This window comes from Clupea harengus, chromosome 13 (genome assembly GCF_900700415.2).
Source record: "Clupea harengus chromosome 13, Ch_v2.0.2, whole genome shotgun sequence".
NCBI lineage: Eukaryota > Metazoa > Chordata > Actinopteri > Clupeiformes > Clupeidae > Clupea > Clupea harengus.
The window spans coordinates 14,531,849-14,603,937 of NC_045164.1; the positions used below are offsets into that span (position 1 = coordinate 14,531,849).

Here is a 72,089-nt window from a genome sequence, read left to right on the forward strand (position 1 = left end):
CAAAATGACTTATAGATATGGCGGCGACTTCAGTTTGCCAATGATTGTTTGAAACCTTGCTGATCACACGGAATTTAGATCCTTTAAACCTCCTCCTCCCTCTGCCACCATGCCCATAAATGTATTTCTTGTCAATTAAATTACAGCTACAGTGTCCTGTCTGAGGCATGGAAATCTATCATCATGTCATTGACTAGGAGTGCATTATGGGAGATGACCTGGAAGATATTTTCCAAAGCAACTTTATGGTCATCATTGTTTCTTAAAGACAATTGTCATTACTTGGGATACCATGGGAAGTGTTTTCTTGTTTAGTGGCATTAGGTTCCTGGGCTATGACCATTTGTTTGGCTGATAGCGGACAAATGCTTTATCTGTGAAGGAATGGGCAAGAATTTCAGGCACAAAATCACAACAACTGTTCCATGGAATTGCGGAGTGTAACATGCAACATGGAGCATCTCTGAGAACATCTCTGCAGAGTTCTCTTGGTAAGAGATCAAAGACTACGACACAGCCACAATATGTGGCATGCTTGTGTAATACAGACCATGTGTACACATTATGGGATTTTGTCAACTCTTAGTTTTTAGACTAATTCTAAAAACCCATAGTTACGCATTTCAATGAGATATTTGTGTTTTTTCATTGTAATATAACAAGAGCCACAGAAATAGCCTTTAACATCTGACAATGTTTTGTAAAACTCATAGCAAAATTGGATGAAGCATTATGCTGAAGCCTCTCCAGACATTTAACCATCTCGCTGGACTGAGCCTGTTCAATTAAAAACCCACACTTTTATACTTTATGCGGTCTTTATATTTCTCACCAAGCCTATCATTCACCAAGGCCTGCCATGCGTGGCTCTTCATCATTTCCGGGCTGCTTGCTGTAAAGAGGGGGATGTGCTGGAGAATCCATTGATTTGGCTGTGAGTTTTCATTCGGTGGAACACTGATCATTCCCGTTGTGTTTCTGCATAGAGTAATAAATGTCCTCCAGAGGCTGATCCATCTCTGCTTGTTTATTTATGATCCCCCAGCTCTGCTGGGATGTCCCTCGTCATTGCACTCTTTTCTGCTGGCTAAGCACAAGTCCGCACACAACACATCACTCTTGCAAATCCACCCATAACCTTCAGCCATCTCGCACCCCTAGCAACCTGTTTTTGGAGCAGGGTAATGGCGCTGGCAGTCTCCATCTTTCAGGTGTAATTGGGCTGAGGCAGCACAGCCAATTTGGTAGCTTTAGTCTGGAGCGGAACAGTTCCTCTGTGACATTGTTAGGTGTGAAGATGTCTCTCTCTCTCTGTGGAAGTGTGAGGTGTAATTGCTGTTGAATAAAAGGAGCACCTTATAAGTGATGCATGCATGTCGCAGGGAGGTGGAGACTGTGGTGGTTGCAGAGTTCTTTGTCTTGGGTGGAATTCTATTGCTGTCATGGTGGAATATGTGAATTAGAGCAAAATGTAGGTGCATTGTTGTTTCAAGCGAGGCCTCACATCGCTGCACGAGAACACTACTCCAGGAGTTGGGTGTACAACACATAGCTAAGGAGAGTTGGGTGTACAACACATAGCTAAGGAGCCTATGGATTCAGGGAGAGAATAGATGTATGAAAGTCACATATAAAATATATGGATCTCCTTTGAAGTCAATTTCCATTTTTAGAACTTTAAGAATTCAGTGATTTCTCTACACTTGTGCTAACTGTATCAAAATAATGAGCAATGTCAAAGAATACCGTGTGTATATATAAATGTGCTAACATTTATAACATCATCTCTGTCAAATATGCAAATGGTACCCTGGTTTTATCGCAAGTAAAGATAACTCAGGGGTGTGACTTTTGCTTCACCAGCCCTCTGAAACAAGCAAGATCTATGAAGCCATTTTCTGTCCAGCCACTCATGAAGAAGCGGGTGATGTAAATGTCACTCTGGGTCTCCTTTCTACTCAATAAAGGTTGGAATCGAGCCTCCTTTTCCCCTCCAGTCGATTGCCCGTCTAATGAGGAAAAGCTTTACCATAACTCTCCACGATTCACTCTTCTTGATGTTGCAAGCAGGAGGGCTTTGCAAAGTAATAATTCCAAGTGGATAAATGCCTAGCCGATAACAAGCTGAAATAACCTGTCTGCCTGAAGCTGATGGAGACAAGAGCAATCACACAATTAGTGATTACCCTGGGTACATCTTGAAGTTGAGGAAGCACAAGCTGAAACCCTCTCAAATGTTTACCTCGCCTAAACAAATGGCTTTGGTGTTGTTCTGAGCAGGCTTACCATAAGTCATAGCTCCTTTGGTGTTGTTCTGAGCAGGCTTGCCATAAGTCATAGCTCCTTTACCTTCCTTGGAGCCTGTGGCACATCCTTAACTGTCCTTTAGCACTAACATGAAGCTCCTTAATATAATCCTCGCGCGAGGGAGCGCTGTAATAGATGATGTCCATAGAATGGAACAGAGAGGGGTAATCACAGTTTATCTTCTCCTTTGTAAAAGCTCTTTGCCCTGAGTGTGTTGGAGGCCATTTTGAGATCTGGTGAGCTGATACTAATGCAATGGATTCCACTGATAGGTCCACTCATCATTTTAAGCACACAGTCACTCTCTGTAGTAATTTTCACCCATTTTCTTATGTACCATGGCTTTAAAGGTGTATTGAACAACAATCAAGAAAAAGCATCAGCAAGTCAAGCTCTTCTCCAGCACTGAAAATATGAGATGGCCAGGCCATAGGAACTGCTTTATATAATGGACAAACATCTTGTTCTTACTGCCAGGTTTGATATATTGGATAGGATAAAACAACAATGAATCCTTAAACATATGTTAATGCCCATGAAAAGACACATTTGTGATCAGTGATATACCTAGTGCCACACAAAAAGTCCAGCAAAATGGTCCTCAATGACATAATGGCACTCTAAGCCTTCGAATGATCCTGTTTTCAGCCAGATCTTTCAAAGACATTTTCCCAGGCGCAAATGTATCATTTAAGTCATTACGAGCCGCAAGCTCTTTCATTAGAATGAACTATATCATCCTTTCCCAGGAGGCCTGCCAAGCATTCAGCAGTGAGAATACATCTTACTAGGGGAACATATTGAATGCAGTAACATGCCTGGGTAAAGTATTACTTAATTTATACTGTTAATGTATAACATTGATTCTTGGTGGAGTAAAAAAAACAGGACAACATTATTTGGAGCCAATATCATTAACTTCAATAATTCAGGTCCAGTTACCATGATAATAAATATACAGAACTCAAGTGCAGTTTCATGACAAATGCAATAAGAAAGCTTGAACCTACGTACAAGGGTGAAATCAAATACATGGTAATTAATTAAAGCCGAGGCTAATGCACAGGTTGTTTTGTCTTCGGCTCTGAAAGGTTCATGTTAGATTATCAGTGAGCTATTAGATTACGAAAATAGCGAAAACATTAATTTCATCTGGTTATTTGTTTAGAATCCTATGTCGTAAGTATGGAGTAATGACTGAAATAAAATATATGTATTTATTATGTGGTAGACTCTCCATGGTATATTAATATACTGGATCCTAATAGGAGAATGTGGTACTGTTGTAAGAGCTAGCAAGAAGTCAGTGCTTTACAACCATTATGAATACCCATATGAACCTGTTTGAACACAACCTCTGATGTGATACAAACTCACTATTTGGAAACACAGCATACACCATATGCAAGTGGAAGTTGCTTCAGGCAGAAGAATTTCAACACAAGCTAAACCCTCCTCATCTGAGCGTGATGTGATGCTGGTTTTGTACGACTGTTAATATTCAACATCAAAGACCTTGTGCCTTTAAAAGCCAGAGGTGTTGCAGCCTTTTAAAGAGCTTCCTGGAGCCCGGTTTCACACCTTGCCAAAAGATTAATACACTGGCCTTGAAAAATGAAAATCAAAAGGGTATCAAAAAACCCAAAGAGATTATGGATGGGAGCCTGATATCAAGTTCTGGGTTTGGATTTTATGATGTCATTTGCTTTTTTATAGGGTTAAGCAATGAGAATGCAATGCAAATCTCACATCCAAGGTAATATCCCACGCATGGCAAAAATCTGCTTCATTGATTCTCCAATCTGCAGCATTGACAAAGGGTGGGACCTTTTTGAAAAGTGATAAGTATGTCTCTAAACATTTATTGCTGTCATTCAGCTGTGGTGGCCCCTTCTTCTAATGCCTCTTAGCATCATGTAACACTCCTACGTGTGAGTGAATGCACAAATGTGTTGGAAATCCCGCTGAGTAAGTTTACGCAGGCCATAAATCACCAGCACAGCCAGCTGGCTGTCTGCTCCGGGGCAGGTGGAACTGTCATGTTGGCAGTCCGAGTCATGCAGCCCAGAAACCAGATCCAGGGGCAGGCAGGCGCTGAGGTCTTTCAAGTGTCACGTTGACCGGTGCTATTTTGACTGATACTTTAGATAAGAGATTAGTACGGTTAACCTTTAGAGACATGGTAAATAACCCCTTAATAAACGAACATAACAAAAGATAAAAACTGAAAGGAGCCATTTTGGTTTTGGTGTCTGTGAACTGTGCCCTGTGGCTCCTGTGGAGCTGGCCCTGTAGGCATGTGTGTGTGCTCGTTGACACTTGAGCTTAGATTAGGTTTAGTGATCCAGTCGTGCTCACAGTACTTGCCATGAGGAAAATAAACTTAAATGTCATTTGTGACATTGTGAATTATGTGAGGGATCAGCTGCTGTCTCTCTTCCATAACACTCGTCTGTTAAACTGGCTCTGATGAAGTACAGCAGAGACAAAGCTTGGAGGCAGTTTATGTCATTTTTTTTTTACACATGGCGTGACATGTGAGCTGTGGGAGCATTTTCTGTCATCATTTCTCCGTTAACCAGTCAAGATGAAATACTGAAAGAATTAAATAGTGATCAAAGGCTCCACAATCATAATGTAAAACAAAACACTGTTATAATAAGCATTTCCACCTTACATAATCCAGTGTGGTTTTTAAAAGAACAACCTCTAGCCACTCTAGCTAAATAAAAACCTTCAAACTACTTCACCAACACACTTCTTCTCCAGACTACCATGGCTCGGACAAAGACACTTTAGCACACTGGTATTTCCTCAGATTCCTGAACCTGATAATTCCCAAGACATACATAAAAACAGGGCAGATGAATTATTTTCCACTGTAATACAAGCAGGGATCATATGCTAGGCTGTGCTCTTGACCCCATCCATACATACACATCTATCCATCCATCCATCTATCCATCCAAAAGTGGCTCTGACAGCCAAGCATCCGCACCTCTGGGAGCTGACAAGTGTGCTGTGAGGTAGGGAGGAATGCCTGGGCCTGGGATTAGCAGGGCTGCCCGGTCTGAGCTGGTGGTCCAGGGGGGCCGAGGGCTGAGTCTGGGAGGGTGAGTGTGCTGGGGACTTCACACGGGGAGGGTGGAGACCATAACACCATAGTCCACGTCTGCTAACATGTTCATTGGGGGCAGAGGACAAAGGAGAAGAGGAGGCCGATTTGGGCAGCTCTTGTCAGCAGCCATGTCCTGTAAAAATCATCAGTGTAAATATCTGATGACAACTGATGTTGACAAGTTGTGCCCATGGCAGGCCTCTCCATCTAGTTCATTGTCTAATGTTTATTTTCTCTTTCTGTTTTGTTTCCACAAGCCAGAGTCAGGCCCAAGCAAGAGAACATGCAAAAAATAGCCTTAAAGCTGCTTCAATATGGCACCAGGTCTTAAGCTTTTTGGATGAGGTGACTATGTTGTCACCAGTAGACATGCCAGAAATGTCATATGTCAAGTCTTTCATGAAGGATTGAAATCAAAGCCCACTGTGTCTTTGTTACCCAAATAAAAACCTTTGAGGGCTTTGTTAACTTGAGCTTTAAATAGAGACATTGCCAAAATAAGTTAATGAAATCATTTGGCATATTCCTCCTTCCTTTTATCATCAAAGCTGCAACCGATTTGAAGGTTTTGGGTTTGTGGTGATCAAGCAAAATTTGTTAAGGCACAGTACCGATGTCATCACTGCGGACCACCCTGGCCCCCTCTGGACTGCTAAGGCCCCCCCCGCCCACGCACACACACACACACACACACACACACACACACACACACACACACACACACACACACACACACACACACACACACACACACAAACACACACACGTCATGCACTGCAAATCACACACACTTGATTATTGAAAAGGTTGACTGTATCTGCACTGTATAGCATACCCATAGCATGGTGTGATGCTGTACATATACTCAACTTCATGAACAGCTTGAAAACAAGCCGCTTGGCCTTTCTTAGGTTTCAGAGGTCAATCAAAGTGTCAGGGATAGGTTGTACCTTGGCCTCCAAAGCATCACCATACCGCAGAACAGTAAATTTCCTCTTTTTACAACCCGCTTTCCTCCTTTCGTTTGACAGCGATGTCATCCTAGACTTTCATCTTATATAATTGATACTCCAATAAACATAGGAGGGTATTAAAATAAAACTCAAAAATGGTCTGACATCTTATTTTAGGTCATCTTGATGTGCGTGATGTGTTTTGGAGGCAACATAGCAGTCCTAGGACAGTGGATAATGTTTAAGGAGGAGTATTGGTTTCCACTCTGCTTTGCAGGTCTGTTCCAGATTTCCAACATGGCCCCCGTGCAGTCGGGTCTAAAAGGTGCAATACTGGGGTGAGACAGAGGGGGCACTGTTTTCCTGTCTGACTCAGGGGTGGTGCAGTCCAAGGGTGGTGACAGCGGAAATCACAGTCATACGGATTTGCTATTGATAGCCCACAGAGCCCTTTATTCTCCTCTGTTTTGGTGCCACATTCCTCTGGGCAGGATTTATGAAAACACCAATGACACCACGAAAGCGCAACCGAACGCCAGTACTCTTAGGTGGCTATTATTAGTGTCCACTCTGCAGTGCAGTGGTAACTGGAAGTCTTGTTTTTACTGACATTGAGGTTGTGTTGACTCTCACTTAGCCATGTCCTTACTATTTGCAAATTGTCTATGAAGATAATCACAGACATATTTATAACATTATCTATTGCGTAATACTTAGTCATTATAGTTACTTGAATTTGGATAATGTGCAAACAATTGTGGTTTAAAGGTAATTAACCAAATGATTAATATTTGTGTTGTCTTTTACTGGCCACCAGTAAAGATAATAAGACTGCTTCTGTAATGTGACAGGGCTTGGTTTTCTAGTGCCAGTGCTACTGCACTCTGAAAACACCTCTTCTGTGTTCAGTATGGCTCCGTCGTGGAGACCTTGGTATTGCCCTACTTAAAATAGGCCATTTTCTCTTGAGTGTCAGATTGTCAGATCAAATTTGTTCTAGCCCTGCCACATTGTTGTGGACACATCAGGTCTATTTTGATCAGGAGTGACCCGCAGGGCTGGGCACACATCATGGAGAGATGTGAGAGACAGGCGCGGTGTGAACGCCAGATTGCTAGGCTCCTGTGTTTTCAGGCACAATTCACACTTAGCGCTCAAGTGATTGCATTTACAATTCAATGTGATGCGCAGAAGCACCCGTCGGACAAGTGTGGCCAGCGGAGACATGGACAGTGGGACTCCTGCGTCGGTTCAGAATTCCGCGTGTGTTTAAAGTGCCGTCGAAGGCGAGGTTTAAGAGTTCTGTATTTATCCGTGCATGAGGATGGGAAGTCTGTTTGGTACTACAGATGCCCTGTGGCTTTGTGCTGAAGTATGAACTGAATGCACTGAAGTATGCACTGAGGAGCATTTCACATGGTTGTCGTACATAAAACAGAGGATGGCTACTAAATTTCTTTTTGTGGGAAAAGACCAGGATATTTTCAGATGTTATACAGATGACCCCCCCGGGGCTGTGTTTACAAAAAAATAAATGACATTATAGCACACATATAATTATCCTCTGTTCTGAGTTGAGGTTTTAGGCTTATGAGGGAAGCAGTCATAAAGACAGACCTGGGGTCCCTGCTGATCTCAGAACATCTGCTCAGCCATTTACCCAGCTAATAGATCAGCCCTGGGAGGAGGTGCAGGTGTTTCGGGCCCAGGCCAAAACACATCAAAACCAGACTGGGGTCCAACTGCAACCAGCACACATGATTGAGCTGGAATGACTCACATGCTCTCGCAGTTCATAAAACAAGCATAAAGTTTGCTTAAGGTACAGGTGGGGGTATTTTCTCTGTGTGCTCAGGAGAAACAAAACGTCAACCTTGTTTGGGAATACGGTAATTGAATGCAGATGGGGGAGTTAAATGAAAGAATTTTGCAAATATCTCAGTGGAATACCTAATGGGAATGGGACAGAAAAGGAAATTAAAAATTATTCGAAGCAGATGGACTGTTCTTTGAGTTGTTTTTTTTCGGGGTAAATTTATTGGGGCCGTGAAAGAAATGTGTCTGTTTATTTTGCATTGCCATGAAATTAATAGCCTGCTGAGTTGTGCTGGTGTTACTTTATGACTGCTGTGCCATTAGTCATCATTTAGCCGGTATTTGTTATCGATTCATGATTTAGCTTGATTTATTGGTGCCTGTCAGCTTTGATTTTGAACACTACTACTTTCGATTCAGCACTGGCCCCATTCCTTTCTTTTTTCAGAAATTTTAACCGCAAAGTTTTGATGTTTGGAAAACACAGTAATTTTCACATCATTACAGCGCAGGTTTGGCCTCTGCTGTATTGGATTGCTTTATCCATTAATACCTTTCTCTACCATCTGCATTCGGTTCGCCATGTCTGCGTATCATTTGGGTAGCTCAAAAGACTTCAATTAGTGAGGTTCAAAACTACAACACGTTTCATAGCATATGTAACAATAATATAATAATATGTAATATAATATAATAATAACAAAATAGCAGCATAAGTAAAGCTAAACCGTAAGGTGGTGATCAGACTGACATGAATAAGGGGGTATGGGCAAAGTGTCCTGCCCCAGGAAGGCAGTTGTTTTGGGGATGGTTGACCTAAAAGGCACCAATTGTGCCTGAACCTCCACTGCTGGTCAATGGTCTTGTTTCAAGAAAAAAGGTTATATATAGTTACATTTGGCCTTTGGATATGTTACTCTTGAATGAAGTCCTGCTTTGTTTGAATTCAAGGCTTTGTTGGTCAGAAAGACTAATGCATTAGCAAGTTGACGTGTGGCTTTTTGGCAGAAGGTTGTGGCATGCTGAACTCAAAGCAGGGCTGAAACCTCAAATGCACCGTGGAATGCTTAAGGTGTTATCCATTCGGCTCTGGACAATGGAAAATATTCGTCTTCTGCCTCCACGACTGCTTATCACTGTTATTATCACCTATGGCACGTCCATCTTTGCCTTGGAATTCATTTATGTGTGCATTTGTGTTATTGTACGCGTTTTGTCACCAATTGTAAGGTCTCTTTAGCTTACAGGTGTACATGTGTGCAGAGTTATCATCAGCATTCTGACATTTCATCTACACTGTATGTGATGTAACTTTATCTCTTCGTTCCAGGATTGATAGTCTGCATATATGCTTCAGCAATGCAGCAGCTATTGCTACATTTCGTTTTATGTCTTTTTTTTATACCTCAAATGAATAGTAGAAATGTGAAAACCACAGAACTGGCACAGCAGCAGCAGTGTACTCTTGGTGTAAATACAAGCACTTGGGCATGGCGTTGCTCGATATTAATCAGTTTAATGGAGAATGACTGGGGAAAATGGGCCTGATTATTACCCCAGAGGGAAATGGATAAGTGCAAAAGCCTGAGCTCAATTGTCACAATGCTTCCTATTTCTGCCGGAGCTATGGAGCCACAAAACACACCACACTGAGCCTTTTTTTCGGCTGCTCGCTTGGCCAGTTGGGATTTAAAAAAACCAGATCCCTGCCGTCTCTTGCCTGAAAGATATTCCCTTCTGTTTTCAAAGGAGAACAAACTCCCTCTTCTCTCTGCTCTTGAAATCGAGCCCTCTAATGTTTGGCCTCAAAGCTGAAATGGAAGAGATTTTGTGTGAATTGTGAGAACAAAAACAATTCTCACCTAGAGGAAAAACCGAGCTGCACTGGGGTGTATCCTGTTGTTCTAGCAAATCGCACAATCTCTAGGCACCACTATCTCCAAAAGTATTAGCTCATCTACACCCCATTATGTCCGTGGTGTGCAACAGCTTTGTTTATCGGAGGCGACACAATGAGTGTATCATCCAAGTGAAAAGGCAAGAACATTACGAAAATATTAGATTGGCAGTATAGCTCTGAAAAGAATCAATGTGTCTGTTCAAAGGAAAGAAGGTGGAGTGGAGGACACGCCGTACTGTTAGCTTGTAAGCAAACAAAGAAAAGGAAGCTGAGCATATGATACAACAAAAGGCTAACAGTAAAATGACACAATGTATTTTCCTTACAAGAAAGGTTTAGCATCCCATTTTGTTAAACTGTCCACATGATTAAATGTGTTACAATCATGTCCAACATAGCACATTTCGCACGTCAGTGACAAACTAATAAAAGGACTCCTTTGGTATGGATGCTTAAAAGAAAAACACTAGCAATCCAACATTTATAGTATTTACCATTGTGTGTGCAATGATTTCCATTATGATGCACACATGAATCATTTGGGGATGTTTTTGCTTGTCACAATTGCATTTATATCCCCTGTTTGAATGTGCTTCATTTGTATCTGAAACTGGCAAACACTCCTAAAGTGCTTGATGTATGAAGAAAAGAAACAAACAAAATTCTCCCTTGACAGCACAAAAGACTTTTGTGTCTATTTGAAGCCTGTAAGCTGACACTTTGTAAGGGAAACAATTGCTTCATTAGTAATAGGTGAGATATTTTCAAAGGGCCCTGTCTTAGAGCCAGGAACGCGGTAATAGGCTTCGGATTGTTGCTTGGATTTGAACTAAATTAAGTTCATGGCTGACAAAATCATTCAATGATAGGGGAACCTTGGAAACCTTCATGAGTTCTTGGCACAGAATGTCGGGGCATAAGTATGACCTCACATGCACGGGCCGAGTTCCATTAGTGTGTGAGATGATGAACGCCACTTTTATTGAGGGGAGAGCTCTAGGGAAAGTCCTTACCCACAAGGTATGAAATACACAAGATAAAATGCTCAGATACTGAGTTAGTTGGAATGCAAAAGCCAAGCTGTGCAAATGCCAGGAGTGTGTTTGCTGTTAACTTGTCTTTGAAGCCACGGAGGGCGGATCTGTTGTAGTTCAGATGAGGTTATCCAGTATAAATATCGTTTAATGTCATTCCTTGTAGTGTTTCTTACTTATAGTACCAGCATAGCAAAATAGCTATAGGGGATGTTAAGTGTACGCTTTTTACTTGAGCAGAAAAAAACTTGCTTAGCTGGTTCTTAGGACTCTCCCTTGTGTGAAAATGCATGTGAATGCTGTTATGAGGAGAAACAACTAAAAGTACACAAAGAGCCAAGTAGGTGAGATGGAAAATACACAAAGCTAAAATGTGTTTCTCCAAGATGAAAGAGGATAGCTCTACCCCTGTCTTGAGGGCTTTTTTTCTTAGACCCAGGGATAAGGCTATCTAGTGTCTGTGGAAAAGAGAGTGCTCATGTTGAGAGAGAAAAGAGCTCAGTCCAAAGGAGTAAATATCTGGCAGATTCATTCTTCTGGTCACTGAGCATACAGGAGCAACAAGTGCCTCGACTGTGACTTAAGCCCATGCATGTTTTCTTTAAGGCAGCTAAGGGTTGGATCTTAAAGGGCTGTGGAGTTGAGGAAGTACCATGTCAGGAGGGTTTTGTAAAATCCTTCTTGGAATTTGGTGGGTTACCCAGTCCAAAATGGAACGAGCTGCCCACCCCCTCCTTTCTCCCCGTCTACTCCCCCCAACGAGCAAAGGAGCTCACTGAAATTGAATTGACATGTCAGCAGGAGACCAGTACTTCTTCGCTGTTCTGGATGCCAACATACTTAACCTTACCATTTTAAGCATTAGCTTCTACTGTTGGCACTCATGAGAAAGCAAGTCCTGGAAGCACTTTTCTCTCCCCCTGCACTTACCTCAGTTCCTCCCCTGCCCCACCACACCACACCCCACCCCCTCCCCACCTCCCCAAAATAACGTTTTTTTTTTCCTTTCCAGCTCTTTTGCCCACTTGGCAGTTATGACCATCACATGACCACGGCTGCTTTTGTTTTACATTGAAATCCACCCTGGTCTGCCTGGGTTTCATTTTCAGTTAAGTGCAAGACATGGTGGTGGTTAGGAGAAGGAGTGAGAGAGACAAAAAGAAAGAGAGCGAAAGAGAGAGAGAGAGAGAGGGAGAGATAGAAAGAGAGAGAGTGAGAAAGAGAGAAAGTGAGGGCGCGAGAGATGAAGTGGAGGAAACAAAAGGAAAAAGAAACAGAAGGCATGAGAACAACTACATTTGAACTGGGGGGCCTAATGTAGTCAGGATGGTATCTGTCACTCAGCTTATTGCATGTTGATGACTCAGGCCACTTTCAGCTGTAAGCAGCCCATGATTTATGGACACCAAGTGAACTCCTGCAGGCAAAAAAGCAAGTTGGAGATCAGAGCGGCAACAGGGCCCTTTTTTTGGCTCGAGACTACGCCTGCATGTTTTTTTTTCATTCATGCCAAACTGCTTTGCACGGCAATTAGCTCTGTCCTCATTTAGTCTACCCAGTCCCAGAGGGTAATGAAAGTCATATATCATCTTCAAGGCTGCTAATTATCCAGCTCAGTTGCAGGTAGGCTTTGTAACAGTGAGAAGGGCCTGTCGACCTGATATTTATTGCTCGTCCAATAAGCGAGTAAAAAATACTCTCTTGAAAGGTTGCCCATAGCCCCTGCCTCACATCCTTGACATACCTTTTTGAAAATGTGCTCATCAAAGGGGAAATGTCTTCATTCCGCACAACTCATTTTTCATGCTGTTACCAAATGGTGAGCAGGAACACCACACAAGTGCGGAGAACCTGAGGGGGACACACTTAGTGTCAGCCCAGCCCTATTGATTTACATTTGGGTAGGGAACGCCTTCGACACAAGGGAACTGGAGCTAAATACACTTAGTCTGGGGAATAGGGCGTACAGCCGTGTATGAGGAACCAAATATCATTAGCTGACATATATGATTACATTGGACTTAGGCGCTTCATTTTGTAAGAGTTTACTTATAATGAAATGGGTAACAAACCCTCAAGAATGCTTTATTATCGATCCTGATATTATAAACAGTAGTCTACCTTTAAACTACACTCATCATCACTGTGACAATATACCATATGCTCATTTGTAGTGCAGATATTAAAATCTTTCACATGTTATGTTTTGATACCTCACCCATATACACTCTTCTTTTCTCTCCAGTGCTAGCAGGAGATATGTGAAGGGCGTCTCAAATAGAAATATTTATACGACCTCCAAATGCTTGAGGGTCTTCATACCCATATTCTGAAATCCAAAATGAATGGAGGCTGCAGCTCTGATTCCTGAGCCTCGGCCAGCCATAGATTTCGTTTTTGGCTAATCATGGCCTCATATTTAGATCATTGCTTATTGCAGCAAGACAAACAGGTCTCCTCTGCTTAGAAAGTGGAGGGAATGTGCTTAACGTTACTTAATCAAATAAAATGGGGTTGGGGGGATAAATGTAAACCTTATGCAGGCCAGACTTTTAATTACATACAGGGCGATGATGATGACGGGGTACGCTGGTTCATGCTCGAGCGAGGGGAGTGCGCGCTCCAGCCAAGCACCCGCTGAGCTGTCACCTCCGCGGCTGCCTTGTCCCCTCTGCCCCCAGCTTGGCACGAGTTAAAAAAGGAGAGTAAACCTCATCTGGTCTCCCGCATCGCTGCCGAGGCCATGAGCAAAAGATCATGTCGGGGGGAAGGAGAAGGGACAGGAGGGAGAAGAGGCAAGCAGAGAGAGGTTCGGGTGAGTATCAGGGAGAAGAGACTAATTGTCAAGGTTATGCCACGGGAGATGATTGATGTTGGGCTAGGCCTTTCTGTCAGGGCTGTCAGGGAGGCTGGAATGTTTAATGTTCTCATTATTGGTTGCGCTGTTGTGTATATTTCTCTGTCAGCGCCACGGACCCATCTGAACTGCCAAAGCACTTCAAAGGCCTGCAGGTCATTTATCTTCCTCCTGACGCTCCGAATGTTCAGCCTCAGCTGAGTGCCAGTGATTTGTTATGACTTGAGAGCCAGCTGACAGACAGGTCTTCTGTTAGAGACGGGGAGGAAAAAAAAGGATTCCTTTTTGTCACACTGTGAAAACATCAATGTTCCTGTAATGGGCTACAACTGTCAGTGGAGGCCAGCACCTGACAGTTGTGTGGTCTCACTAATTTGCAGCCCCGGTGACTTGCTTCCTCTGAGTTTAGAATTTGGTTATGGTGTCACATACAAACAGGTCACCATCTGTTGTTGGGTGCTGGAGGGGCCAGGGAGGAGAGGAAAAATAGCTATGCTAATTGAAGACACATCATCAACACACATATCTCATCTTCGAGAAATGACTAGTAAAAAAAAAAAAACAGTAGAGGAAAGGAAAGATGGAACATGCTCTTTGGCTAGAGCTGAGGAGGGAATACGAGCGATAGAGAGAGAGTGAGAGAGGGAGAGAGAGAGAGAGAGAGAGAGAGTTGGGAAGGGGGAAAAAATCAGATCTTTGTTTCCTTTCCCAGGCCATGACATGATTAATCGTTTTCTTCTGATCTAATTTTGGAACATGAAAAACAGCACATTTGTCTTCAAGAAAAATGATGTGCCGTACTGTGCAGATGGAAATTTCGAGCCCTGAAAAAGATTAAAGTGAAATTCCACTCCTTAGACCTAATCATGAGTTGTAGATTATTCTGTCGTTTTAACCAGATGGTAGGTTTGATTCAGCAACCGGCCTCCTTATATTAATGAATACTAGACTGTTATATTTGACTTAGGTAAGTGAAATGTCTATCACCCTTAATGGACTGCCAGCAAACATAAAGTATGCAGCACCGTGCAGAGACTTTGCTGCATTTTTTATGTTTTATACTCATAGAACATTTTGTTTGTCTCTATTTCTCATCGTTGTCACCGTTTTGCTAAATATTTTCACACAGGAGGTGGAAAGAACAAACTTGTGTCCGTGGCTAATTTCCTCTTATAGGTCACAGCTATAACTCAGCAACTAAAACCGTCACCGTAGGCAAGAGGGAACAGAGAACTCAATAGTAACTTGATTAAGTTCCCAGTCAACATGACTGCATACATGGCAGTATGTTAACCAACCTAATTATAGGAGGGTGGTGATAAAATGAGCCAGTGGAGGCTGTGACTCCTCTCCCTCTCTCTCTCCCTCTCTCTCTCTCTCTCTCTCTCTCCAATCACATGGCCCCCAAGGCAGTGCCCTCCCCCCAACACGCCAGAACAGTGCTCCTTCCATGTCCCCAACACACCCTTCTGTTTTTCTCCTCGTCTCTCTCTTTCTCTCTGTCTCTTGTCCTCTCTGGAGCACAAAAACACACAGGAATCTCAGTATTATTCTTTTCTTAGCTCAAATTAGGTTACCAGATTAAGCCCCTATGACGAAACTTGCGCCACCCATATAGATAGCCAAAATAGCACTGGGAATTCTGTGGAATTTGTGTTATGTCTGTTAATATGGTGTGATGTGTCCTGGGATGTCCCATGTTCTTAGTGCCATGTAGGGCTATTCTGTGGTGGCAGCAGCTCAAATACTTACAGATGTATTATACGGATATTTTTACTGTTGTTGATTTTAAAATGCTCTTTTTTTTCAAATAATGTCCACTTCTAATGTTACTGTAATTTATGCATTAATGAGTCTGTGATGGCAGCTGAACAAAAAACGACCAACTTTGTGCGTTTGCTGAAGCCCAAACTGATATTCTTCACTCTGTGCAACAGAGGGGAAGGTATGAGATATGACATCGGATGATGTTATGATGGAAGAGATGATGATGTCGACACCAATCAAAAGACTGGATACGCCGAGGCTCTGTGTTATCATGCATGTTTTAAAAATTATGAATTAGTTGGAACTTGTTTTCGGTGCCCTGTCAAAAGAGTGACATCTTGGGATTGACGCTAGCAGTCCTTCATTCTCTGCTCCATCAGCTTTAGTTAGAAAAATGATTCCTTTCAGAAACTCAAGGCGACAGGCCTTTGGATCGCAGTGATTCATCTTGCCCTCTGTATGTGAAGAATGAGACATTGCTACGCTTGTCTTAACTATTTAGATGTTGTTTGGCTTCAGGTAAATTAAAAAAACGGGCTGCCTACTCTTCCACCCAGATCTGTGATTTGTTCTAAGTTGGAAAAAATGAGAGGTCCTGGAATACATAAGTCATCTTATTCTTTTAGCTGACTTCTACTGGCCTGATGCATAAACTGCATAAAAATGTAAAATGTTTTTTAGACAAAAACAAATCAGAGCGCGCGCGAGAGAGAGAGAGATCTGGAAAGCTGTGTTTTTTCCGCCAATACACAAGTCTATTCAACAATCCGTCAAGTTTAAATTTGAAGGCATACCCCAAAAACTTGTATTCTTCCATAAAGCAGGAACAGAAGACTGAGTGAGAGAAGGACTGCACTGCCAACATGTCACACACTAAATAGCTTTAAATTAGAGCCTGTATACGGCTGTTGGAGGCTACATTCATCATACTCAATGCTGCTCTGGTTCTTACAATTTTGGCAGTAAGAGCTTCCACATGCCAAGATTGTGCTGAAGAGAGAGCGGGGGAAAAATCGCAGGTTATCAGCAGAAGTTTACATGTCTTTAATCAGTCTGCAGTTAATTAGCAGCTTCCACACAATGTAGCCACAAGTCATTAATCATGGGAGCTGTGAGCAGTCAGCTCCATCCAAGTAACAAAAGTTTTGTTTTCCATGAAGGGCCTGAGAGTGGCCTGGCGTTGCCTCGCTCCGCCATTAGTGTGGAAATGAAAGGCTCTGTCAGGAGGCCTGACAGACAAGGCCCCACTGTTCAACTCCCTGTTGGTCTCTGCCTGGGCTCCCTGCACAAAAGATGACTTCACCCCTTAAACAAAGCTTACACACATGCACATGCCTGTACACACACACACACGCACACACACACACGCACACACACACACACACATACATATATTACACATTGATGTGGATTTTGTCTGCATACAGTGTTAGCCTCCAAATGCAAAACATCACGTCAGTCGATGAACCTAAGTTCAAAACTACACAGTAACCCAACAAAAACACTACTACACTGGAAGAACCCTCGGTAGTGACGGTGGCTCTGAAATGATTCAAACAGACCATGGCCATTTCAAATAAGGGTGCCAAGAAAAGTCCTAATCCATCCCCAAAATCCTGACATGGACGATTTCAATCTGGAATCAAGATGGGTAAAATGTGTCTGTCAATGTGTCTGCCTGGCATAGATAAAATCTCTTGGAATTTTTCAGTGGTTCCTTCCAGCAGGAGTTATAAATCTATTAAAAGAGGAAAGCTTTCCAACTGCTATTGCTCCAGATGTTCCAACAGCACCATGTATTATTCCTGATCAATCTATGGTCCTGTTCACACATGGCATTAACATGCATCTTGGGTGTTCCAATAACATACGTTTCTTTTTTTACCCTATGGGCAACTAGAAAGCATAGGAGAGAACAGCAGCAGCACCTGTTAAACAGTGGCATGTGAATGAGTTAGCGAGCTAGCAAGGTACAGTACAGGTTTTCCCCAGTCATTGGCTGCTGCGAGCTAAAGCTATCTTGTCATTGTGGTTTACATCAAATTGCCTTTGAATAGAGTAAACAGACTGAACAGTGTTTTACTCATTATTGGACATTTTGTCGGACATTCTGCCTACTTAGTGCGGTATTGGTTATTGAGATCAATACACACTTGTAATGTATCTCTATTGGCTTTTCAAAATGTTTCCACGTTGTGGACAAAGCCAGCTTTGAGAACATACGTCCGCTTACGCAGAAGATGTCAGTTGAGTAGGCAGTCCTTCAATGTGGGCCGGACACACTGCTAAAAGAACGTGGCCATATGCAGCTCAGACCACTTCCAAATGTGGTCGCGGATCTCAATCCTGTGTCCTCAATGTGTCTTCAATATGTCTCAATGTGTCCTCAATGTGTCCTCAATGTGTCTTCAACGTGTCTCAATATGTCTCAATATGTCTCAATGTGTCTTGGGTGCATTCACAGCTGTCCACTTGTGATTGGATCAACCGAGACGCATGTTAATGCCAGTTGTGAACGCGGCCTAAAATAGGTCAAACTACTCAAACAACCTGAATGCAAGGCATACAAGCTAACTTGAAAGGTCTATTTCTGGTCATTATCGTCTTACAATATATATCTCAAAGCTACGTTTTATTATGTAGATGAATGAACACAATACTGATGAATGACATAATGTAGACGTGTACACAACATGCAACTCCTCTGTTTGTGTTCATACAAATGATGTTTGAACAATGTGTCTATCACAGATGACTGAATTGCAGATCCTTTTTCCATGGGTTCTTTACCTGTGGTTTCTGTATGGCTGTGAGTACTGCTAGTGAGACTAAAGGTGGCATTTGACCAAGCGAAACCCTAACATTTTCAGAAGTGTTGTGGCAAGTGACAAGACTGCAATGACACGGTTCAATAGTTGACCTGAAACAAGGTCATATTGGGAATTTTTGTCACACTGGGTTCATTTGTTTAATAAAAAAAGATATTAAAACTTGCTTGTTTGTGAGATATGATGTGTTTTTGTGGTGTATTTACAGTAAGAGTTACGCCGAGTAATTGCAACATTGAAAGCAAGCCTCTTTTCATCTGTGCCACAGGGGTCCTTCAGGAGATGTGTACTGTACGTGTATGTGAATGTTAGATTGCATGACAGAGGGTTCCTGAGGCTCACGTTAAATGAACAAAAAGTGGCATCCAGTGAAAGATTGTTTAAAGTCATGGCTGCCAAGGCTTTATGCCTATCATTTATCTTGTTACTGATACATCAAATTCACTTCATAGCTCAAGTCATAAAAATGTATGAGAATGTAAATGCTTGAGTGACCCATTCATCTTGTTTAAAGTGACAAATGTAACATGTTCCTCACCCAGGTGATAAAGTTATACTTCACGCATTTGTGAAGGATTCATTGTTGATGGCAAAGTGTTCTGCATGTCATTATGATGAGAGAAGGGTATGCAAACGGATACCTGCGATGTGGAAATCACTCTCAAAGGCCTCCAAGTCAGGTGTCAGGGGAGTGACTGTATCATCACTTGGTTTTGTCGAGTTATGGAAGTTATATGAAGTACTATGCTGATGACTGATGGTTTCCAGAAGACCTTGGCCATGAAATGGGAGCATTTCAAGCCAACATATTTAATTTCAGGTCACTTTTTTTGGATTGTAACACAAAGAGGCAAGGCTGAGGTGGAAATTTAATTTAAGATACTGGCTAGATTCATGCAGGTTTGAAGAAACCTACTTCTATGTGCTTCTTCACCACAACCACCCACTGACCCTGTGGAACACACACACACACACACACACACACACACACACACACACTCACAAGACGCCTGGCACAGTGAGGAGTTTATTCGGCCTGTCACCGAGGGGAAGTGATGAAGTAATGATTAATATGGGGGATGTTTAGAAATGTAAATCCCTGTTGCAACACAAATAAACCAAGGGGGTTTCTTGGGATGATTAAACACACATTTCACAGTTGATTGAGCATGCAGAAAGTCATCCATTGCACCCTGTTACCTCCTCCCACCTCTGTAAACACTGATGCGGGCCTCTTCTAGTGAAGTATATGACCATCATCGCCGTTTTATATGCGCATGCAGGCCATTGAAGAATGGCTGCCTCAATTTATATAACCACTGGGATCTGCTGATTAGGTAATTTATATGGGGGCCAGGTTTATAACTGCTAACTTACCATCATGTCCCGCAACAATTATTTCAGAAAATCCTGCTATTAAAGCAGACAGTAAATTCTAGATTTTTCTTTTGCTGTCATTGAAAAACCCATAACCTGGAATCTGATTTTCTATAAATCCTTTTTATGAAATAGGGAGCAATTACATCATAAGAGAGACTTTCCAAATTGATCCATTTGGAGAACCGTGACACTTTCCCCCACAGAGGAATTTGCACAGGCAAAGGTCTTTTTAAAGTTACATGTTCATAAAGTATGGCTAAGTACAAGAGACCTTTAGGAGAGGGGTCAAGGACAAGTGCACCCAGGGGGAGTGTTAGACTCTCGTTCTGACATTTTTGTGGAGATACAGTAGAAGAATTCAATTAATTCTCCCTCACAAAGCCAAGGCACATTTGCACACCACATGTTTCACAAAGCACATAATGCTAAATTATGGATTTTGTCAGATTTTTGTGTCAGTTTTTTAAAGTAACACACTGCGTTTTGGCTAGAGTCTCACCAAAGCTCAGTAATGCCCTTGCGTACATAATAATATGTAATATAGCCTATGTGTAATATGTTGACCCAATCATGTATATGCTTTGACAGACAGTAGAGTTAATACAGAGCAACACTTACGAAAGTGAAGGCATTCAAATGCCTCTAAAAATGAAAGATATATGGTATTTTCATGGTTGGCATTGGCAACAGCATTTGCTTAATCATAGACTGGGCTTACAGCATTAGTTGTTATCATTTTTATGGTTTTCAGATGACCTGATGGAACAAATTCCTTTATCAACAACTCATTGTGAAATGATCACAAAAAATGTTATGCGTATATTTTCATTACATATTGACGTAGATGGTCATGTGATGGAGATAAACATCTTCCCTGTACTAGCCACACCAGCCATTCAGTATGTAGTTCTAGTTGGTCACGAAACCCTGTGAACCCTGTGAAGACATCATCAAAGAAATCACCCAAAATACAGTTAGCAAACTATAACTAACTTTTATAAGTGCCAGCTGTGGTGTAGTTTATATTGTCAGTTGGCTGTCAGCTAGTTAGTTTGCTAGTTTAAGACAAAAACTTACTGCCTCTTTAGAAGTCTGGCACAACCTTTACCTCAGCGTTTTGCTGGGACTAGTCTGTAATCCCCCAGCTTTGAAAATTATGGATAAATGAAACCTTTCCTAGCCCTGAATTTATTCATTTTTAATGTGATAAGTAATGTACAGTATGTGAATTCATCACATTTATTGAATTGTATTGAATAGCTCTTTTTAGTCAAAACAGATCTCACAAGACTTCACAAGACTAGACCTACACTATGCAGAGACAGGTGATGAATCAAAGTTTCCATTGCCAATAGGGAGAAGAGTCATTCCACGAGAAACCCTTTCTTCTCAGGTGTGCATGACTTTATCCATACAACTTTTAACAGATCCAGTGGCCACCTCTATGCTAACCTCCTCTCCCACCACCTTTGTTGTGACCATATATTTCAAATGACAGCACTTCATCACCATCTAAACCACTCCCATAAGCTTGATGATTGGCTCTTTAGAAAATGTACTTGGCTCTCTCTCTTACCAGTGATGGGCTTCCAGACTAATTCTAGTGAAACCTGAGCTGACAAGGAATAGTCTTGCAATAACTGGTTACCAAACTGGGTAGTGAGCTCTGTGCCAGTCCCTGCTATAGACCATCAGCTCCCTGAACAAGCCTCTGGGGTTTGCTCATTACAAGACAACGGTTTGTACATTTGTAGATTTTATGTCTGATGGAAGGTGCTTCCTAACTGCAGAACTGATGGTCTGAAGTGCGCCCTTTCACAATGACTATAGGACTGTCTCACCCTTCTTCTCTGCTGCTGAATTATAGCCAATCAAAACAGTCCATTGCTATGTGTAACCTCTCTGCTGCCTGTGCATGCTAGCCCTTCTGAAGACATTTTAGATTTTAGATTTAGTGGAGAGATGTAGGCTACATCATGGCTTACACCTTCATAAACAAGTAGGCTACTATTAGGGGTTTTGTCATATGAAGAATGAGAGGTATGCAATGTTAGCCTTAGGGCCTTGGGCTCCAGCCCTGTCAGGGCCAACCCTGAGCTATGGAATATAGATGTGTATTTAGCAAATATGAATACATACAAGTGACACATTCTAGGAATTTAAATGTCTTGTCCCGAGAGGTTAATTATGACTAAAAAACAAGCAAGAGGAGATATCTTTCTCGTCTCAGGGTCAAACAAATTCGCTCTTTCGGTTTGCTTTCAACAGAGCACATTGTTCCTTTAAAGTGCACCTGAAGTGACACTGTGATTTGAACCATAGCACAGCCTGCCATACTGTAGCCCTACAGAGGGAGACCCTCCACCACATGCCATCATACATAATGTCTAAATGGATTGTTCATAATTAGTCTCTACAAATTACTTGTAGCAGAGCTGTTTAACGCTGACTGGAGTCGACCGATCCCGACTTACACAAGACCTGCTCTCACTGTCAGCATGAAGAGTGCGAATGCTTGTCCTATGTACCCGTCTGCACGAGGGATGTAATGTAAGGTGCAATTTCCTCTGAATAATTCACTGAGTTATGTGTGTGCTTTTGCTGATGCCATCCATGACTGGTCCCTGTATGTGATAGGAAGAAAACTGTACGCCTCACAGTTACACAGTGTAAAATACAGAGAGGTCATACAGCAGCTTCAGATAGGCTGCTATATATGAATGTACACTCACTGAGCACTTTATCAGGAACACTATACTCTATACTAATACTGGGTAGGGGCCGCCTTTGCACTCAAAACAGACTCAATTTGTCGTGTCATGGATTCCACGAAATGTTGGAAACATTCCTTTGAGATTCTGGTCCATGTCGACATGATTGCATCAAGCAATTTCTGCAGATTTGTCAGCTGCACATTCATGCTGCGAATCTCCCATTCTAGCACATTCCAAAGGTGTTCTGTTGGATTCAGACCAGGTGACTGGGAAGGCCACTGAAGAACATTGACCTCATTGTCGTGTTCATGAAAACCAGTTTGAGATGACTTTTGCTTCGTGACATTGTGTATTATCAGGCTGGAAGCAGCCAGACAGCCATTCATCAGACCAGCCTATGTTTTCCAAATGTCAAATGTCTAGTTTTGGTGAGCTTGTGCCCACTGCAGTCTCATCTTTCTGCTCTTGGCTGACAGAAGTGGAACCTGACGTGGTCTTCTGCTGTTGTAGCCGCCCATCCGCCTTGAGGTTCAACGTGTTCTGCATTCTGAGATGCTTTTCTGCTCACCACAGTTGTACAGAGTACTTATCAGAGTTACCGTAGCCCTTCTGTCAGCTTGAAGCCGTCTGCTCGTTCTCCGCTGACCTCTCTCATCAACGAGGCATTTCCGTCCACAGAACTGCAGCGCCCTGGATGTTTTTTTGTTTTCCACACGATTCTGAGTACACTCGAGAGACTGCTGTGCGTGAAAATCCCAGGAGATCAGCAGTTACAGAAATACTCAAACCAGCCTGTCTGGCACCAACACTCATGCCACAGTCGAAATCACAGAGGTCACATCTTTTCCCTATTCTGATGTTTGATGTGAAGATTTACTGAAGCTCCTGAAATGTATCAGCATGATTTTATGCATTGCACTGCTGTCACACGATTGGCTGATTAGGTGATTGCATGAATAATAGCTGTTCAGGTGCTCCTAATAAAGTGCTTAGTGAGTGTACGTATGTGTGTGTGTATGTATATGTGTGTGTGTTTGAGTGCCAGTCTGTACTTGACCCTGCATGTGTATTTGTATGTTTTAATATTTGATGCCTGATTTATCTTCAATGTTCACAAGGGAGAACCTCTATAAAATATGAATGTCTTTCCTTCTGCAAATGTTTGCTTTTGTCAGTCTAAATGCCAGTTCAAAGAGAAATGCGGTCATTCTGTTCAGAAGTCCAGTCTTTGGTGTGCAAACAAAAGCACTATTACATTATTCATTAAGGAGTCATTTATACTCCATTTCATAGAGACCGCCAATCAAAAGGCATTGTTGTGTCATATGACATATACTCACCGCTAATGTTTAACATCCCTGGTGGGGCTTTCAGATATGAGATGTGGTGTGCAGTTATCGCCATGCTGTATCAAGCAAATAATCTTGAAAAGGATTTGTTTACCATGGGGAACACCTGCTGAATTGTTTTGGGAGGTATATGTACCGCCTATTCTCATTTGTGGTACTTCTGATCACATTTTTTATCAAGGTTCTCATTGTAAACACAGATTGGGTTTACATCGCGTCTAGCCTTTGTGAGCCACACAAAGCTTATGGGGGTATAATAGAGTGCGTGCTCAGGCACACGCAACAGAGAGGCATTTAGATCGAGTGGAAGTGCTCACATGCTTATGGCAGTAATCAGTATTAAAGCAATCTTTCCCTCCTCTTACATCCATTGTGAGAGCTGATATTGACAGCTATGAAGAAAGAGGAAATAAATAAGGAAGTCTGCTCCGAACTGTGAAGTAGATTTGAGGTCTGTGAACTTCAAAGATATGACACTAAGGTCAAAATGTATCTCTTTATAAATGACTTTGTGCAGCTGGGGCAGCTTAATTTAAACCAAATTCATATAATAACAATAATGAGACCACATATTTCATTGTCTGAAAAATATCACCAAATGTGTAGTCTTGTGAGGTGAGATTTGATTTTGTACTTGTGTGTGAGGGTACAGTCTGGAGACAACATGTTACAGTTGCGGTATTGAATGCCATTGAGAGCTGATGGGAACCAAATGTCTTTCTAAAATCTGCCCTTATCTGAACAAAGGCATTAATCACCTTTACCTTTCTCCTGCAAGACCATCTAAAGAGTAGTGCCTCAGGGCTAAGAATGTGAGGACAGATCACAGTCTGGAGACAATGTGTGGAAAAGACTAGAAACATGTCGTAATTGAACGGCAACAAGCCTGTTCCTATCAGCTTTTTTGGTAAGATCCACTCCTAACTTGCAATTTTAACCAAGGACTTTCAACACTCCTTCAAGGTCCACAGGAGGCGTTTGAGTTGGTTTATTCATTTCAAATACCACTACTGCTGCAATCCTCTCCACCCATATTTAGTGAGTGTTTCACCATAGTTGTGTGCAGATGGATCTGTTAATTTACATTTGGCGATGTGAAACTACCACAAGGGTAATACTACACATGCAGTGTATGCTGCTTTTGTGAATTGAAATGCTGATGGAGAACTTGAAATGCATTCTTTGAGTAGGAAGCCATTGTCACATACAATGCTTTTATACAACAACGCCTTAGCAGAAGATCACGGGCTCGGCACCATCGATCCACCAACAACATCCCTAAACATAGATTTTCCATCATGGAGAGAGGTTCAAGAGGTCGTCAAGCATGCTAGATCATCTTCGGCCCCAGGTCCCAGCGGTATATACCTTACAAAGTATACAAGAGATGCCCCAAGCTCCTCCGAAGGCTGTGGAAGCTTATGCGGGTAATCTGGTCCAAAGGAACCGTCCCAACAAGCTGGCGAAGGGCAGAAGGATGCTTTGTGCCAAAAGAACAGGGATCCACACAGATCAACCAGTTTCGAACCATTTCCCTGCTCAGTGTGGAGGGTAAGATCTTCTTTTCCGTGCTTGCCAGAAGAATGAGCACGTATATGTGCCAGAATGGATATATTGACACCTCTATCCAGAAGGGCGCGATCGAAGGGTTCTCCGGGTGCTTGGAGCACACGGGGGTCCTCAGCCAACTTATCCAAGAAGCAAAGGAGAAGAAAGGGAACCTAACAGTTGCCTGGCTTGATTTTGCTAACGCATACGGGTCTATCCCCCATAACTTCATTCAAGTGGCTATGGACCATTACCACATCCCACATCACATCCAGGGCATGATCACCGGCTACTTGGGAGACATCAAGCTACGATTCCAGTCAGCCATGTTTACAACAAAGTGGCAGCCAGTGGAGAAGGGAATAGTAACCGGGTGTACCATCTCTCCCATCTTGTTCGTCATGGGAATGAACCTGATCATCACCGCAGCGAGTACAAAGTCAAGAGGACCGAAGACTGCTGCAGGAAGCCAACAGCCAGTGATCAGGGCATTCATGGATGACCTTACCGTCATAACACCAACCCATGTACAGGCAAGATGGGTCCTGGCGGAACTAGAACGTATGGCCACTTGGGCGAAGATGATCTTTAAGCCCAAGAAATCAAGATGTCTGGTGATCCAAAAGGGCAAAACAACTGAGAAGTTCAAGCTACTTGTTCAAGGGGAAGTGATCCCGAACATCCAGGGGAACCCTATTAAATGCCTTGGGAAGTGGTATGATGATTCCCTGTCAGACAAAAACAGCATCTCCAGCACTTTAAAACAAGTTGAAGAATGGCTGAACAAAATTGACAAGTCTGGCCTGCCTGGGAAATATAAGTGCTGGATCTACCAACATGGCCTACTCCAAAGACTTATGTGGCTTCTCACCATCTACGAAGTGCCAATAACATCAGTTGAAGGGATGGAGAGGAAGTTCAACAAGCACCTTCGAAGATGGTTGGGAATACCCCCCAGTTTTACATCAGTGGGGCTCTACATAAGGTCGGGTCAGCTCCAGCTCCCCCTGTCCTCAGTTGTGGAGGAGTTTAAAGTTGCCAAGTGTAGACTTTCCCTCACATATAGGGACTCCGAAGACCAACTCACCAGGGAAGCAGGAATAAGAACAAGATCCGGCAGGAAGTGGGCTGCCAGCACTGCAGTTAACCAGGCAGAATCTTCTCTGAGGACCAAAGATACCATCGGGAACCTTTGCACTGGAAGGCAGGGTCTAGGAACATCCCATTTCCAGCAGTGGTCAAAGTCCACTCCCAGGGAAAAGAGGACCATGATCCAGGATGAAGTCCGAAACCTTGAGGAAGAAGGTAGAAGAGCTAAATCCATCGAGCTCGCAACTCAAGGTGCCTGGACAAGGTGGAACCTTCCCAAAAGAACCATCACGTGGAGTGAGATGTGGCGGTTGGAGCCGTTCCGTATCTCCTTTATGCTCCGAGCAGTGTACGACACCCTACCGACCCCAGTCAACTTGCACAGGTGGGGAATGAGGGAGGACCCACTGTGCAGGTTGTGTGGCGGTAAAGGAACCATGGCGCACATCCTATCGGGGTGCAAAACAGCATTGACCCAGGGGAGGTATAGGTGGCGCCATGACAAGGTGTTGGCACAGCTCGCAGACACCCTGGAGCAAGAGAGGAGAAAGAAACGTCCAGCCAAAACTAAGCCACTGTTGAGTACCATCGCCTTTGTAAAAGAGGGTCAGAGACCAGCCGTCCAAAGCCAAGCCAAGCAGAATCTCCTGCAGTCAGCCCAGGGATGGGTTTTGGAGGTCGATCTGGGGAGGAAACTCCACTTCCCAGAGGCGGTACTGTCCACAACCCTGAGACCAGACATCATCATGTGGTCCCTAGAGGGGAAGAAGATCATCCTGGTGGAACTAACAGTCCCGTGGGAAGAGAACTGTGAGGAGGCGGCAGAGAGAAAGAAAATGAAGTACCAACAACTTGTCCAGGACTGCCGGGACAAGGGGTGGACAACATGGCTGATGACAGTGGAAGTGGGTTGTCGAGGATTCCCAGCTCAATCAGCCTGGAATCTGATGACAAGGGTTGGACTAAGAGGCCACCTGAGGAAAACAGCCGTTCGTAGGTTGGGAGAAGCGGCAGAGAGAGCCTCCTGTTGGCTCTGGCATAAGAGAGAGGACACTAGCTGGAAGCCTGGAGGAGGGGGGCAGTGACTTGGCCAAGCACTGCTGACCCGCCAACTGGAGAGTGTTGTGGTTAAGGGTTGAAACACTCTAAGAAGGTTGGGGACCACCTGATGACCCCTCCTCCAGGCCAAGGCTTCATCCATTAGAAATGGATTGAAAATTGCACCTTTGATGTATTACAAAATAGAGAGCTTAATTACAATAAGAAATTAACTGCATGCAAAGACATGTAACACGCCTGTATGTAATTTGTGTTCTGCTGAGAGAAATCACCCTGGTTGTCACTGTGGCACTCCAGATAGTTCAGCTCATCTTGTTTTGTGTGCAGCCTGATATTATTTTAGCATGAAAGGTCATTTTACAAATTACCCACTCTCCGTGGCTTTAGCCGTTGGTACTCCCCGCGTAATATGAGCACATTTTATTTCTTAGCTTTCTAGGCTTCAGTTTGTAGCAAGATGGTGTCGTTTTAATGGCTGCTGCTGGCTGCTTCAGATGAGAATTCCAGGTGTGTTCCATGAGCTCTGTGTTGAATTTCAGATACCTTGCGCGCTGAAAAAACACTTTTGGTGGAGGATTTGGCTGCTATCCCAAAAAAAGGTAGTATGCATATCACATGTTTTGCGGTGGTTGGTGGTGCTATTTTAAAATCCACTAACTGAAAGGCTTTTCATTGGAAAGCGAGCCAGAAAGGAGATATGTTCCATAAAGAGCACCATTTATATGAGGCCTTGCTGGGGACCAAACCAAACAAGTGGCCTGGTTAATAACTCACACCCAGACACCAGCTGCCCCACATTACACGTGACCAAAAATATGAAAGATGCTATGCTTCTGAATGTCCCATTTTTTATTTGTGTTTGTTTGAAGGGTGACTTACTTCATTGTCTCTATAGATGGTGTGATCATTTATGTCACTCTTAGAGAGGGCCGGCCCGTTGTTGAGGTACAATTAGCTGAGGTAGCAAAAGTACAGTGGAATACACGCACTATTCTCCAGTTGAAGGAGGAGCAATGTTTTGGTGACTTTATTAATATTGAAAAAAATGGATCCCACCGTGAGATTAATTATTCTGATTCCGACTGATGTGTATTGCTCAACATAAACATGGACTCACAATGTGTACGTGCTGTAATTGTTGTTTATTGCATTGCAGTGCATGAAGTCGTATCTTCAGTAAGTCTATGCGCCATCCACAGGCTAATATTACAAACCTCTCAGTCTTGCCATGAAAGACACCCGTATTAGTAGCCTTCTTGTTTATGAAGGTGAAAGCCTTGATGTAGCCTACCTCCCTCCAGACCCCAGCACAGTAAATCACAGGTTTGATTGGTTAGACATCCTGTCCCTTTGCAAATAGACATTAGCGAACCCTCCAAACCCTCTTCAGAAGGGGTAGTGTGCACATTGGACTGTTTTGATTGGCAACCGCCTACGTTGTCAATGCCACGGGCTGCCCCTGCCGTATCTAACAGTCGAGAAGCTTTAATAATGGGATGGCGTCAACTTAGGTTGCCATGGAGTGAACTGGAATCAAAACTATGAATGTGAAAGAGCGCAGTGGAATGGCAAATAGCACCGTTCTATTACAAGGATTTGTCTCAAGAAACGGTAATTGGAGCCACATGGGGTGTGCATCTTGACCCGAATAGATAACTCCATATTATCTTTAATATGCAATTGATTCAATATCTATTGTTTAATTAGAATTGCTTTAATAAGCAAATCATCTCAAATAATAAGGATATTTCAAGTAACATGATGGTTTATTGCCATGTGAAGGAGAGATAAACACACGTTCTCACTAGCTACACAGGCTACGAACTACAGAGTGGACTACCCAGCGAAAATGTAAACAAAAAGCTTTTGCAGTACGGCATTGCCAACTATGTCACCAAAAGACACCAGTTAGCATGCTAACAAGCTTTTATCAGTGTCAACTGGGCAGTTGTTGGTGTCAAACTAAAACGGGGCCAGCAAAAGTGTTTCCAAAAGTCTCGAAGACTCTGAAGCAGTGTGGACACCAGGTGTAAACATAGGAAAAGTTATGTGTTTTAAAACTAAAGCGTATTAGTGTGGATGTAGCCTTAGAATAATAGAAATAGTGGAATCCCAACCTGTACTATACTTGATGACAACAGAAAAATTCTGAAAGAAGTGTGTGTCTTAATGCACCTACATTAGGTCTATGCACTGTTTTGTTCCTTGTTTTCTGAGTTGCCCATTTCATTTCAATACCACAGTGCAGTATTGCAGTTTTACTGTGATTGATGCTCATTAGTGAATGTCTCAATCAATCGAAGGTCAAATGGAATGTCTCAGACCCAGTGGGCCACAAGGCCCCCAGCAATGTGGGGGGAAAAATTCGACCTGCCGGTTACAACCCACTTGATGTTGGAACTGCCCATCGGACTAGGGATTACACAGTCCCAAATGGGCTTCTGTTAGGCAGGTGCAGGAAGTGCTACCGTTGTCACCTCCCCTCACCCCTTGACATGGATCCGTCCATCCACGTAATTTCAGAGGCCGGGGGGGGATAATCAAAGACAGACAAAAGCTGTAATGAATATATTGATCAAAAACACAACTCGTGTAGTGCAGTGTTAACAGAGCTAGCTGAATTAATGCATGGCCAAAACTAAAACATGTTTTATTTGTTATTTTAATACCATCTAAACCAGAACACAAAAAAACGGGGCCATCCAAACGAAAATGGCCAGGGCTCCCAGTTCCACCCTGCTCAGACCCTAATGAGTGCAGTGACAATATGAGATTGCAGCATCAGCCTAGACCCTTGAACGGACAAAACAAACAGTTCTCTGTGCCTCCTTTCATTGATGTAGCACTCAACAGGTTGCACCTGTATTTGTTTGCAGCACTCACATATATTATTATTTATATATATTTAACAGCAGATATCCCCCTAGCAAAAAAAAACAGACTGGCCGATGTACAGCCCTCCCAGGTCCGGGAGCATGAGGATATACATTGTGCAATGGGTGGTCTAAGAGGTGGAACTGAGGAGAACAATCGATAACACTATTCTTTGTGGAGTTTTCTGCCTCTGCATAATCCATTAGTGTCATATGTAAGGAAAGGTTGCAGTCCTTCCAGGATTTTGCAATGTGAAAAATGTAAAGTCATGGAATCTCTGCATTGTTTGCAATTTTTTTCAACTCCAAATCACCTCAATTTTAACCGCAATTTTTGAGAATTCAAACCCTTGCAAGATCCTGGAGGGATTGAGATTGCAAGTGAAAGGATCTTAGATTGTGTTTGTAGTTCAGATGCTTACAGTCTAGCCTTAAACTATTGTGAGTATGGCGGCCAGTTTGTCTAGTAAGCCAGACACCACAGCTCAGCCTTAGTCAAGTGTAGTGAGCTCTCTTGAGTTAAAGATAGATGAAGAAGAAGCGTGGGCAGTGAGTACTTAACAAATCCTGTGAAGTTATTACAAGGCTGATTTATGAAGAATTGAATGTCATAATTCTAGAATGTTGTCACTGCATGTTTTTTTGTATGGAGAGACATTTGTGGTATTTGTGTTAGCTGTCAGTTGTGATGGTTGCTCAAATCTCTCAAACACAGTTGCTGAAGTAGTCATACCTTGTGCGTTTGGGTCATCAGGGTGACCAATCTAGTGACTACTTCACACCTTTTCATAACACAAATCATTGTCCTGGCATGTGTGCAGGTGCAACATTTATCACAGAGCTTATTGCCATTTAGAAATGAGGAGAAAACACAAAACATTCTGATTACTGCAGGCCAAGACCTCTCATGTATTAAATCTCTCTTTGCTTAGGCACTGAAGATCGTATCAGAAGTCTACTATAAACTGGCAAGCTCATCTCTGTATTGAAGAGAGCTGTGATTTAATCAAGCAAACATTTCATAGCAGTAAAAACAGAGGAAGTGTGACTGTGAGTGTTGGAACTCGGATGGTCTTTCAAAAACATCTTTCATTCAAATCAAACATGTTTGTTATCATTGGAAAGGTTGCTGAGAGTTGGATGAGTATTACGAAAGCAGGGGGGAATCGCATGCCTACCTGCTGACTGTTTTGTGTGCAATGACAACGTGCAGCAAATGTTAAATAGAGATAATTAAGTTCCTCCTGCCTGGTTTCCTCACAGACAAGCAAAAAGACATCTAGACTAACCTTGCCTTAATGTGTTAATGCACACAGCGCTTTAAATGCATGTGTTATTGTTTACTTTTGTCTGGGGTATGACTGATCATCACCATATATGGTGTGTATGGGAGCTTGGCATTTAGTCTGGGTAAAGTTACAGCGCACAATTAGTGCATGATAGAGCATTTACTACAAATGTATTATCTCACTTTAGCTGTTTACAATGTTATTATTGAACTTTTCCCCAAACTCTAATTTTTCTTTATATTTTCTTTATACAGCAAAAGACGTGTGCCAAGCATACAGACCATCTCACCACCTTGATTTGATGTGCTCACAAGTAGTTCTCCAATGAAAGGCAAAGAATGTCATGGTGTTGACATACTAAAATGAAAATACTAAAATGAAGAGCATCATGACAAACTGATGACAATAAAAGTGTCCGTAGGGCTAGGCAGCTGAAGGCCTTTAAAGAACATGTCCAAGTCCACTCTCAGTGTCTTGATGAAGTGTTTACTATCTCCACTACTGGCTTCCAGACATGGCAGCATGTGGCATCCAGCTGTATATGACAGATTTCTGTGAATAGACATGAGATGTGGGGCTGTCCTTCTCCCTAAATCCACAGTTATCTGTACAAGGTCCTGCTACAGCAGCCTGAGAGCTCTCCATGACCTGCAGGTCACTGCAACAGACACAGAAATGCAGTGAAAGAGCATCTCAGGTGAAGGACTGAGCAGCATATCAAACTGGACTCTCCCCATAGTTAGAGCTTTCTTACTGCGGACTCATGCTAACCAAATGTAGCCCTTAAATGGGTAACATAATCAGTTACCATATACAGTAGAAACCACTGCTCTGAGTTCAACATTCCAGTCTTGCAATGGAATTTGCTGCGTATTTGTAGGTAATATTTTGCATGTAACTGTATGTCATCTCAGTATTGCCGTTAGTGTCAGACAACGGTCTTCAAAGGCTACCATCCATCAGCACTGGGCTCACCACAGAGGGGTGGGCCTGGTGTGGGCTTGGGTTCACTGCTACGCACTGATCTATGGGAGTAGACACCAGCGGAGCGCTGGAGCTGAGCTCTCACCAGATGTGTCAGTGCCAAAGGGAAATACGTTACCCCTGTCAGAAGTGAAGAGTTCCAGGAGAGGACACAGGTGTTTACCCACACACCAGTAATGGGGCAGGCCGTGTGTCCTAGGGAAGGAAAGATTTGCCCCAGTGTACATTCATGGCGCTTCACCCAAGACAATATCTCTCTACTGTCTACTTACGTCACACAGTCGTAAAGTTTTAAAGAAATAATTTCTACACCTATATGCTGAAACCATAACTCATTTGGACCCGATGATGAAACAGGGGCTGCTAACCTGCAATCATGCAATTAGGTGTTCAAATGCCATTCCTTATTAACACAACACCATTACTTATTAACACAACATACATTTGATTAAGATGACTGACAGTAGGGGGTTGACTTCTTCATGAATGGCCTCCATTCTAGTTTAGTCAGTGTACACACAGACTGTCTGCCCTCCAAGCGCGTGTGGAAAATCAGTATTCTAACTGAATATTTGTCTTCATCCTGTAAAAGAAACACATAAGACCCACTGGGCCATTTATAAATTCACTCATTTGCATTAAGCTCACAACACTCCTGCAGAGCTCTCGCAATTAAATCACCTTGAGGAAGATAAATAAAAGAATTCTTCCTCTGCATTTTACATGCCTATTCCAGTAGCTAAGTGCTTTGTTGAAATATTGCTAAATGCCTTGTTAACATAGTGTTGGGTCCCCATGCGGTTTTCACACAGAGTATGTATCCCACTGTGAAAAAGAAAAGTGAACAAAACAGAAATTTGAAGGGATTTCAGTTCCAGTTTCACAATTAAGACTACCCATTAAACAAATTAAAATAATAGAAACAATCTGGGGATACATATTTCCTGAGGCTGATGTTTAGCTCCGTTTGTTTCTAACCATACAGTATGATGTGATCAGTATTAGGAGCTGTCTCAAACTGCTAATGTATGTAAAAGGATCAGTTTAGCTGTATTATTAGCCATGCACTTTGAATATTTGCAATATTACACATTAGGCACTTAGAGCATTGAGATTCGGAGAGAGAACGTAGATTCTTTGAAGGGAGGACGAGATGGAAAATGGATAGGATTGTAATGACTAACCTCAATTTATGAGAGGCCTCAAGATGAAAAAGATAATATCTGGGATAATGTTAAATATGAAGAATTGCGCTGACACATGTAGGTACATAGTTATAAGGTCAATCGTGATATCTGTTCAGTGATAACACAAGTGCCCATGGAGAAGAAATAATGTTCCTCTTACAATATGAAGAGTACATACGCTGGTTACAATTCAATACAAGCTCTTTATCATTGAAACGTTTTTTTTTTTTTTTAGATTATAACAGGCATGGCACAATTACCTTAAAGATTAATTATAACTTCATATTAGAACCATGTGTTACAACAGGACACAAGTAACACACCAAATAACATGACCCTACTGCTACATATTAAATAGAAATTCTAAATCAAGTTTGAGGTCTTCAGACTTATTTTGGAAGTGGGATGCAAAATATCTCCAGATCCAGCCATGTACATATAATAACATTCTCTAACCCGAGGAAAACAAATACACAGTAAACGCTAGAGGGGAAATTAAAACATAATGCTGTTCTTATAGAACAAATATATTCCAGTGATGCCATGCTGGTCATGTCATGACAGGCCTTCAACATGCTCCCAATTATCCAAGACTTTCAGATCTAGAGGGCCATGCTGACACCTTTTTTGCTTTCTTACATTTATTACTGACAAATTTTACTCAGACAAGCATTACCATCTGAGAGGTTCATTTCCATAAAATATTCTTTGTCAAACCTCCCCCCCCCCCCAAAAAAAATGTGCAAATTAAACGGTTTCTGTGATATCATTGTGGAAAGCCCATATAGCTGGTTTAAATGACCTCAATTAGGCGTTCAGAGCTGCAGAAGGTGCCGCACAAGTAGAGAGGTCTGAATGACATGCTGTCGCAGACACCATTTTTCTCTTTCGTGCATCACTTTGACGAGCACTCCGAATTTGAAAATCAATGAGGGGAAAGTGCTTGTAAGAGCAGAGAAGGACTTGAAGCTGCCGTGTGCAATGAGTGAACTGTTTGCTTCAGTCTCCATTGCCACTCTCCAAGGGGAAACACAACTAGTATTAAAGCTGTCAGAAAGGGACGGTTTAGCACAGATGAAAATGACATGTGACCATGGGTGATGGGGATTCGGTCTCCAGAGATTAGCTAGATTTACTTTGGATGGGTAGTAATGTCATTTGCTTGATGCAGTATATCTGTTTATGAGCTGATTAAATCGTAAGGCCCGGCTTCATCTCAGGCCATTTGGTTTATGGCTTCATTACAGCGATCACAAAAGCTGGGCATTTCCACATTCCGTGTCATAATAATTCATGGCTTGTGGTAGCCCGTTATGGATTTTAGCATGTCACCTTTTAATGCTTCTGCTTGATTGGCTTATTAGTTTTGTAAATATCAATAAGCACATTCTCCAGACAAATAGTCCTCTGCCGCAACATGGACATTACAAAGTGTTGCCAGCCTGTCATGGTGCCGCCTATGGATACAGATGCAGTATCACCATAGGTCTGACAAAGCAACATCTATATGTTTCATCACAGAACAGACTATGACAGTATCAAATTACAACCCTCATGGCTATTAACTACACTGTCAGTGAATCATTGCCTGATATTTTCTGAACAGTTGTCAGGCAGGATGTGTCGTGAGACGTCAAAGAGGTTCCCAGTGTCATCGGGTAGTATGGAGCAGTGGATGCAGACTAGCATTTCAACACATCACTGCACTTGAAAGACCTACGTGATAATGTTCCACATCAGGTAGCAATTCATCTCACTAAATAAAAATGAGTTGTTAACATGTTTTAAGATCGAAGGTTGTGGTTTAAAGGAATGCAGTCAGTGACCTATGTTGACATCTTCTCAGATGAGTAACATCAGACGAGATGAGTACAGCAATATGAGTACTCTTTCATAGTGTTCACGTTAAAACGCTGTTTATCTTGCAGCTCAAATACAAGAAATATTGAATAACTGACTCAAAAGTGAATATACTTTCACAAGCTGGCATCCTGATTTTAAATGCCAGTACCTCAACATTACATTTTAAAGTGTCTATTTGCTATTGTGAAAGTCATGGGATATGTTTCAGGCTGGTGCCTCCTTGAGTAGGGTCTCACATTTAGATCATTCTTGCTGAAAAACTGTTTACAAACAGACCATTGTATAGATGTAACCCTGGTCTGAGGCAGCACCTTGCTATGTTTCTGTTTATATTCTGCCTTGCCTGTGTGAGCACCAATGGAGGGAGTGTAATTTATGCACACATGTGCTTGCATGCTCCTCTGATGACAGGCCCAGGAGGAGGGGCACATGATAAATTGCTTTCCATTGGGGACCTCCACACAGCCACCATGATGTGGGTAAAAATGGAAATTGCTCTCTTTCACCATCATTACATCAGTTGAAAGCTTGTGTGGGCCCCTGGAACACACTTTAACTGATTTTGAGCTGCAGAGGCATATGCCTACTGTGTTTTTGTAAAAGTTTTAAAACTGTACCAAACTTAAAATGGCAGTATATACAAACAAATGTTTTTAAAAATCTGTGGAAAATCAGTGTTAGTGACCCAACACCTTTATGTATGTGTAGGTGCGTGTGTTTTAGAATCTGAAAACCCTTTAGTATGAAACAGTATGATCACAAACTGCGTAATAAATCATTTTTGTTGGGAATTTGCTGGGCTTCTGAAATTTTCACTCTACTTTTAAAATGGAAACTAGAAATTCGTGATTATTTTGAAAAGCAAATGAATAACCAAACGTTGAGGCGGTACAATTGCTGCATCAGTTCTGGGACGGCTCAAAATGTGTTTTTTTTTCTAACGAGATACGATTAGTTCGTGGTTATAGATCTCTAAATCTTTTTTTATGTAAAACAATCGTCCCGTTTTACCATATTTTGCTGCTGGACTTCCAACAATTAAAATACTTGCATTGAACTAATAATGAAATTCGTAGGTACGTAGATTAATCTTTCTCGTTTGTTATGGAAAAACGAATTCTTTGTTTATGAGAGATTTGCTTTTCCGATTGAGCACGCAAAGCGCCTGCAAATAAAAAAACAATACAATCCCCGTGTGATCATTGATGAAACCGAACTTTCTTTACTTCAAGTTCATGTCTTTGGAATTGAAAACAAGAAACTGTATTTTGCAAGAACACTACAGAAGAACATTCACAATTCATGATTAAGCTTTCTTTTGAGAGTTTCGTAATACTGCCTCCTGAAAAAGCCTGCAAGTTTGTCTTTCCTTACGCGAAATTCCTCTTAATGTGCCTTGCCCATTTATTTAAAAAAGAAAATGACAGATTTTTATTACGTCAATTCATAAACCAAATTAATTCAGTGTCTACCTGGTGTAAACAATTCGTTTGAAAGTTATAAACTGTAAATTGAATGGACCGTAATAATACAGCTATAGCTTGGCCTTCAAGAAAAGCACCATAAATATGGTCTTATTCTCTCTCTCACACGCGCACACAAACGTACAATACAAATCAAGGCCTGCATTGTTATTTAAGTTAAGAGCAACAGTAGATTTGCCTTCGTCGTGTTGAGTTTTAGTTACTGACTAAAAAGAAAACTTACTGTATAGGTGTTGATAAAACGACAATTTGAAGCCTGAAATTTTATATTTTTACCCACCAGGTATACTGTCTAACCTTTATGCCAAAGTAACGTTCCAGTAGCTTACATAGATTGGGTTACCTTAAACGGCGGTCTTTTTTGCAACTCCATGTTTTCTCAATTGTGCAACACAAGTATACCAACTTTGCCTACAAATATCGTCAGTTTTCCCTTGATGGTTGATGTTTTTAGAACTAGGTGTCAGCGTTATCCTATATAGGCCTATTTGGAGAGTTACATTTAGACTTAAGGTATATATATTAAATAAATAAATAAATACACACAACTTAACTGTTGATTGCACTAAAACTAAGTCATTGTTTGTCTGAAAGCTATCGTTTCCCCGTCTTTTGCAAGGGAGTGTGCTTCTATGCATCTCAAACAATAACGCCCACTCAATTGCTGCCTATGCATTAATACCAACCCATCTATTTCAAAATAAACTTTCAGTATACAATTTGGTATTATCTGTTATTCACTTAGTTTGCGAATTTTAAAATAATTTCTATAATCTGGTTCGCTTGAAACTTCGTGTTGCGATCGCACTTAAATAGTCCTGCGAACGGTATGCTACACTGGGCTGATGCCGCAAAGCTTCACTAAATACCAAACCGTCCTATAAAGAACATTTGCCCCAAAAGCAATGCATGCATCTTTAGAATGCACTCACTAATAAACACACCAATAAAACGGCCAATAACCAAAAGTGAAGTGTATTTCGAAAGCGATTTAAATAAATAGCCTTTTGAATTTATAATGCTTGAGAAAACAATAATTCTTAACGCCAGACATGGAACAGAATTGTTTCTTATTTTTCCAGAATACATACAAAAAAATACCAATTCTCTTTCCATGGTATACACCTTAAAAATAACGGCAGTTTAAAATGATGTGGACAATTTGGGATTTAAAAACAAACATGCATGTAAATTATATCCTCTCAAAGAGACATTAAATAAGAACGTACAATACAATCATAGCAATTTCAAAATCAACATCGAACCAAACGCTCCTATTTTATTAGTTTTCTACATGTTTCACTTTACCTACAGAGCTCAGTTTAACGTAATGCACTTTGAGTTGCTCAAATATTTTAATTTGTATTATTGTCTGCTTTAAGCCGACATAAATAAATACAGTGAGTCCTCGGATCCAGTCCTTCGGTGGAGCGTTGATATAAAAGTCTTTTATAATTTTAATCTGTATATCTATAAATTTGACAAAAGTCTTTTTACTGGTATCCAAGCGCTGAAGCTGTTGTAAGTCTTTGACCGTACAGTGCATAAGGAGAGTAGTAGGGGCCTGTGGCAGCAGGGACTGGGACTGGAGCGCCGGTTGGCAATGGGCTCTTTGAGTACGGGTGGTAGCGACTGCTTAGTCCTAACGCGTGATGCGGACTTCTCAGGGCCAATGTCCCGGGACTCCCAGGGGCTCCTGAAGGTGGCATGTGCATATGGCATGCCATGGCTGCTGCCGCGGCACTGGCTAATGATGATGAACTAGGGTAACCAGATATCAACTTATCGGCTCCAGTGAAAGCAGTGTGTGTCCTTAGGTGATTAAGCAGTTCTTCGGATGACGAGAATCGCTTGTCACAGGGTCCATTAGCCGACACCCAGTTGCAAACATGTGGAAGGGGGTCGTTGGGAAGCATGAAACCATAAGGATACAAAGGGTGTCCACCAAAAGATGGCGGCGAAGAGTGTACACCATGTAAATGGTGTGTTGGATACATCATTTGGTATCCGGACTTCAAGGCGTTGGCAGCCGCAGCCGCTGCAGATTCGTGTGTGCAGGAGGCACTGGCTGCACCAGCCAAGTGGCTGGCACAATGGTAACTTAAGCAGTACGGGTCTCTACAGAGACTAGCAGACATCATAGGTGGAGATGCTCCGGCCAACGGGCTTGATCCTTTACTGCAACCAAGCGAGCTGGCGAGCTGTGCGTTAACCAGGCTCCCACCATGTGACAGAAAGTGCTGGGGATATCCAGCGTAGGCCCCATGTAAACTTCCAGGGTATGTCATACCAGCAGGTGGCAAGGGGAAAACAGTTTGTCCAGGTTTGTAAGGGGAAACCGGGGCTACGAGTCCTGATCCCAGGACGGACGCAGAGGAGACTGTTACCGTTGCGGACTCTGAGGATGATGATTTTGATCCTGCCGTGGTGTCCTGGTGATGGTTACCGTCTACGCTTATTCCAGAACAGCTAACGGTTATCCTGCTGTGGTTAACACCATTTGATCCCGGGCCATCAGATGAGCCACTTTTATTACAATCTGATTCTTTCTTGTCTTCTCTATCACCAACTTTCCCCTCTGATGGCATCGGAGATGCAGAAGTGCTGGAATTCGGGCTGCCAGTCCTTGGAGTAAATGGCTGGCAGGTGGCGCTAGGCACACGGAAACCAGACTTCTCTCCACTTGAAACCCCCGAGGACACATCCTTTTTATCTGATGGTTTAGAATAAGGTTTGAAGCTAGATTTGTCGTCCACGCCAATGTCACTCATTTTTAGAGGACCGGACTTTGAGTCTTTGTCGCTAGATCCATTTGTTACCGATGAAAGTTTGGAAGACGGTGGAGGATCCGGCTTACCGATCTGAGAGCATGTTTGCGCAAGCAATGCCAGCGGACTTTTCTTGGCATCAAGCTGCGAAAAAAATAAAATAACATTCAAATTCCGAAATGGGTAACAGTAACACGAAAAGAAATCTATACATATAGTGGTTTGCCCATAGTGAAACTCAGTTTGAACCCCTGAGCTATAGCCTACGTGACTTAACAAATGTCCGCGATCTTTCTCGCCCTTTAAAGACGGCCAGAGCTTTGCGGCAGGTTCTCTTATCGTTCATGTTCATAGTATGCACAATGAGTAGACAACATTGGGTTACTTTGTAATAAATGCATACATGTTTGGGTCTATGCTAAAATTTAGGAAGAGGGTGGAATATTATGGGTATTCAAAATGTACAGTTCAGGCTTCTCAGCGCAGTACAGGAAATATCAGGTTATATTAAAAAATATGGCTATTGAATTGACATCTTACCTCGATTGGACTAATCGGTGTCGATGGCAAAGGTTGCAGATACTCTGGGTGCAAAATGTGTCCCCCTCGTGTCGTAAGCATCTTCAAAACCTTGATGGGTAGCCGACTAGCTTGCCGTAAAGGGTCCGATGGAGGAGCCGAGTGGATAAAAGGCTTATTGGCGTTCGCGGAGTTGCAATTCCGTAAATTACGGGTTTCCCAGGCTAAATATGTATCAGTATTTCTTGGTGTAGAGACCGAGGGCGATGTGATCATGACCCAATTCTCTCCCGATTTGTTGATAAGTCATCTATCAGATTTGCAAATAAATGTTAATAAAAAGAAATGAAATATCTAATTGCAGTTTATAATCCGTATGGCCGATGTCAGTCAGCAGTACAGAGGTGCAGTGCGAATCTATCGCCGATCCGAAGCTGTGTCTTGCTCCACAGGCATAGTGCGCCGTTTCTCTTCACAGGTCCGCGCGCTAGTCCTTCCAAACCAAGAACTGGTAGAAATTTTCACTTCAAAAGCATCTGAATTAGTCCGAGATTAAAGCCTTTGCCGCCTTCCAATCAAATGGGACCCCGAGGTGATTGGAGGGTCAAGGGGATGTGACGTTCTCCTTTCTGCAAGCGCTTCTATTTTGACAGCTTGGGGGAGGAGATTTTTGAACAATATTTTGTGTGTTGTACACGCCTCTGTCACTATTACTAGGAACCCGTAGGCTGCATTCTCTTGGTAGGTGCGGTCTTTGTATACCTACATTTAAAAGACTCGAAACATGAATGCCAGACTTTCAAATTAATCAACTTTAGCTGAGTAGGCCTAAAGAATTTATGTCATGAACCTAATTATAAAATGCAAAATGCTGCCTTCTTAAACCTGCATGTAAATAAGAGGGAAATTGATCCCTGATTGTAATTCACCTGTAGACCTTGAATGCTTTTTGGAGCTGAACTGAAAGCTGTCTAACCCTTCACGATGAAGGGTTCTTGCAATAAGTTACTGAAGAAATACCCCAAAATATGAACATTTATTCGGGCACTAAATTATTCGCCCCCTGTCTTCCGCTTGTGTTTCTTGCAAAAAGCAGCAAACAGAAGATCAACCTCTCCGTTTGAATTCCCCAATCAGACAAGCGTTGACAGGAGCAGACCAATGCAAAGATAGAGGGATGTGAATGTCACATGTTTTCAGTATAATATACACCGCCCTTCTATTTCTATCTCCACCCCTCCGTCAACTGTCAATTCTGCTCGACCGCAATCAATCAGTTATTTGTCAGTCGCTGTCAATCTACCCTTGATTTATGTCATCTTTTGTTGCTGATTACAAGCCATAAATGACTAGGAGAAGAGCAGAAAGAACTGAACATCTCATTAGAAGAAAGTGATCTCTGTGACATTTGTGTTCATAGGCGGCTATAGACTAAGAATATTCTAGTTTCAGCCATACGTGACTATTTTGGGGGCTCATGCTTTAGTCGCCTGTTTACCTGATTTAATTTGGATTCTCACTCGACTCTCTCAAGGTCCGTAGATTCTACCACAGACTTTTCCCTGCGTGAGAACTTCGAATATTACAGATCATATGTAGAAAATTAAAAACAAAGATATATTTTCCTGGTAAAAAAAGAGCTGAGATATTTAAAGTAATCTCCAGACTTTTACGGACAGGGTGAGGAACCCATGCTACGAATGGTTGGCAACTTGTCGTCAAAACACAGTTGGTTAGAATAGACTAATATTGTAGCCTTGCCTTTAGGTGTGTTAACCTGCACAAAACCAGGATACAACGATTTATTCTCGACATTATGTTGTAAATTCGCTTTCAGTTTTGAAATATTTTTTTCCATTATCGATTTGGAATTGTAAATAGTCTAATTTATTTGGCAGTAGGCTAGGGTAACTATGAGACTGTTTTTGACAAATACCCTACATTTTAAAGCGAATGGCTAAAGTTAGGGTGCGTGTCAAAGGATGTCGATTGTAGTCTATTTATCAGTATGTTAGGCTAAATGCCCCCTTCACTCTTAAAAGATTAACCAGAATGAAAACACAGCGATGGATGCTCCTATGTCAACGCATAGTTTTTCATGAAATATGTCAGAGGCCTCTAGAACATTGGCCCGTCCTGTCATAATTCACACAATTTTATAAAACATACGAGCATAAACGTTCACGACCAAAGTTAATACATGTTAACACTCACTCCAACTCAATGTTTAATCACTTAGTAGGCCTACATCATTTATTTCATTGTAGAATGACAAGGGATTGAGAAAACAGAAATGGCTTGACAGACGCTTGAGAAGAGAAGTTTAAAATGCCTTGAACTACTATTCACCGCTGAGATGAGTAATCAGTATTGAGGCTCCAGGGCAATCGGGCAGCCTTTCAATGCGGTTTGCCTTTCATCTCAAACGGGATGGAGGCGCTCAATTAAAAGCCTATCAGTTTGTAAGTAAATCAACGCCTATCAAAGTTGTCACATCAAACAAAACGATTATTATTGCAACCCGCCTCCCCCATTAATCTCCCTCTGCGGTAATCCGCTTGACAGGTCATCTTGGAGAGCAAGAAAACCTGGAGTGGACAGTCAACGAGGTGACAGAAGTGTGAAAAAATATTATCCGGCCCAGAACACATCGCTCTACAAAAAGAGAAGCAACACTTTATAATTGTTATCCCATGCTGACTGTATCAGCTCAGTTTAGGCCTAGGCTACTGGTAAAATATTTTAATTTGATAAAAGTGAGGCTAGAAAAGTTTCAGTTTTGTTAATTGTGTACAATAATTCCCATAACATGACATCTTCACTCAGACCAGTTTATTTCAATGGTTTCACACATTTTTTTTGAGACACCTACAGTTAAATGTAGGTTATAGTTTTATACCCTCTATATAATTGAATATTTTCGGTCTAATTTCAATGTATCCTTTTAAGGGCTCGTGTGCCATATATATTGAGCTCATCAGAAGCACTACTCTGATAACTAAAGTGTACAAATAAAACGTTGCCTACTTGCAGTTTTATCTTACGACTGTCAGCTGGTGAGACATAAACAAACACAGGCTTCACTACAAAAAAAGTGAACTTGTAAAGCTATAGGCTAATAGGACATGTAGCCTATATACTACTGGATTAAGTTTTTTTTTTCATAACCAAAAGGTCTCTCGAAAATGTCATCGTTGTCAAGTCGGCCGTATTATCCGTAACTTTAGAAAGTCTGGCAAGGCAGAGTAGCCCATCGTTTCACAATATGCAAAGATGCATGATTGATAACAGGGTTGCTGTTTTCTGCAAAGCCTGTCAGTGCATGACACAATACGTGAATTATTAGGGCAGAGAAGGGCAACCATAAATATCCAGCGTCAGGCAAAAACTCTCTTTATTGTCTACATGACAAATGGGCTTCTGCACCAGACACCAAATACTCGGTATTACCCTTAAATGGGAACACATTTTTCGGCCATAATTCATGGTATTTAAATAGAAAGTTTTAGATGTCCCCATATATTTCACATCTGCGACATACTTATGAATCACTCCCAGCATACAAATACATATTATTTATAGTACAGCGCTGCGGAACCTTGTGGATGTGGACTTTCAGCTCATTAGAAAAGTATGGCTTGCTGAACGAGGTAATTCACATTAGCCGTTATAGTATATATATATATTTTTTACATATTAAACATTAGCCTATAGGCCAGCTCTGTCGGGAGAACGTTTGTTTTTCAACGGGTAATACTTTGCAGATCGTACACTTAATTATTATAAACATGAATAGGTAGTTAGGTACAGAGACCATGATTCAGAGTCGGCTGCAGTTCTTTTGCGTTGCATTCACATTGCCAGTCCAACTTCAGCGTATTTAGCAGCAGTCGGAACGGTGATGGAAATCAGCTATTGACGCTTTGCAGTCAAACCCGTCTCTCGAGTCACACTGCTAGTGTGACAGGAATTAAGATATTTCGAAAACATAACTTGTAATTTCTGAAAGGAACATGCACAAACCAACATGGAACAACACTCAGAGGGAGACCACGGCAAACCGCTTTACCTGAAATTAGTCTAACGCGCTCCGACCGATCGTTAACAGATGATGTAAGAAATATAAAACCAAAACAACAGTCCTTTATTTTCTCGTTTGGCCCTTGCACCCCGTCACAACACCACACAAGTTTGCAAGGGAAACTGCAAAACAAATCTTGCCAAGGTCTACGATGAAAATCAACTGACCGCTGTGCGACTCAACCTATTTCTCCCAAATTCTGCTTCCGCTTGTAGGAGGGATTGCGATGACGTTGTTCCCCAGAGTTTAAACCTCAAAATTGACCAACATTTAAACTACAAAGCAGACGCTGAACGGTTATTCATGAATGTTTCAACGTAACGCAACACCTAACAACATTGTTTAAAAAGAGCGGAACTCTGCTGAAATATGACCGAAGAACTGTGGTCCAACGGTAATGGTTGAAACAGGCGCATTCATTGTTTCCAGACTTTAACTGTGCTGAGAGAACTCTTTCGACACTATAATCGACCTGTCAACATAATAGCAACAGTTAAGTTTGTCAGTAAGACTAATATAAGCTATATATTTGTATGTGGAGGTTTTCAGCCATATTCCTAAGTAGGTCATGTGTACCCGCGTGTACCAGCAGACATATCTAGCAATTTAAGAGTGGCGCGTGGTTCATTCAAAGATCAGCTGACTTGAGCATGCGGAAGAAGTAACCTAAATGAGAATCGTAAAGTTGTGGAGAAGAGAAGCCAACAACACTAACATAAACTATTCGGACATTTAAGTTTTGAAGCGCACGTAAGCAGAAGACCATAGCTCGTTTAACTTTGGGTTTATTGGGATATTCTGAGCTGTCACAACATAATGGCATACAACGAGTCAATGATCGTGGTCAGTGGAACGCAAGTAAGTTTTGAATAAATCTTAGAAACTAAGAGTATGATTGTGTTGGTGATTTCTGTGAGTAAACACGACAGTGAATGACAAGTTTCTTGTGGATGTGTTTTATTCAACTTGGTAAAGAAAAAACGTACAACAATATGGAGTCTTAAAAGTCATGTGACCCTGACACTTAATGAAAACGCTTTAAGAGGTACTGGAAAGGATTAGTTATATTTCATGTCAAGATTTAAGTTAAAATGTGAAAATATGAAGTCCATTGCTCTACAGAGGTGCTCACCCACAAGAAGGATACATATTAAGAAATGACAAAAGCTGACTGAAATACCAATCAATAGGTCTTACCTAGTGCTATATGAACAGCAATGTTGTCAAATATTGCATTGGCAACTGAAGTACCCCTTGTCACTTTGTTATATCTGGAACAGGTTTCTTGCATTGGACATGACTGTGAGGACATTCCAGGTTTTCTTGGAGAAAGATTTGGGGGATTTGCAAGACGGTTGGATCTCAGTTTCAACAGATTAAGGTAAGAGCACAATATCGTTATGAACTGGTGGATAAACAGTAGCCTTGCATTTCCAGACCTCACATTCCGACTCTTGTGGTTTGGACATCCTCCTAAGAGATTCAGGTGGGGTTAGAGACACGAGAGAATGAGTGTTGATTAAAATTCTATTAACAGCAATGGAATCAACCACTCCTCATAACCTTTTGAATGGTAGGACAGAAATCTGCCACACCAAGCGCTCTCATCCATTGGCTGAGAAAAGAGCAGTAAAGGCAGTCTTCAAGAGGCTGTGATGGCCGTCAGTCAAACAATGCAGACGTGGGGCCGGCGAACTCCTCTGCTACGCCACAAAAATGTAACTTATACAAACTTTGCAGATAAGGTAAAAGCTACCGGGTGACATCATGGCCACATGCTTTGTTTACTTTACAGGCAGTTGCCTTTGATGGGCCTGTAATGGCCAATGCATGTTGAACATCTAGGCATCTTACGTTGCAAAATTAGTTTGCCTTTGAGATGGCAAACAGCACTCATCATATCTTTCATATAGCAAAAGCTGCAGGCTGTATCTTCAATGGCCAAATTGGTGTGCTGTGGAATTGACTAGACTCACTAGAGGACACCTTGAAGGCCATTATCCTGCTTATACCCCAGTTGCCACATGTGTATTTAGGCATGCATGTATAGCCAACAAAGAAAACATATAGTTCTGTTTAAAAAGAGGGCAACCGGTTTAGTTCGTAGTACTACTTTCTTTAGTTGAGTCCAAGGATAATGTTGGGTAGTTTTCTTGGTTACATTTGATTGTACTGTTGCTAAGCTTGCTAGCGGTTTCGGATTCTGCTTGCTAGCTTACCAGCTTGTTAATTCTTCAGATAACATTTATTAAAGTAAACCGTTTAGTAAACCGTTATTTACATGGCCGTTATAGTTACCATTCAAAGTTTCGACAGGATTTATGTAATGGTGATTCACTTTTTGACTGGGTCTACTTCATAGGTGTCTCGTTGTAGAGAACAAATGGACAACCTGCCAGCCAATCAGAAAAGAGTATTTTTCGTCTCTGGGGTATAAGCGCACTTACAATTGGGACAAACATATGCCATGTCCCGTGTCTACACAAAATATTGGGCACCTGCACATTTGAAATAAGCATTTTTAACAACATAATATAAATAATATTAGATAGTAGGATGTCTCTTGTAAGCTCCAGAGTGTTGAGGATGAAATGAGGTGTCTTCATGTGCATCTACATTGATAACAACTGAAAATGTGACTCTCAGTGCCTGTCATGAACCAAAATGCCTCCTCACATTAAGTGCACTTTAATGTGTGCATTATGCACCTCAGTGTGGTCCGGGGTGTCATCAAGGCATCAGAGCACATGATGACCCATGCTGAGCTCCATTATTGGGCTGATCAATAAACATTACATGTTAATGCACGGCAGGTCGTATAAAAGATTCCTTTGACAGGACATGAAGAATCACCTTGTGGCAGCTGGTATGGTGGGTGCCATTTCAACTGCACAGCTGGCAAAGTTGATCTGACAAGTAAAAGAGGAGAGATGATAGCTGTAAGGTGCTTTTGTTTCAGACTTCTTTTCTTGACCTGTCAGGCCGAGAGGGACTCTGAATGGGGGTCTCTTTCTGTGATGTGGAAATTGTGGTCTTGAAGCATTTATCTGTGCTGAGAATTTGGATTCCTCCACTTAATTGATTTGCTTTGCACTTGTGTCTGTCACATTAATTCCTAAATTCGCCACTGGTCCAGCATGTCACATCTAAATGTATGGGTATCAGAGAAGAAGTATGGAGAACAAAACTGCCCATTTAGAAAACAAGCTGTTGCTGAAGGTATCCATATTACACTTTCAATGAATTTGAATTTGTTTTGTTGTGGGCTTTCCTAGTGTTTGTGTGGTAGGAATAATCAGCAATATAAGCAATTTCCCAAGCTTTTGAGTAATTAAAAAAAGATAGCCTGTTATGTGAATTGTGAGGATGAATTGACACATGAAATAAGACACATTGTTACAGTGCTTCTTAAATACATATTGGATTGGTAGTGGATATATAAAGACATGATATGCATGATATTCTTAGATTAAATTCCAGAGGATGTTTCTTGAAGACCTATCGATTTAGCATCCATAAATCAATCTGGGTATAGATGGGTGAATGTCATTGCATCTTTTCTGAGCTTCTGAATAGATCGGTTCACACCCTTCGTATGAGCTATGCAATGTCTGTCGGTCTGGTGTTTTTGGTATGTGTGATAACTTTGTGATTTTATCTGTGTTTCACAGTCTGTGTCCTTTATTGAGTGGGATTATTGGCATATTGAGGACTACGTAGCAATTGCACTATTGCTTTGGCACAATCCTTAAATTGTAAATATAGATTGAAAGTTAAAATATAGATTGGACAGGGGATCCTACATCCATGTAAGTGAATTATACATACTGATCATATCTCAGTCATGTGTTATATTTGCCATATCAACTGCTACCATAAGCAGTCAGAGTGGTACATTTATTATTAATCTTTTTGACATTGAGAGAGGGTTTATGTTAGGGCTATGATGAGCACTAAGATGACTTCCTGTCAGGTTGTTAAGTGGCACTACTAAACCAACAGGCTTCATGCACTGAAAGTTCAAGGAAATGAAACTTTGACTCAGTAATCCAGTGATCCCGCTCATATAACAGTTATACACGACATGGCAACTAAGGAAAAAAACATTTCCACAATTTACCTCCTGAATCATGTAGCTAGCAACTAATTAGCAGGACTGTGTTCTGCTGTGTAAACTACATGCTCTGATGCCTCATACTGATGATGTGTCAGTCAAAAGACTGGCAGCCATGACATTTAGGTCCAGTTGCAATGTATTTTTTTTGGGAGATAGATCATTTTATCATCTATGTATATTTGTAGCCTAGCATGTTATTTTGCTTCAAACAGGTTGGTTACCTGTCAGATTTGCACCAATAGTAGTGACAGTTCTACCAGCTGCTTTCACTTCCTGGCCAATATATTTTCGGTGTGACTGGTTGGAGTTATGTTTGAAATCACATGTGAATTATTTTGGTTTGTGTTCTTCTTTACACAGAGATGATGGACTACTAATGTAAGGCAATTCATATAGTTGTGTACTGCTAACAGCTTGTTTATGTGTATATGAGCTGTGTACTTACCTTGCACTGGCAGACGTGTATCCGAATGGTGATTCATTCAAGTCTATGCCTCTGTTGTGAAATGATAATGTAGTGTAGTGTAAATCAGTCCTAGTAGCAAAGGGGGGAAAGTTAGCGATGGGAAAACAGCATGTTCTCCATCACAGTGAGCTTTTGAGAGTCATATGATCTCTTGAGTGTAGGGTTGATTTGCAGTGTGAAATGCAATTTATAATGGGGCATGTGATCACTATAATAAAGGGAGGATGTGGCCTATCCCCTCCCTAATTACACAGGGAGCCGGAGTCAAAACCCTAATAGACAAACATCCTGTTCTGGCAACAAATTCATATGAAAATGGTCTAAAGCCGTTTTTTAACAGCATACAGCTGAATGCCTCGAAGTGCTGGTCTCTGTGTACTGCAGTTGTATCCATCTTAAATAGTGTACAACCCTCTTGAATATCATATATATATATGTGAAGGTATCACTTCTTGTTTACACAGTACAATTTTAAATGCTGTACAGTTAAGCAATACAAGGATGCTCACTACACCATACGATTCATACATGAAAATAGCATTCAGTGTGCCTATTAAACCCTACCTGCACCAAAACCCTGAAACAGAAGGAAACCCATGCAGTACCCCTCAAAATGAGCTAGACTGAGCAAGAGTGAAAGACATCAGGTAAGTTTGAGCTGAAGGTGATTTCAAGGCTAGCCTGTCACATGTGTCTTCTGCAGCCATGCATTGTTTCCCAAGGTGTCCCATCAATTTGTCAAAAAGCGTGAAGGTGAGATACATACAACTGGAGCAGCAGGAGGATATCATTGTCTTGTCGGCTTTCTTTCACATCACTAGAATCCACTGGGCACTAGAGGAAACGTTTTCCAGTCCAACTGGAAACCTGGGCAAACCATCACTTGTTTCCACAGATTTCACTAGCTTCACATGCTGTCACACAGGCTTGTGCATCCTGCTTATTGTCATGCCATCTGTGATGTACAAAAGCTTAGGGATTGGCTTTGAAATGTGGTCAGTTCAGGTTATCTTTGTTTTTTTTTCTCTAGCCCTTACAACTTGGATGCATCGAAAAGCATCCCTTTGTCTTCCCTCGTATTGGGTTGAGAGCTGTGAAACTGTGTCCCCAGTCTTGAGGCATTATGCTGGCAGCAGCAAAATATACTCCAGCTATTTTATCGATTTCCCATCAAAGGCGTGTACACATGTGTGAATGTTGTAAGATAATACAGAAGGGTGTTTGGATAAGGCTTTACACTCCCTTATGGACACCAGCCTCTATATTTGTCATTTATAACACATACTTTACATTACTTGTGGGTGGAAAACAATACATATTGTGATATTTTGTAAGAGATATCACAAGGTGGAATTAACTTGATTTGCAACTGACTTGAAAATGCACAAACTTGCTATATATTATTTTCTGACATTTTCTACTGGCAAAAAGCATCCATGTCAAGCTTTTACTCTGCAGAACCCCACCTTGAATTGTATATGTCTGTGATGGCAGCAGTTTTGCATTTTAATGACGAATCAAGTATGCTAACAGGCATTTTCAAACGAAAGTGCTTTCAATCTTATCCGGCTGTCACGACCAAGTGTAAGTAGCCTGATGAAAAGAGAACAAAGAAGACAAAGATGGTGGCTGGGTACATTGTGAAATGAAATAAAAACCTTGTATGGCCTGTCAGCTGTGTCATTTTATATTCATATCTAAGGCACATTATAGCAGTGCTTTGCAGCTCATGGCTCCGTCATCTGTCTCTTTTGATTCATCATTGGTTAGACTGTATTCGTCAAGTCCCTGTGTGTCAACACAGAAAGGCTCCTGTTAATTTACAAATGAGTGTCACAGACACAAAGTGGTCCTTTTCCATCAGACCTAGGTAGATGCTTGTATTGGAGGAGCCTACTATTGGCACAAGCCAGTATGAGGCATCACCATGTCAATAAATGGGAAGTGACAACAGCAGAAGAGGTTTTCATTGTGTTTCATTTTTTTAATCTATTTGAGATGCTCATATATGCAGATAATATGCAAGTTAAAAGAATAGGAGAAGTGTCTGAATTATGCCCTTAAACACTATTTTGGAACATGAGGACAACTGTGTTTCTTTGATAACAATATTTAATGTCACATATCTGACATCTTTTCATTTTTGGCCCATGTTAGCAGAACATCCCTAACAGTGTACTACCTGTAGTGTACAGCATGATAGTGTAAGAATAGTCTTTACCATTTACTCGAGACAATATTTCATTCCCATTCGCCTTTTCTCTGGTTTATCATAACGTTTTACAGCTATTTTGGCTTCGGTGTCTGTAAAGCACACATGAATTGAAATAACCTAGTTTAGTAACTCCTGGCCCTTTCCATAGACAGCAGCTGCAGTATCTTTCTATGTCTTCTGTGTCCTGAGCACAACACAAGGGAATTGTTATTGTGCACATGGACTAGCTTGGCATGGTAGAGTTTAGGGTTGCTCATACTATTATGAAAATGATGAAACCACTCAATGGCAGTGAGCTGATGAAAACAAAAATCACATTGTATAGAGGTGCATTAGTCAGTCTGCTTGTCCCTAGCTTAATTCTATCTTTTTTTGAGGATAACATTGCCGTTTCTACGTAAACAAAGGCTTGGTACATCACAGGGGAAACCCTGGCCAAGGGAAAAGCTCTCTGTGGCTGAGCATGCTAACAAAATAGCTCCAGAGTTGATCCAGCCAGCAATAGGAAGGGATCATCAGGTCCTGCCAAATTTGTTTTGAGAAGTCCTTGCAGGCAAGTTTTGCAGTCTCTGTTTTGGTAAGATGACAATCTTGTATCTGATAGAAAACATTTTGCTTTCACACACTGCAGCCAAACCACAGCAAACATGGTCCTCATTAAAGGCTCTCTCTGTTGCCTTGCTTGTTTAACATGAGCTGAAGTACAGGTATTAGTGCTCCATGCATTTTAATATGTAGACATAAGCCTAGCTTTCCCCACCTCATAACCTCTCTTCTAAGGGTATCGTGTGGTGCAGTGCCTCCTGTAGATTTTATACCTGTACATCCTCAGGGCATGCATATGCTCTTTGCATTGTTCTGGCTGTACTGTGCTTTACCTAGGAGTTCTGGTATCCCGAGGGTTACAGTCAGAGGGCTCTGCTTTTCTGTGCGTTAATTACCGTTTGTTATAGGCTTGTTTTATATGGCTAAATCCTCCCCCACCATTTAGCACATTTTCCTTTTGGGATGTTCTTTGTTGAAAATGTTTCGTTCACTATAGTGATTTAAGGATGACCTCAAGTTATTGTCTACCATTAAGGATTGAATTAGTCCAACAGTGTAAACAGAGCTTTATGTGATGCCTCTATGTAATCATTCCTCTGTATACAGTAATCATAGCTTTTATTCTTTAGCTGTGAAGTGTGACTGAGTACTCCTAGACTTACTCCCTCACCCTTGTGGTGCTTGTTGCCGACACTCAAAAGTATTTTTGACCGACAGCCTCTTTTTCACAGAAAACTCTGAGAAAGCAAACAGAATCAATCTTTTGCATCTTTGCCCCCACCATTAAATAGTGCTCTTGTGGGGCGAGCCATATCCACCCTGTCAGATCTCAGTAGTAAAGTTCCCTTCAACAATACAGTATAAATCAGTATTTCACAGTTACAACATAACAAAAGCCCACTGATGGCTATAGAATTATCAGTAAATCACTGTCAGCATCCCCATCAGGCAAGCACTCTTCCAGACGTTCGGCTCCCCAATCTGAGCATATCTTAGGCTGTTGGGACAGAGCAGAATGGAACATCTTTATGTTCTTTTTGTTCAAATTAAATATATATTGGGCACCAATGGCATTCCTTTTATAACTGCATCCCCTTTTTATTGTATATCCCAAGACTGATGGCGTGCCTGTGACACACTGATTTACAGCCCTTCAGCTTTTTGTGGCACGGCTTTAGAGGGGTGCGCTGACATAGAGCCAGTGCTTCAGAGGGGTAGAATAAAAGCTGACATTTTATTGGCTTTAAGGACGAGCGAATAGGAAGCCCAGTCACATAGGGGAGAGTAATAGTTTCTGTACTTTATGTTTGCTAGCACTGCCAGCTGTCACTGGGTCCTCTCAAATAGAGGGGAAATTTATTGGGTATTATTTAGAAACATGTCAGTGGTAATGACTACAGCTATGATTTCAATTATCACCCACTAAATATAGCTTAATTCACTGCGTTTGTGGACCTAATGAATGGTCCCTGACATCATTTTTCAAAAATTCGATACCATGCTATTTTAATATTTTATGTTGACCACCGATTTAATTTTCCTCTCTCGCATTTGGCATGTGGCAGAAGCCGGTCCCTCATGTGCTGTTGTGCCGTCAGCGTTATGGAGTTCAAAGTCTTCCCAGGAATATATATTTTTCCATTGACAGAAATCCAATTAGTTTTAGTACTCAGTCTGGCTGAGTAAAAGGGCTCTTAAAATCTACAATATGTTTCCTTAGCGTTTTAGCAGAGCACAAACTGAGTGATGGATTTTTATAGGCTGACCTCATGCCGCCCTCTGAGTGGACGTTCTCCCTTCTTTGTTTTGACGTATTTAGATACCTACTTTTTAAAGGCTGGACTCTGTAGAATCACAGAAGTTGTCTTGTAGTTGACTTTTTGGAAGATTTTTTTCAGCACCAAGACTTTTTCCTCCTACATAATTAAAGGCATTTTAAGAACTTGAAGATGAGCCCCCAAGTGTTGCCTGCAGACCATGTCAATAGAAATAAATTCAGCTGTATAATTTATTGCTGACGTGTGGTGAGGAGGCATTTTGTAGAATGGGCCGTGTCAACAAGTGGGCTTGGGTGGGCGCTGCCCACTAAGAGGAATCACCTGTTAGAGCTACTTTTTTAAGCCTTCATAGTTTTCTGCAATTTTGCCACTGGTCATCAAAAAATGCTCTGCTCCTTTACATTATTGCCAAACCACACATGTGGACAGTACAGACATTGTTAAGTTAGCTGCAAAACCTGTTTGTAGCTAGCTGCTCTTAGCAATCTGGTGAAAACTGATAATACCAGCTCACTTGGTGACCTTTGGTTTAGTGATTACGCAGCTAGCTAGCCAGCTCCAGGCTAGATATAGCTGATTTTTTGCTAGTCACTGGACAGCTTGTTGGTTATAAAATACTTTTACAGAATGCTAGGTGTCCTCCACAAAATCCAGAGCTACCTTCCTCCAGCTCTGCCATGTCTGCTCCTGTCTTAAATATGGATAGCCCATCCCAGCCAATTTTGGACAAGCTGTGAAAAGCTTTAGTGCAGGTGATCCGGTCATTTAACAAACATCATCTTAAGGCCGAAATATACTTCTACGACTCTGTTACTCCGTGGTCACGCAGTTGCCTCGACGGACTCGTTTTCATTTTTGGTTCTCCGACGGTTGTGGGTGTTGTAAAGCATTGATACTGATTTATTTATTGACGGAGTCGGATAGTTACAAAATTTGGGAGGTGCACGTCAGGCCACGGAGAGGGTTTTCAACGTCGGAGAGGGCTCTCCGTGTCTCTGTGTGTCTGTAAACGGACGACCATAAATTGCCCTTTAGATCTAAACGCAGCATGCAGCAAGTAGCCTGTGTGAAACAGAACATTTCTTTATACTGCCTAACTTACTAATTTGTCTTCTTTTACCTTTATTGATGTTTACCCTAGCTAGCTATCCATTGCATTCTAGGAGTTCTACATTCCTTTACACACACAAACAAAGCAAATAAAAAAAAAAAATACAAAAATATATAAAAATGAATAATAATAAAACACATATTTAATTGCATCTGCTAATCATATTGGTTATATCAGGCAGAACTATCCCGGCATCAAACCAAAATGTGCTCACAAATGTTCTTCATACATACACATGCTCATCATTAAATAATTCTTTCTTACAGAAATGTATTATTATTATTATTTTTAACTTTTTCACTGAAGTGAACACACACACACACACACACGCACACACACACACACACTCACAAATTAAACTATGGCCTTGTTCACACACCCCATTTAGGAAAAGCAATATGTTTTGTTGTTGCCCACCTGAATAATCCAAATGGCCATCCAGAGATGACACTAGTAACACCTCTGTTTGTCGAGTGTGTGTAGGCAGTGAGGATCTGAGTGCTGATATAGAACTCTTTACAGAACTGCTGCCAGTGCTGTTGGGTATGTCAGGGTGGCAAAGCTAAATCTGTGTTCGCTCATGGCTCACTTCCAGTTTATGTTCTCTCTCACACAAAGCTATCTCTCTGATTAATGATGTAAGCAACTCTGAGGCATGGAACTTATTAGAGCTTTCAAGCAGAAAAAGAGATAGAGGGGGAGAGAAAGAGAGAAAAAGAGATAGAGAGGGGGAGAGAAAGAGAGAGAGTGCTATACTTTTTACTTCCACTGGACGTTTCCCAAAAGGCAAAAAAGGTTAGTTGTTTGGAAGTGGAACAAAGGAGTACCCCTTGGTATTGCTGTAGCAGTTTGGTTGCTTCATGATGATCCGTCTCCCACACTCTCTCCTGGAGAGTAGAGCTGAAAAGTGAAGACAGATACACAGGCTTTATCGTGCCAGGATTTGAAAAGATGATTGCAGCTCTTCTCATGTTTTCAGGTTTAGGGGGGCAATTACTTTTCTAGGGGCATTGTGATGGATACTGAGACTATGAGAATATATTTTGCCACCATAAAACTCAATACGAATCCTGTCATCTCATATCTACTCCTTTAAGCATGTGTCATTATTGAAGAATACTTACTCTAAGGTTCAGACAAATGGCGGATAAAACAATAGGTTTGATCTCGAAGTCTGGGTTTTTGTTTTAGTGCTGGTGTGGAGTGAGGTACCACAGGGCGATGTCCAATTTGCAAACCTGTACCGACTCAAAATGGCGGCTATTTTTCCATCCCTTGCCAAATACCAAAGGCATGCATGGTTTAAACAGCTGCAGCACATTTTGAACACAGCTGCAACACATTTTCCGTTCACATTGCTGATAAACTCCCTCGCATCTCTCTCAGGCTTCGCCAGCAATAGCCGTGACTGTCCCTTAAACCGCCATCTTCATTAGCAGATATCAGTTGGATACACAAGGCCTCAGGAGGGTGTTTACATAGGCCGTCTGAATTTGGGACAGTCTGATGCAGGGAGTGCTGTTTCAACAATATGACACGCTAAAGTCTTAAACCATTATGGTATTTAAACACGGCGTCTGTAAAACACACCTCTCCCTCATGTCATCACTGGTATGCTTATGTCAGTTCTTTTTCTATGGCACTGACAGAACCCGCTCCAGGGGATGGGACTCTTGTGGGCGTTTCTGAGGAGTTTGTGGAGTAAGCACTTGTTGTTTACTCCCGTTCTCTACTATCCCTCTGTCATTGTCCAGACACACCATGATATTTAAGGGTCTCCCTTCGGAGCTGCTATTCTTTCTTGTTCTTAAGAGAGGAGTCGTTTATTTTCTCTTAGTGTCTGGGGCCTTTGGTCTGTTCAGCTCCATGCCTGAACACAGACACAGGGGCTCCAAAGCACAAAACCAAAAAGGAGGAGGAGGAGGAGGAGGAGGAGGTGGAGGAAAGAGGGCCTCCTGAGCATGCTCTTCATAGGCCGACTGGGCTGCCCCAACACGGAGCTGCACTCTTCAGATCTGAGCAGCATTTGTGTGTCAATAAGATGAAAGGCTTTCAGGTGAAATCCTGTTACCTTCCACTGCTGCAGGATCCCTCATTGGCAGCGAGCTAAAAGGGAGGAATTTCACAGCCTCTCTACATGTAACATCTGTTTGTATTCCATCCAGTTTGGGAAAGAAATGCAAAGAAATTTGTGGTTTGACATTTCATATTCTGCTGTGTAGTGAGTTGTTTTGCTTTTCTCCTAAAACATTGACATCTAGTAGATGAATTAGTCCCTTGCTTAAAGCAGTGTTTATGCAATGCACTGTTGTGAGGAATGTAAAGAACATAGCGTATCCAGACATACACCAACCATCAGCTGAAACCCCATGATTAGTTCACAGTTCTTGATCTTTGTTGCAGGGGTTGTTTTCCCAAAGAGCACGCATAGCTTGGATTTCATGCGTATTCACTGTGAATCCATGACGGAGACATGGTCTCTGTGTTTGAATGGAGATGCTGTTCTCCCTCTCCCCAAAAGACGACGCTGAGAATGTTGAGGCTTCAAAGGTTGATACCAGTTCCACTCACAGAGGAAGGAGCTCTGACCCACCATTTGGGTCAAACAGAGTCTCACTCTGGAGAGTGACGAAAGCTTGCTGTTGGGCTGATTTTTCTCCTGTTTCTCACCCTTAATTTGCGGATTGTTTACCTGTCTGCCATCACTAGCCGCACATGTGCTTTGTATTGATTGAGGAGCCTTTGTACAGTGGGATGCTGTGGGCTGAATGCAATCAGATACATGAACAACAATGGAATGAAGGAACATGTACCATTACCATAGAGTAATTAAATGAGAGCGATACATTATTCCAAAGCATTATACTGGCAGGTAAAGCTAAAGTAAATGAAAGTGTAACCGTATTTTGTATTGATATAGCCTCTCTAGCCATATTATGAGGTGACAGCAGTAGCTGATTCTGACTGACAAACTGTGGGGGTGAAGATCAGATCGTTGCACAGTGAGGTGCTAGTAGTCACACGCGGTTGGCTCTGTGCAGTGATTCCGAATCCTTCCATGGGCCAGGCAGTTTAAATTAATTATTAGTTTTATAGCAAACCCTCAGGCCTTGATGAGGCAGCTAATCCCTAAAGGGGGCTAATCCTGTCCTGCTTTACAGAAAATCAATTCTGGCCTTTGGTGTTGGCATGCCATCAGGGCAGGGGGACACATGTCAGATACCTCCTGATTTTTTCATGAGGTGGGTTTTGAAGTCGTAAAACCAATGGAGGTTGCTTGAGGTGCTGAAAATGAAAAGAATATCCGGAAGCTATGAAAAGATAGCCAGAGTTCCTCATGAGGGACTGTAGCAAGCATTCACTGTTTTTTTGTGGCATTGAATACTAAAACCAGTGTTGGCTAATTGATAGTAAGTATTCAAACTTTTAGAATGGAAAATGTATTTTTAATGTCTAACTGTAATAACTACAGATAATGTAAAAACTGCCAATAATGTAACAATTTGTCTGTTCTTAATGGTAATAAAAGCAGATAATGTGTGAACCTACCAAACAAAATAGCTAAAAATGTGAAAATCGAAGCCGATTATATAATAATGTACTTTGTGTTTAACTGTGTGTTTAAGTTTGATTTATTGTCAAATGTCACGTGCGTGCGTGCGTGCGTGCGTGCGTGCGTGTGTGTGTGTGTGTGTGTGTTTAGATCAGGTGGAGAGGCTAGAGCAGTATCCCACAGCAGAGACAGCCTAGACTAGGAGTGTGTGTGTGTGTGTGTGTGTGTGTGTGTGTGTGTGTGTGTGTGTGTGCAGATCAGGTGGAGAGGCTACAGCAGCATCCCACAGCAGAGACAGTCTAGACTAGGAGGGGAAGAAAGAGACAAAGTGAGTGGGCAGAGCTCGGCTGCCTAATATGTGTATAAGTACGTAATGGTTATAGTGAAGAGGACCAATGTTTTCACAACCATCAGCATTAGTGGGCAAAGGTCGCGCTATGAGACAGAGAAAAAAAGTTGCTAGCATTTAGTGTCACTAAATGAACACAGAAAAAGCTTTGGCCACTGATGGTTCCAATAGATTGCTTCCTCCTAGTAGAAATCAAATGAATTGGCTGACAACTGGGATGTGACCATCAAAAACAGATTTTCTATTCTTGCCACTGAGGACGTGGTGGAGGCTTTGGAGGGCGTAGCTCAGCCTTCATGGAGAATGGAAGGTGATTGGATAAAGTTGGGGCTGTGTCGTCATTGTTTTCAGAAAGCTCTGTTTTCGCCTACCCACATGGCGACTTTAAACATATGCGCTTTCAGGACCCAGAAACGACATTGGCGTGTGGACGAAAGGCCAAAATGCAACCAAACTTTGTTTTCCCCCAAACTCAGTTAGCACCGCATTCATGGCGACGCCACCTTGGTCCTAACTCTGAGAACTAGTCAGTCTCATGAATTTTCTTGAATATGGCCACAGCGACACTTTCTCAGACTGTGTTTCCGGAGGTTTATCCATGATGACGTCACTGTGTGAGCACTGAGCAACTCCTGCCCTTTTGCACATGCACTACTCACAGGTCAGGTGTGGGAATGACTGCCTGATGAGGGCATGCCTTCACAGTGGTCAGGATGGAAAAAAGGAGGCAGGGTTGGTCAAAGGAGGTCCAATTATAGTAGAGAAGCAACGGTACATTAAAACAAATTTCTTTCTGTTTATTGTTTTGTTGTAAATTCAGTAGTTAACTGCAAAAAAGTAATTTAACTACTTGAATCTCTATGCAAATTTGAATGTAGTTGACCAACCAGCAAGCTACTGTAAAATGTAACTACTAGTTTAATTACATGCAGTTTACTGCTCCCTAACACCGATATAGATTACATATTATATGACATAAGAGTAATTGTGTTTGTGTTTGCAAACATGCGTAGATCATTTGGTATTCAAATGGTTAAGGAGTAGAGGTCAGGGGTGAAAATATGGCTAACCATCAAATACCACAAACAAATAGTCATCATTCTTAGAGAGAGAGTAAGTGTGTGTGTGTGTGTGTGGTCAGCTTTTTAAGCAGCTACTTGAAAGAGGCAACAGTAAGAGTAAGTGTCACGCAAGTGCAACACTTTATATCCAATAAATAAAACTGAAGTAAAGTGATATTATTACATTATTGGCTCCAGGTATTAGATTATTATTTTTTAACTAATAATGTCATAACCAACCTATACTTATTACTATATTTGCAAAAAGTCATTATGTTATTGGTTCAGGCATTTTATTACGTTATTGGTAAGCTGCTACAGGGTCCTTTTCAGAACAGCCTCAGCAAGATTTTTTTTGTTTTTGTTTTTGTACTCTGACTGACTGTAGTGGTCCTGTACTTTCTTTAGTCACGCAGTGTAGAGGGTTTTAGACATGGCGGATGAATTCTCCTCTTCTGTGTTCTTGAACACAACTCACTATCTGGCCCGTAGCTCAATCCAAGTTGATACCAGTCCACTTCATAAAAACAAACGCACAACGGCTGAATGCTCTCCAGGAGGACCTAACATAATCTTTTGTTAAAAGCATAATTTTCCATGGCTCTTCCCTCACTGAGCTGAAAGCTTTTGGTGACTGAGCTGGAGGTGGTGTTATTCTTCACTCCCTGCTCCCTACACGCAGGGAGGCTGTTTCTCTTAAGATCTCTGTGAGAGTGCACTGGTTATCTCAGGGGCAGGCCTGCAGCTCATCTTAGGGGGTTCATCTTCTTAAATCCCTGAAGAGGGAGTGCAGCAGTCCTCCCCTCAGGCCCCCCCAATCATGGACACCTCCTGGAAATGTAATCCAGCATCATCTCCGCTCAGCTACAACATGTGGCGGAATTCTTATTAAGGCTAACCAGGCGCTGCATTTCAACATACAAGAGGCTGCTTAACAGATATACTTTCTTTCTGTCTGTCTGTCTGTCTGTCTGTGTCTGTCTTCCTTTCTTTCTTTCGTGGAAAAATTACATTGACTCAGTTCAATGTGACATCTTACAAAAATCTGTGTTTTTGCCTGTGATCATCCGTTCACAACAATGTTGTAATTTATTGGATTTGGTCACTCATGTTTCCTTTGCCGATAGATTACAACTGTTGCAGTGTTCACCTCCTGTGTCTGTTTAGGAGAGCAGGAAATTGGTACATTATTTTCATTTATTTTAATCTGCCTTTCGCCCAAACACAATGCATAATACATAAGAAAAGATGTGTAGCCGAGTGAAAGTCAGTAAAAGTGAATGATGCAACATTATGACTTATTCAGTTTATATTCTCCAAATACCATTTTCTATTTAAAAACACTGTTCTAGACTTTAAAGAATAAATAGAATGTACTCAGCTGTGGAGGGTCTGACAGTGGGGCAGTGTGTAACTTGTTGTGAATTGTGCTCAACTAGGTCTGGCCCGTAATGTCATTGGAGGGATGATATCATAATTATTTTAATGCGCTCCAAAACTCTGAGGCTTAAGATTGAGTGAAGGGAGTCCATTGAGACAAAGTGACGGATGTCCGGAGGCCTAATGGGAGATAGAAGAGACAACATTGTTTGCCATGGAAGACAGATAGAATGATCCTTTCCATGTGCCGCAGTAAATGTAAGGCAAGTGCCCTCTGACAAAGGCATGCTTTGAGTACAGCTCCATATATGTGGCCAGGGTATGTTGTGCTCTTTTTTTTATTAGGCCTGCGTGATGTACAGTATTTTTGTCATGGTACAAATCTCTGTGATGCACTCATTGATAAGGATTGTGATAATCAAGTGCAGAAAGTTGACAGAGAAGGATAGAACACAGAAACATTACTATAATTATCTTATCCAGCCACAAGCCTATGATGACACACTGGGCTAATCCCCCAAACATCCTGTCATTACCCCCCCCCCCCCCCTGCCTCTCCTAGTTCTGGAAAGTGGTGTGAAGTGCTGTTGCTCTTCAAAAACACTCCCAATACCAATCAGCCAGTAGCTAAGTATTACAGTGATTTAAACTCCTCATCTGGGGACTGTGCTCTGTGAAAACATGTTTGATAACTCAGCCCTGTTAATGCATGAAGTTTGACAGTTTCTCCCTATTCACAGTTTCAACCTTTGGTTTGGTGTAGTGAATTCTATGTTATCCAACACAAAGGCTATAGACCCATACAAATGTTGCACCTTGTGTAGGCAGCAGACAAGGCTGCACTGTTGAGTCAAACAGACATGTGTCATGATGAAGGGCCCCCTCAGCATGGAGCCAAGCTAAACACACAAGTCAATGGTGGAAGGAAGGAAGGAGGTGGTAGATACCCTTGCCTTATATCTCTATGTATGCAGGGTATAGTAATTATAGCTTAAGGTGTCACATGATTCTTTGCCTCCGCTTTGTCCATTCATTCTGTATATTGTGACACCTTGTCAACTATCTATTGCTTTCCCAACAACAGGGAGTTTTTCCTCTGGTGGCTATCAGAGATTTAGGTTTTATTGAGGATGGGTAGGTTGACTCTACTGCCGGTTGGACATGATGGAGACACGACTTCATGTGCTCATCTGACAGTAATTCTAAAATAGCTGGAAATAATAAACAACAATAATAAAACAACCAAAAAAATTCTGTTTTCTATAATGGTATCTTCCCCTTAAGCAGCTGTAAGCTTGTGTTGGGTTTGCATACCTCTCATTGAGGCCCACGAGGAAGAATTACTCAGTTTTATGGTTTGCTCGCCAGCTTGGCTACAGCACTTGCATTTAAACATCCATTTACAACCTTTTAACTGTCAAGATCTGTTGAATTATGGATATTTACTTCCCCCACAACTCCTTGAACCATCAAAATGACTTTAATAGCCCAAGTGGTAATATTAATGTTTTCTCATGAAGAGTAGCATTATTACCATATCAGTCCACTGCTGTGAAAACTCACTATGGCCTTTGATGAGGATTGCATGTGAGCTGGTAACCAATGCTCTAACCTCTAGTTTATTTACTGTCATTTCTTGATGTATGATATGATAAATCGAAGTGATATTTTGATTTCACACTGGCTTGTGTTGATTGTGTTGACTTGCAACCTTTCAGACCAGGGTAAATCTTCCCAAGTCCAAAGCCAGTTGTGTTGTCAACTCTGAAGCAATCTCAGACAGAGAGGGAAAGTTGTTGGAGATTTACATTGTAATCATGGCCTGTGTAATGTTTGCCCCCTGACAATCTGGTCCAGACATCATTTTAATGGTATGTACCGTGATAAAGCCAATAAAATGTCAAGATGATTGATAATCTGAGCATTAAAGTAATAGGACTTTCCTGTCCCTCTCTGTTGGAGATGATGGCCTCCAAATGGAATCCTGTGTGTGTGTGTGTGTGTGTGTGTGTGTGTGTGTGTGTGTGTGTGTGTGTGTGTGTGTGTGTGTGTGTATACATGTATGGATTTATTCTGAATCTCAAAATCAGAATGTCTTCTTGGTATCTGTTGCTCTTTTAACACTGCCTACCGATCTTTTGATGTAGTGTTTGCATGTATAGAACAACAGATATTTTAATGTAGTGTTTGCATATATAGAACAACAGATATTTTAATGTAGTGTTTGTATGTAGTGTTTGCATGTATAGAACAACAGATATTTTAATGTAGTATTTGTATGTAGTGTTTGCATGTATAGAACAACAGATCTTTTTGGTAAATCAAGTTGATTAGTCTTAACTCTTCAACTAGCTCCTATGGCTTAAAAAAAAGCCCTAACTAACCTAACTACTGTGCTAATTTGAGACCACTGATGCAGCAAGTAAACTAGTTTTTGATTATATGACAAAAATGTAATATGGTTGATTCTCTGCCGAGATGACATTAACAATTGCAAACTATCCTATGCAACAGTAGTGCCCTGTCCATCCTCATCAGTCTGTACCACCAAGAGAATACAAATATTTACATAGTTTCAGATGAGATAATACTGTTATACTTCAAACAACGGCTACTGGCAAGGTAGCCTAATGATTTACTTACCATTGGTGTAGTTTGACAGACTGAACTCTGGTATGGTGGTCCTATTCTTGATTCTTAGCCACTGCTATCTGCAAAAAAGGTAGATGGTATTTTACAACAAGCATTTTACATAGTTGTACGCATAGCCATAGGCCATATATATACATGCCTGTGTTTGAGTCTATCTTTGATCCATTTTGATTTGTTGCTGTTTTGCCAGGATCTGGTTAAAAAGTCACTTTGAATTCATAGGTTATGCAGGTTATTCCTATGAAATGTGTTAGGCCATCTCCCCTTGGCTCGAGCGTAAATGTCAGCCATCAAAATTGACTGTCAGTTTGAAAGTAAAATGTGTAGTACGTAAAGTGTGAAGGGATTTTTATTTTGAAAAGAGAGATGAAGACTGAGAAGTAGAGAAACAGACTTTTGGAGAAAGCTAGCGACTAGGTCGGCCTGCCAGTAGTTAGAACCTGGTGTGCAACCCGTTGAGTTAGTTGTAAGTTGAAGTTCTCAGTGAACTTGCAAGCTTGTGAATTAAAATGTGATTGACAACAAACTGAAATTTGATGCTAATTCTGAGGCGGTCTGTGAGATGGGACAGCAATGTTGTGTTTGTGTGAGTGAGTGAGTGAGTGAGTGAGTGAGTGAGTGAGTGAGTGAGTGAGTGAGTGAGTGAGTGAGTGAGTGAGTGAGTGAGTGAGTGAGTGAGTGAGTGAGTGAGTGAGTGAGTGAGTGAGTGAGTGAGTGAGTGAGTGAGTGAGTGAGTGAGTGAGTGAGTGAGTGAGTGAGTGAGTGTGTGTGTGTGTGTGTGTGTGTATACATATATATATATATATATATATATATATATATATAAATACACACACACACAATATTTTGTTGTTTTTTCAATTTTCAAAAATGTTTTCATGAAGGGGAGCAATTGTTTTGGCAGGGGCAGTTTGTGGGCTTGATGTATACACTATTGTTTATTGCACCGTCCTGTCCATAATGGCTTCATCTAACTGCTTGACTGTCCCAGTCTGCATACTTAACAGCTATCTTGCCATTTTACTTCTCACAGACAGTGTGATGCCTGCAAACCTGTCATTTACAAGACTTTTTTTGGATTTTACGTAAATAGTGATTGATGGCATATTTTACTCAGTATGCACCTCTCGACGAAATGTATTGATGGATGCCCTCAGTAAGTGTCAGCTGAAGTGACAGAGCCATCCATTTTAAGATGAATTACTCTAGAATGTACCTTCATGGAAACGTCCTGGATTAGGTTTCATCTGCTATTAAGGGGATGGCTACATTCATGAATCAACAAATGCTATGTCAGCCCTGTCATTTGAACGCTCCTCTCTCCTTATTTTGGCTCTTGCGCCGCCATAGGACTCTTCTTAGTCATTCCATGACTTACTCCAGTGATTTATTATTTGCAAGCTATAAGTATATACAGCATATATTTATAGACGTCTGCATATAAAGGATGACATTCATTGTACTGTAAAAGAGTTATCTAGCTGAAGACTTGAAGTCTTATTTTATCTTATGAAGACCATAAAGGTTCCTATTAACTATTCGAATGGCTAGGACTTGTCTGCAGCCTAATTTCTATTCCAGCTTTTTGTGCACATTTGTTTTAAGTTGGATAATGTGGTTGCGCCTCATGAGACTCACATTCACAAGCCGGTCTGAGCCCCTGGTGATAGATGTGCATTTACATTTGCTCTATATGCACAGCAAGGCAATGTCATTTTGGTAATGGCCACAATCAGGGAGAATCGCTTTCACTTTGGGCCTTTTGTTGACAAATGCGAGAGCGATAAAGGACGACAGCAGACACCAGCCAGTTTTCATGTGGACAAAAAAGAAACCTCCCTCAAAGGTTTCCAAAATGGATCCAGTGCTGACACCGAGCTGACAGAACCAGATTTGAACAGATGCTTCAAGGGGACCTCGGCCCATGAAATCATCCTGTCCTGGATCCAGAGCTCCACCCTCTAACTGCAGTATAAATAGATTCTCGTGACAGGGTAATTCATCTCCAGCCATGAAAACATCAACTTTAAAAGACAGCTTGTAGAGACCCAGCGCTTGTTAGGGCTAGATCAGCAGCCCAGATGCCGGGGATGTAAACTCATGAAGAGAAGATTAATTTATCTGTCATCCCTGACTTTGACAGTCGCTGTAAATCTGATTCAGGCCTGGTGTGGGGGAGGGACAGGGGGTGAGGAGGGGCATTGAGGGGTCGGGCTGGAGGGGGGTGGGTTGTGGATGGACAGCCAGAGAATCCAAATGGGTGATATGGGCGATACCTTGATAGAAAAGAATCAACTGGCCCAGCAATTGAATGAATATTCGACTCCACCTGTAGTGCTGTGAATGCTGTATGCGGGTGGTGTGTGATTAGTTCTTCATTGTGAAACGGAACATTTGGTAATGATTTGGAGTCTCTCCCCCTGCTCTGTCCTTAGCCCCCTTTTTTCTCTTGTTACTTTCAAGATGGTGGTCACGTAAAGCGCCCTGGAAAATGAATAGTGGGAGTGTCAGAAAAGCCATTTGCTGGTTGATTGATGGTAACAGGCGAGCTGCGGTGGCCATGTTGCCTGTGATCTGCAGCATGTGAACCGTGCCTGGCATTCCCCTTGGAAACAGTAGAAGTTTTTTAGAAGTTAATGTCACAGCCTTACATTAAACTGCCATATATCTTAGCCGATGTGTGGGACCCTGTCTTGTGAAATAGATTATGCATTGTAATGGAAAGTAGTGGACTATAAACAGAGGAACAAGATAAGACTCATTTTCCACAGTCAGTTAGAGGCAAATTTGTTGTAACATGTTACATTTCTGCATCTAGTCAGTGTTTTCTTAGTGATTCACATTTGAACTCTGTAGCATAGCCGTTTCTCCTTTTCCCCCCCAAATGTTCAGTTACTGGAACATTTATGGTATGGTGATATGCTGCAGCCTTCAGAGTAACTTACAGATCACAACAGAAGTCTCTCAGGGAAGTAATGTTGCATAAGTGTTTTTACATGGACATTTTGTCTTTAGTCAGCCTTGAAACACCCCATATTTTCAGAAAACATCCATTCTGCTGACACTGTGTGATTCATTCAATTCTCATGAGGTGCAAAAGTTTCCAAGGTCCTGAGAGGCACTTTTTTAGGATCTTTATACAGTCTTTATAGTATTATGAACTTATAAAAGGAACTTATTCAATTTTAGGACAAGGCATTAACATAACTTATGTAGCATGATTGAAAATTGTCAGGAGGAAGTGACAAACGTAGGTTGCAAAATAGCTGTTTTGATCTGAATTTACATGCAAATTGATTTTTTTGTTGTCTTGTCTCGTCAGTCCTCGTCACAGAGCAAAGCGAGGCCTGGAGCCTTGGAGAAGGGGCTGATGTACGGGGGATGGGGGGGCCAGAGTGAAAGGGGGAAGATATTGTTAATTAGCATGTGGAAGAAAAATGCTTCTGACAAGAAGGTAACCCAGCCTTGATAAATGTGGTGACTCGACATCCCCCTTTCCTTTTGTCTGTCAGATCGAACAGCTGGAGAGTTTAAACTCCTTTCACCTTGTAGGAAATCAAAGATAATCCCAAGTTTGATGTTGAAAAGAAACTTTTCAGTTTCTGAAAACAACCAGGAAAGGGGGTCACAAATGTATGGGGCAATGGGTTTAAGCTGTAAACCTCACACAAAGACTTCTGACACTCTGTGCTTCCTCAAGCCTAGAAGAAGCCTTTAGAAGGTTCTAAGCACCTTCTCTGTGCATGACTAAACCTTTTGAGAAATGGCGAGATAAAGAAACCAAAGAGCTTAAAATATCAAACTTTAATTCTCTATTAAAAAAAGAAAGAATCCCAAAGATCATTGAGGAAAATGGCACCTCTCAGATTTTTAAGATGCACCTGTTTAGAGTTGTAAAGTTTTCTGTGCAGATGGAACTCCTGTACTGCTTTGACTATGTTTTAAAATCTGATTTTATTTTATTTCATTTCCTGGTTTTACTGTGCACAAGTATCTACTGGTGGATTGCATGCTAGTTTTGTTTTTAGTGACTGTGCTAGTTTTATTTTTTACCACACTACACTAACCACAAGAGGTGTTTAATCATTTTAATGGTTGAAACTAAAATAGAGATGAGTGCATTTAACTGAAATAATTCATGTGGAATACTTGGAGGGTATTTGTATCAGTGTAACTTAATAAACCCATAAAAGAGTCTCTCAGATGTTTTCCATTGAGCTGTACTAATGGAGACTGTGTTGGTGGTTTGAAATGAACTGGCATGCAAGCTTAAAGGTTCATTTGATCATCTTCATTTAGATTGTCTCAGCAGATCACAATCATTTTGGAAACTAAATCCCTCAGAGAAATTTGTTATGACATGTTCATAAAACTCTTCATACGCATGTGTCTTAGAAGAACTGCTCAGGATGCCTTGTATGCAAAGTGTGCATTTCATTTCAGTGACCTCTGCAAATTCACATCTCGCTAAAGCATTATGCCACACCCCCGATGGAAGCCATTCTGGGGTTAGTCGTGCAGAGCTAGAAGTGTGCCTTCAGGGCAGATTGCTTTCACTTCCGTGGTCCTCTAAGGATAGCCTGTTCTCTCTTCTCTTTTGACAGATCCATGCAACTTTTAGTATTGCCCTTGTGCACATTTGCTTACCATAAGAATGTAATTTTCAGCTATAAGGTCTACGGACTTGGCAGCAGATAGTCAGAAGAAAAAAACTGCCGTTTCTTGGCAAAGCGAGGGCCCTGGATGATCTAGAGGTCTCCCCCGGAGGCCAAAGTGCTGTCATGCTGTGGAAAAATGATTAATTTCCTCCTGCTTGCTTTTATCCCTGAAGGAGGCATGGATGCACACAGTAGCAATCAGTCAGATAAAAATGCAGTCGTCGTCGATGCATATGCAGATCTCATTGCCTTTTTGTCCTCAGATCCTCTCTGATCAATAATGAGCCCGGTGATTATGGTTTAACATGGACATTTAGCGTGGCAGGGCCTGAAGGCATGCGCTCACTTTATTGAAAGCAAATGGCTACCTTCCCAGCGAAAGCTAAAATGACATTTCAAAAATCTGTTTAAGTATGTTAAATATACTCTAATCACATTTCCACATGGGGCAGCACCTGTTAAAACCCTGTAGCCTTGATAAACGTCCGCTCGGTGCACAGTTCCTGGGCAGGCACACTGCACAGTAAGTGCACAGGCGTGTGTAGCAAGGCAGGGAGGCTCAGCATAAACACACAGGTCAAAGCTGTCAGCCTGAACGCTGCCTTTCTTCCCCTTTCCTCATATTAATCCAAGATCATGTGAGAGAGAGAGAGAGAGAGAGAGAGAGAGACAGAGAGAAAGGAATGGGGGTACAGTGAAAACAAAAGAATGAGGACAGGAATAATGTGAAGAGTGCGATTTTTATAATAACACGCTTAATAACATAAACTATTCAAATGTCAGAAAAGCAGCCGCACAGGCCCTCTCTCCCCTCACTGTTACAGAACAGAAGACAGTATGAGTTTGACAGGTCCAAGTGTCTGAGGCCAAGGAAATAATTGATAGCAGGCTGCCTGCATCCAAGGTCCTTTAGCAGTAATTGCAAGCAGAATCTGACTCTCTGATCTCACCAGTGGTATTCGCCATGCCAAAACAGCCCAGCTTTGACAGATTGCCTTCCTGCAGTAATAACTTAGGCATGTTCCCCCTTTCTCACACAAGGCCATGCAGCCTTCTACCACAGAATGAACTGAATGATTATTTTATACATGTTTTTTTTTTTTTACTTTTGCTTCAACTCTTTTTTTTTCCCTGACAGGCCACTCTCAAAATAATGGTTTTATTTTATAACTGCCAGCAGTACTCAAGACATAGTTTTTCCCTCCTCGTGATTTTCTGTGGCAAACACAAGTGTGTGACTGTATGTTTGTGCATGTCAGTGTGTGTGGAATAGAAAAAGGCCATGACTTAAAGGCAATGAATGCATAAAGAGGGCACAAAAAACCCTCAAAACTTGAATTTATGACACAGTCAACATTTTCATGAAGTGTTTAGCACCAAAATAATTTCTCTCGGCTGTTTTGTCCGAACCTCTCCAACGGAATATATGGTGCTGGCCTGAATTACTGGGGCTGAATGACAGTCTGCAGGCTTTGTGGCTATTTGAGCCGCAGCCCTCTTCCTCCCTCAGTGGCGCTCCTCGGAGCTGCATGTCTGCACCATAAAGCACTCAGGGATTTATTGTCAGCCGGAGTTTCCTTGATGGGATGTAATAATACTGTGCCTTTTTCACCCGCAAAGGTGATAGAATCTCCCCTGCCTCCGATGAGAGGACCCCTGTGTGTCGCTCAGTGGTCGTCTGTGTTCTCTGGCATAGTTATAAGCCTGCCAGCTCCACCCTATGGCTGTCCAAACAAGGTTTCACTACAGGCGCCCGACATCAAAAAGATCAGTGCAAAGGCTTCTGGAAAGTGAAACTGCGGGACGTTTGGGTTTTATTTATTTATTTTCTACAAATAAAGAAGAGGGCTTGGTGGCAGCCAGTATTTTGGTTTCATTGGTGCTCTATAGGCCTGTCTCTTTTAGTCATTACCACTGATAATTTATGGGCATTGCGGCGTTAAATGTGCCATTCGTAACGCAATACACTCACATTGCAAGCGGGAGTGGTTTTGGTGTTCGGTGTTAAAATAAAAGTTCTGAAAGTGGACAAAATCTCTTCCTGCGAAATAGGTGTTGCTGTCTGTGGTTAATCATTTCCAGACGTGTCTGCCAGCTAACTTAATCAGTCATTTATATAAAGCTTCTGTGTCAACACAAATAAACACACGTGAATGAGGAAGGCTTATAATTAGACGTTGGCTTTTTTTTATGAGAGACATGGAGACAAAACAGTGTGCGTAGTGTTTAACAGCCATTTAGTTAGTCAGAGCAGAAGCATATTAATAGAGAGCTGTGGCAGCAACACACAATTAATAAAAGATCCCTTGAATTGACTTTCCTTTCATGGCGGAGACAGGCAGGCAGGTCAAAAGGGGATAAAGCGTCCCCAACTGTGTACCCCAGGAGAATGCGCAAGACAGATTTCCGCTTCATGCCGCTTTGAAACATCTAAACATAGACATTTTAAAGGTGGACGCAATGTGAAAATGTAAATAAGCTTTATAGGAGCCGTGGGTCAGCTCAGGCTTTCGATTTATAGTCTTGGCATTCACCCGGTGGCCATCATTCATCCCCCCCTCCTCCCTTTAACCCAAGCCAAACCCCCTGATCACAAGACCTTCAGCTGAACTACAGCTGACCTGCTGGATCTCTGACCAGCTGGGCCTCCCAGACCTTAATGAGAACCATGCAGCCTCTTTAATAATTGTGTGACTGTCGAGCAGGACCGTTCCCCCACCCCCCATACCCTTGTCTCTCCCATGCACATCTGCCCAGCTGCTCTTGATGTTTGGAGGGGTCTCTGGAGCCCGCTGGAAGACGTGTTAAGGACGAGCCACCTCCCAGGTGGCACTGTGTCATCGGGGGGCTGGTCTGTGAAGCAACTGCAGTCATTTACATCTAAAATATGCCACTATGAGTGTGTAGTGTCAAACATTGCGTCATCTCCGTTCATGAGGTAGGCAAGCAAGCAAGGCGAGAAATTAGCTTATGGCACTTCATTGTCAATATAAAGCATGGTATATTAAAATTAACTTTTAAACTATTAAACTAAAAGCAACTAGTTGATAGTTTCCATGTATAATATGTACTTCTGTGCATGTTTGTAAAAGCCTGTATGCTTTACACATTAGTTCATATATTTGTAAAGTCTGTGTGATGAATGTGTGAAATTACAGAATAATCTGTCGTCTCTTGTAGGTTAAGGCAGAAATGTGTTTAAAGTTACATCAATATAATATTACATAAAGAACATGCCATCGACCGCCTTTTAGCATCTCCCTCTGGGATGTGTTATCAAGCTATTGGAAATAAGGTAAAATAATGTTGCTGTTGAAAGTTTTTTTTTTTTTTTTTAACTTTGTTTTCGCTAACCTAATAGCAAGTGACCGCTTGAGTTACAGCACCTCAAACACGATCATCAATCTGAAAAACACTTCGGCCATTTTCTCTTTTTC

General features: G+C 41.7%; 2 protein-coding genes and 1 pseudogene across 2 annotated transcripts in view; 2 read left to right on the plus strand and 1 right to left on the minus strand.

Moving 5' to 3' along the window:
- The first annotated feature begins 25,231 nt into the window (after positions 1 to 25,231).
- Positions 25,232 to 27,895, plus strand: LOC105909551 (annotated as a pseudogene).
- Positions 27,896 to 38,357: 10,462 nt separating this feature from the next.
- Positions 38,358 to 41,296, minus strand: znf503 (zinc finger protein 503). The gene is made up of 2 exons (XM_012838951.3): positions 40,707 to 41,296; positions 38,358 to 40,310 (listed from the first exon to the last, which is right to left on the minus strand). Exons 1-2 carry the CDS (start codon positions 40,959 to 40,961, stop codon positions 38,892 to 38,894), a joined length of 1,674 nt encoding a protein of 557 aa, XP_012694405.1. The 5' UTR covers positions 40,962 to 41,296; the 3' UTR covers positions 38,358 to 38,891.
- Positions 41,297 to 44,397: 3,101 nt separating this feature from the next.
- Positions 44,398 to 72,089, plus strand: part of lrmda (leucine rich melanocyte differentiation associated) — a 203,515-nt gene continuing 175,823 nt past the window's right edge. The window contains exons 1-2 of the mRNA XM_012838421.3: positions 44,398 to 45,624; positions 46,047 to 46,147. Of these exons, the coding sequence (XP_012693875.1) occupies positions 45,583 to 45,624; positions 46,047 to 46,147 (143 nt within the window). The 5' untranslated portion in view covers positions 44,398 to 45,582. The remainder of the gene's footprint in view (positions 45,625 to 46,046; positions 46,148 to 72,089) is intronic.

Excerpts from the sequence above, each read along its gene's own strand:
- znf503 (XM_012838951.3), bottom strand. The coding sequence starts at position 40,961 with ATGATCACATCGCCCTCGGTCTCTACACCAAGAAATACTGATACATAT. Across the intron at positions 40,311-40,706 it reads CACCGATTAGTCCAATCGAG|CTTGATGCCAAGAAAAGTCC; the intron begins GTAAGATGTCAA and ends TTTTTTTCGCAG.